We start from the raw sequence: 72,089 nt of genomic DNA on the forward strand, positions 1-72,089 counted from the left end.
TTTTAGGCTCAAATTACGTAATCTCTCCCCTCTTATTGAACTTAAATCTCACGCTTGACTGCATCATTCCAAGGGAAATCACCGATCCATATATAGAATACAAAATCTGCATCCTGCTACGACTTCAAAATTGGGACACAATCTCTAAGCCTGATGAATAACTACATCTACAGGAAGATTGGGAAGAAATAGAAGAAGAAGAATCGCAGAGTGGCCAGAGAGAACGCGTGAGTGAAATTGTATATTTTTCTCATAATAACTTCAAATGACTATTGCATTATTTTAGTTATATTAAACATTACAGTGCTCGAGAAACTACAGAAATTTTCATGAAAACTCCCGAAATATTTACGTACCATCTACCGATTATTTATTTATAGAGGTAGCAACACTGCCGGTGTTATTTGAAGGTGCTCAAATACGTTAGCCTCGTGTCGGTAGATTTACTGGCACGTTTAAGAACTCCTGCGGGACAAAATTCCGGCACCTTAACGTCTCCGAAACTCGTAACAATAGTTAGTGGTACGTAAAACTAACAACATGACAAAAAGACTTCATAACGCACAGGAAAATAATCTTCTGGAAGAAGATTTTCGAATTTCAAGATTAAATTACAGTTCACAGAAACTTCATACGACCCAGGTGAAGAAGCGACAACAGCTCAGATTGGTGAATGGAGTGAACAAGACAGTGACAGATGCTACTATTTCAATGAAATATCAGAGAGAAATGATTGCCATTGTGCTTTTCATCCTGATTTATCATGTGCCTGTACTACGAACATACCTCCCTTTACCCTATCACATCATATATTTCTGATAAGGTTGTCGTCACGAAGAGCATTCGGTCGTAAAACCAACTACGAAAGTTCATCTCACATCATCCACGCCCCACCAAATATGAAGTTAATAGAACAACCGAATGCGAAACCATGAGGTTCTCGGTTCGGATCCCACTGGTGTCTGGTTGGCCATTTCTGTTCTGTACTTACCATCTCTTAAATACGTACTAAATGTTTATTTCGAGTACAAAGCGGACGTAAACATTTAATATTCAACTAGAACGTGCTCTGCTGTAATAGGGATAAATTACTGTTGTATGTATGTATGTATGTATGTATGTATGTATGTATGTATGTATGTATGTATGTATGTATGTATGTATGTATGTATGTATGTATGTATGTATGTATGTATGTATGTATGTATGTATGTATGTATGTCCAACTCTTGTCCCGTTTCTCTACGGGGTCGGGTATGAGGTGAGATGAATCCTTACAGCGATTTTTTACCACCGGATGCCCTTCCTGACGTCAACCTCATCAGCGAAGTTAATGAGATGTAATTAATGACGTGATATATGATAGTTGAAGGGGAGATGGTGAAACTTGGTACCGGCACACAGCCTACTGCTGTTTAATAGCATGAAAGGGTCTGCTCAAGGCTTTACTTCCCCATCGAACTGCGTCATATGGTCTCACTCCGTGTAAGCACTGCGGACAGGTTTGAATTGAATTCCGGATTTTCGCAAGCAATCTAGTGATTAGAAATGGTATACCACCACCTCCCCTGCCGTGTCGGTTACCATTCTGATGGTGAAAATGTTTTCGACTAACGGGACTCGAACCAGGTAACAATGACGCCTTAACGACGATGGCCAGCAGGCGGGCACAGGAGTTTGTACACCCCTGTTCACCACGACACGTAATTGGCCATGTTCTTGACCAAATCCAGGAGCATGTCCGACGTGTCCTTTCCCTGTGAGAACGTCTTAATTGTTTCTGCTTTGCTTGCGATGCGAACAGAACAGCGAGGTCATCTCCATGTCGCTACAGGATTTCCCGTTTTTAAAGCCCTTCTATATTTATTTCCAAAAACATTCAAAATTAATCCCAAATAAATAGTACATACTACGCCTGTTCTGCCCTAGAATCGTGTTTCCCAAAAATCGGAGGTATTCTATCAAAATATGAAGAACTAGTTGTTACCCACGGCTTCGCTCGCGATGATTTAGTAAGTTCATAACAATTAATTGTTCCTCGATACTGGACTAAGACATTATCTGAACATCCCAAAAGTATAAAAATTCACCGATAAATTGCATTTCATTTACCCCAGAACCTCTTTGTAAAACATGCTTGTGGCATTGCTTTTTGGTACTAAGATGACCAGGCTACAGGCAGAGCTAACACTGGAACATGCGACATGCAACTCTACATGTGAGAAACAGTCCTCTTTTAAGTTGAAAAAAAGGGGTTCTTTATTTCTAAAGGAGATTCCAAATACCAATTTTCGCGTCTGTAACTTCTTAGTTTTTGAGATATAAGTAACCTCATAAAGATAATTCAACTCCTTCTTCACCTATTTTCAGTCTACAGCTTAAATTGATTTTCTGAAAACAAAAGTGTTCCTTTACTTTTAAAGGGGATTACAAATACCAATTTTCACGTCTGTAATATGTTGATTTTTTGAAATGTACTATAGATATACTCATTTTAAAACTGCCTCACTCCTTGGCTGAGTGGTCAGCGTAGAGGCCTACGGTTCACAGGGTTCCGGGTTCGATTCTGGGCTGGGTCGGGGATTTTAATCACATGTGATTAATTCATCTGGCTCGGGGACAGGTTGTTTGTGTTTGTCCCAACACTCTCCTCTTCATATTCACTCAGCACACCACATTACCAACCACAACAGGAGCACGCAATAGTAATTACATCCCTACACACGAGGTTGCCGTAAGGAAAGGCATTCAGCCGTAAAACAGGGTCAAATCCACGCACCCGTGACCCCACAGGTGTGGGAAAAGCGGTAGAAGAAGAAGATACTCATTTTAAAAATTCTCCCGCTTTTTTATTATTTCACCCCGTTCAGAGGATTTTCCAAAAAAAAAGTGTGTTCATTTATTTTTAAAGGAGATTCCAAGTACCAGTTTTAACGTCTGTAACATCTTCAGTTTCTAAGATACGAGGGTATGTGTATCCTCATATATAGAATTTAACTCCTTCCAAGAAACGATTGAAGGAGTAATATCATATCGAGTTATAAAGTGAGGTTGGAGTCATCAAGAAAAGTGTTAATTAGAGAAATTGCAGGGGGTGTCAGGTTATAAAGTAAACAAGAGACACTGGTAGGCAATGAAAAGTTGTGCCGTAGAAGGGGGTGTAAAAAAAAAACGTCGTCGGGCTGAATGATATAAAGGACATTGGAAAAAATATGATTGGCACCTCCATCGGGGTTACCACATTCACAAAAGGGGTGAGTTGTCAGATGAAATCTATATTTATATAGCGGAGTAAGGACATGATTAAATCGTAGGCGGATCATAGTATTAATATGTCGTCTAGAATACTGGCCTGTTATGAACCACGGTTGTAGAGGAATAAGAGGTTGCAGCTGGTAGTACGATCTACCTTTGTATTTGGTTGAATCATGTCATTCTGATTGCCATTCAGAGTTAGCTTTGTTTTTGACATGTATAAAATAATCTGTGGGGGGAATAGCTACAGGAGAAGCTGGAAGCGGAAGACGTGCTGCTTGCTTTGCATAAATATCTGCTCGCTCATTGCCAAAAATTCCCATATGCGCTGGTACCCAGACGAAAGTGAGATGAACATTTGGAATGATCTAGTGTATAAATATATCTAGTATCTCTCTTAGGAGGTCTAGCAGTGTTATCTATGGATTGGAGACAAAACAAGATGGCTAGCGCCTACGGCATAAAAGACGCAGAAGACTTATCTTAAAAACCAATATCAAACGATCACAAATTCGGCAGACCACACCAACACACATTCAATACATGCCACAGTGTCACAAACACTGCCAGGAAGTCGCTAACGAAGCACTAACATCACACATGATCCTGTAGACACCAAAACTAAAAAACATGCAGATGGTCATATTACACCTGAAACGGATAGCTGTACGGAAATTTCGCCAGAATAGTCAATGCACAGGCACACGGTAAAAACCCCAGTCCATTCCTGGAATTTGAAATGGTATTGATCTTAAAGCCTACCCTTGGACAGGTGGATGCTAAATATAAAGTTTTATTCAAATATCTTCAGTAGTTTTCAAGTTGTTGCGATCAGCAGTATTCTGTAAGAAGGAAGTCAGCTCCCAGACGAAACTATCTTTACATCGGCCTGTTTTCAGACCAACTTTGCTTTACGGGAGCGAAAGCTGGGTGGACTCAGGATATCTTATTCATAAGTTAGAAGTAACAGACATGAAAGTAGCGAGAATGATTGCTGGTACAAACAGGTGGGAACAATGGCAGGAGGGCACTCGGAATGAGGAGATAAAGGCTAATTTAGGAATGAACTCGATGGATGAAGCTGTACGCTTAAACCGGCTTCGGTGGTGGGGTCATGTGAGGCGAATGGAGGAGGATAGGTTACCCAGGAGAATAATGGACTCTGCTATGGAGGGTAAGAGAAGTAGAGGGAGACCAAGACGACGATGGTTAGACTCGGTTTCCAACGATTTGAAGATAAGAGGTATAGAACTAAATGAGGCCACAACACTAGTTGCAAATCGAGGATTGGGCGACGTTTAGTAAATTCACAGAGGTTTGCAGACTGAACGCTGAAAGACATAACAGTCTATAATGATAATGTATGTATGTAATGTTTTCAAGTTATAGAAAGATAGACAAACAGACAAACAAACAAACAGACACCAAAGCTAAAAAACATATGCAGATGGTCATGTTACACCTGAAACGTATAACTGTACAGAAATTTCGCCAAAATAGTCAACGTACGGACACGCGGCCTTCACGATTTTATTTATATAAAAGAAGAAGATAGATGGTAGAAAATCTCGCTACTATAAGAATCCTGGAGCTGACGTTGCCATGGTTACGGCAGTTCATTTCTTTATCCGATTCCTAGAGCAGGGGTAGTGTGGTGCCAATATCTCTATAACGGTTAGTTTTAGGGCCTTAAAACTTGGTTTTCAGGCCCGTAGAGTTTACCGAGTTTTATTCTTTGCGTCAAGGGACTTAAATTGAGCTTTGTCTCGTTCTTGCACGACAACTTCGATATTTCTCCTATATTAGCCTAGTATTCTTATATCTCCCCCCTTGCTGCGAGCTTGCATCCGGGATATAGTGGGTTCGAACCCTGCTGTCGGCAGCCCTGAAAATGGTTTTCCGTGGTTTCCCATTTTTAAAACCAGGCAAATGCTGGGGCTGTACATTAATTAAGGCCACGGCCGCTTCCTTCCCGTTCCTAGGCCTTTCCTCTCCCATCGTCCGTCGCCATATGACCTATCTGTGTCGGTGCGGCGTAAAACAAATAGAAAAATTTCCCCTCCCCCCTCGAGTTGTTTTGAAAATAAATTACAGCCCATGTCCCTCAGCGATAACGAATATTTACATTAGTAAAATGATTTTAGAATCGGTCCAGTAGTTCCTGAGATTAACCATAACATACAAACAAACTTTATCTCTTTATATATTAGTATAGATGTATATGCAGTAGCTCTGATTCTTCCCCAAAATGTAACAAAAAAACCATACTAGCGATAGTACAGTAGTAAATAATAGAAACAAAGAGAGAAATACCCATCATTAACCACCTTATGCGTGGGGGCGTTAGAATAACAGCCATGGTATCCCCTGCCTGTTGTAAGAGACGATTAAAAGGGATCCCAGGAGCTCTCAACTTGGAAGCGTGGGTTGGCCACCACGGTTCTCCTAGCTGATTCCTGACATTACTTCCACTCACTTGTGCCAGGATTCTCACTTTCATCTATCCTACCCGATCTCCCTTGGTCAAGTCTTGTTCCTTCCCGACCACAACGCTACTAGAACACTCGAGGCCTAGGGAGTTTTTCATTTTGAAGCCCTTGTCTTCCTTTAGCCGATACCTTAATTATTCGAAACGTCGCATCCCTTCCATTATTTTGCTCTCACTATTAACCACAACCCAAGCACTGGAGGTAAGTCACCCCAGTGGCATTGGTCAGTTTCGTCAAGTTGGGTTCTCGCTGGGGTGTAATCTGTGGGTCCCGTTCGCTGTAAAGATGCCTACTTTCTCCAAGTTACTAACAGATGGCAGAGGGTAGCACGGGTATGGGGTGACAAATTCTGACCAAGTTTCAATTGCAGCGACATCGTTCGGAGGGTTTCAGAACTACGTCTGCCACCGAATGCAATTTTAAGATTGAATGCCTTACATCCTTAACTCCTCCATTCGCTGTCTCTTTCTTCCTAGAGTGGTGTAGACGGCGAGACTACACCAGCACCACACGCAGTCAAGCAACGGAACCAGTACAGTTGCCCGGACCTTTTGAACTTCTGAGAGATGAAATCGTTAATATTCGACTTGATACAACCTAAAATCGTACATCAGACAGTTCTTTGTGTTATCATAACGCATGCAATGAATGCCTTGCATTCAAGGAGAATACGCCCCTGCTTGATACGCATATGACTTACTATCTGTAGAAAATCACTGTGAGGCCCTAGCACATAATGTGGTGGTAGTGGGGGAGGGGTGACATAAAATCATCGAAAATATTGTCTAATCCATAGTTTTTGGGATCGCAGAAATAACTAGTGACACTCCAGATGTTCCTTTTTAAGTCCCATCGGCATGTGGAGTGAGAACGGGTGGAAAAGGAAACGTTGAAAATGACCGAGATTATAGATGTATGTGTGTATGTTCCAGGATAGCTCTCAACCAATCTTGGTACACATATGACTTACTGTCTGGTAAAAAATAGTGTGGATATAAGATACCTTGGGAGAGGGGGCGATACGTAAATATGACGCGAAGCGACTGATATGAGCGTCGAGTCCACAGTTTTCAGGGTCGCTGAACGCCATTTAAGTCCAAGTTAGCCCCAATCAAAATGGGGATTAGAAAAAGAATGTCCAAAACGACTGACATTATGGATGAAGGTTTCAGCATAGCTCGCAACCAAACACATGACCTACTGTCCGTAAAAACATAGTGTTGGGGTAAGACACCCCTCGCATCCCCAGGGGAAGGGTTGAAATGTAATAATAACCGAAAACGACTGATATTAGTGTCGAATCCAAAGTTTTCGGAGTCGCTGAGATAAATTGTGACAAACTGGATGCCATTTAAGTGCAAGTTCAGGCCCCATAAATGGCGGTTGAGAAGGTGTGGAAAAGAAAATGACTGAGATTAGTGTTCGGGGTCACTTGGCTCGTTGGTGGCAGTTGGAATCGTAGCGCGACGCGTAAATGCAAGCAGTTATAACTTTTATCATTTATTTGGAAGGATCACCAACTTCCCAGACAATCTGGGCTGCCACATAGGTAAATGATCTTAAACCAAAACTTAAAATTGAACACATCAATATGTACTGGCCAACAAGCACCCACGTGTGATGTTATCTCGGCAGTACGAGGCCTCCCATCAGTATGACGTTGCACCTTACTGGTCTGGACACATTAACTGGGAAGGGTGTCACAAAACCGCTGGATCCTCTCCTCAGGCAAGAGGAAAGTCATCCACCTTCTCCTATTTGATTACCCTTTTCCTAATTATTTTCGGGTCAGTACTGTGTGTGCATGAAGCCCAGTTTTACGACCGATCCACACGATCTCTCCACTGACAGTTCGGAACATACCGCTTAGCCGAGCAGCTCGTATCCTTTCTCACAACTCTTCCCAACCCAAAGCTTGCAATAGTTTCATAACATTTGTTTTTCTTTGGATTTATTCTAGTTCTCGTATCAAGTAATTCCTGTACACTAGAACCCCCAAATCCCATGGCACTACAGCCCTTGAAGGGCCTTGGCCTCCCAAGTGACTGCTCCTCAGCCTGAAGGCCTCCGGATTACGAGGTGTCGTGTGGTCAGCATGATGAATCCTCTCGGCCGCTATTCTTGGATTTCTAGACAGGGGCCGCTATCTCACCGCCAGATAGCTCCTTAATTCTAATGGTGGTGGTGGTGATTATTGTTTTAAGAAGAAGTACAACTGGGCAACAATCTTCTATATAACACTTACCAGAGAGAGAAAATTGAAGGGGTCCGACACTTCGAAAAATGAAGGTATCGGCCAAAGGAAAACAATGGCCACGAAGGGCATGAAAATGAATGACTCACTAGGCCTCCATACGTAATACCTTCGGGGTCGGAAAAGAACAAGAGTTGACCGAGGGAGATCGGATAGGATAGATGAAAGTGAGGAACCTGGCACAAGTAAGTGGAAGCAATGCCAGGACTCAGCTGAGGGCCCCATGGTCGCCTACCCGCGCTCCAAAGTTCAGAGCCCCTGAGGTCCCTATTAGTGGTCTCTTATGACAGGCAGGGGATACCGTCGGTGTTATTCTACCACCCCCACCCACAGGGGGCCTGAATTCTAATCACGTAGGCTGAGTAGACCTCCAACCAGCCCTCAGGTCCAGGTAAAAATCCCTGATCTGGCCGAGAATCGAACCCGGGGCCTCCGTGTAAGATGCAGGCATGCTACCCCTACACCACAGGGCTGGCCCTCTACGCTAGAGCGGTACTCTAAATTGCGGTCTTACCAGTGACTTACACACCCTCTCATTTACATCCTTACTGCCCCCTAAATACCCGCAAACCCATGTCAAGAAATCTGCAACTCTGCGTTTATACGATTACCCCAATGAAGATCTTTCCTTATATTATCACCTAGGTACTTCCCCATGAAGAACATTCACCCCACAAAGGCCGTAATTAAAACTGAGTAGAAACTCACAACCTGACCTTTAATTCCGTTTACTATCATACATGCTTCCATCTCAAAAAATTGTGTAGATCTTTTTGCAGTGGCTCACAACCTTGTATCTTATTTATTACTCTATATAATTCCAGTTCTTTACTCAGATCACATATACCAGGTGGCCTTTCAGCCCTGTGTTTTCTACTTATAACTGTCCCGCATGCACCAATGATGAATGGGATGCCTAATCACTGGTTTACAAAGGAGAACTACAATGTGCTGTATTTCGGACACGGTCGACTGGATACCTCGCTGCGCGGAGCTAGCTAGAGCGACGCATCAAGGCGGTCGTGATTTCGGATGTGAAACAAAATAATAGCAGTCATTTTACCACACACGTTCTGTAACAGGGTGCATTTGTAAACACGCCAAAGATGATGAAAATTAAGTTTAATAACTCATTCATTTATACACATACAGAAATTCCACTCTACGAAAGAGTTGCTTGTATGTGAGTTGAACGCTCCATTGCAACTCTGTTTGGTGAAATACAGCGAGTTTCTCTCAGCAATTGGCCGGCAGACGCGCCCAGCTTATCTGCCGCCCGTTGACTCATCACTTCCCGTTACACAACCCGCACTTCGCAGTTCATGTCCGTGCTTAGAACGTGTATTAAGTGTTGATCTGTCTCTTCAACTGTTCTCGAGTTGTGAAGTGGTACTTCGGGATACAATTATCATAATGCCTCCACATGTGTACACGGTAGAGGAAAGGGTATTTATGTTCGATAATTATGTGAAAACAGATTCTTGCAGGGAAGTCGTTAGGCGATTTGAACACAATTTTCAGGTGTAGCCCTTCACACAGAGAGACCGTGAGGAAAGTCATAAACAAGTTGAGAGGAACTGGTTCCTTACTCGATAAGAAGTGTAGTGTTAAAAAACGTGTACTTAACAAGGAAAAAGTAAGTGAAATCCCAGAAGGATTAGAACATACACCTACGAAAACTCTAAAACAACTTGGAAAAGAAACCGGGGTTTCAAAGAACTCAGCATAGCGGGTAATGAAAATGTTAAAATGTAAAAAAAAAAGCCTGAATTACAGAATACGAAATTATGCGCGTGAATCGGAGTTTCCTAAGACGATGCCAGAAATGTGTGGATGCAGGAGAACATTTCCAACATTTCCTGCCATAAGGTACGAGATTATTTTCTTAATTCTGAACTACTATTTTTTTAATTCTTAATTTTAATTGTTATCTCGTGTCATGCACGGATAAGGTGAGCAAAGTGCTGCCCTTATTGCTATGCCGCGGAGCGGGCAGTGATGAGTCAAAGGGAGGCAGATAAGCTGGACGCGCCTGCCGGCCAACTGGTAAGAGAAACTCACTGTAGTTATCATTTTAGTACACATGTTCTAGAAAAGGTTGCATTTATGAACACGCCTAAGATGGAGAAAATGAAATTTAATAATTTATACACGTACAGACATTTCACTCTACCAAAAAATTGCATGTATGTGCCTTATGCAATCCCATAGCTCTCGATTACAACTCTGTTCGCCAAGTTACGGCAGGCAGTTATTTGGAAATTCTTGTGCATATCTACTGGAAGCTTCAGCTGCATTCCGATCAGATTCTTCATAGATCAAAATTTTCCTGTGTATTCACCGATGCTGAATACACCAGCCATTGTCGTTATGTTGACAGCAACTGTAGTGCTACTGTGGCAAATACCAGCCTACTCACATGCGTACGAAAAAGAGGTTTACTAACGCAAGGGGGCCCAAAATCGGGTAACGCTGATCAACATGCAGCGAGCGACTGTCCGGTTGTTATCTCTTCATATTCTGAGGTAACGTACATGTAGGCATTAATACCCCTGTGAAAATCAAGCATTGGTATCCCTTTCTACATGAGTGCATGCGGGGCACTTATAAGTAATAAATACGATGCTGAAGGAGCACCTGGTATTCATATAACATAAAGGTCTAATGATGAATTCCTCTATTAATGATGACAGGGTTAGATAATGCTTCGCTGCTGTAATTATCTGAGTTCTATTTTCTAGAATTATAGCCACCCATTCAGTCACTCTTCTGTCTATCAAAATTGCACTCACTTTTGTCAGTACTAATCCATCATCTGCCCTATCAAAAGTCTTAGATAGGTCAATCGCCATACAGTCCATTTGACCTCCTCAATCTAAGCCATTCTAATCAGACACGGTGAAATGGTCTGCACGGTCAACAACAGAACCCAAGGGCCCTCCGAAGCTAAAACCATTCATCCAAAGAACGAAACGAGAAAGTGTTCATATCACTCCTGAACCACCCTGGCGAATGACATAGTGCAGTATCAGGATGACTGGCAGGTTTTACAACACGGGCTAAGTGCACGGAATACGGATGTCGAATGTTCCGCTAGCTCCCAGAGTTACCTAACCTGCGTGATGAGAGCTGTATTCTTTTTTCCTTTATGACAAGGCAATATTGAGTGAGCGCAGCGTGACAAACGCTCTAAATTACTATAATAACTTGTTAAGAACACCAATCTCCTACACGTTGTCCTCACAGCTGCAGGGAAGACATTTTAACACCTGTACAGTACATAAACCAAGAACTAGAACCGCTCTACAGTCTCCAGGACACCCTTACCCAAGATGATAGGGCAACCCCACTGTTTCTTTGGCAGCCACAGAAATCACGTTTTTGATGAACTTCTTCCATTTTTTTCGGCTGCTTCGTACAGTTCTATCGCTGATCTCAGTCACTTGGCCTCTGCTTTTACTTTTGTTTTAACTTATTTACTACTCTTTACGCCATAATATTATCAACAAAGAGCCAATCAATCAATCAATACTGATCTGCATTTAGGGCAGTCGCCCAGGTGGCAGATTCCCTATCTGTTGCTTTCCTAGCCTTTTTCGAAATGATTTCAAAGAAATTGGAAATTTATTGAACATCTCCCTTGGTAAGTTATTCCAATCCCTAACTCCCCTTCCTATAAATGAATATTTGCCCCAGTTTGTCCTCTTGAATTCCAACTTTATCTTCATATTGTGATCTTTCCTACTTTTATAGACGCCATTCAAACCTATTCGTCTACTAATGTCATTCCACGCCATCTCTCCGCTGACAGCTCGGAACATACCACTTAGTCGAGCAGCTCTTCTTCTTTCTCTCAATTCTTCCCAACCCAAACATTGCAACATTTTTGTAACGCTACTCTTTTGTCGGAAATCACCCAGAACAAATCGAGCTGCTTTTCTTTGGATTTTTTCCAGTTCTTGAATCAGGTAATCCTGGTGAGGGTCCCATACACTGGAACCATACTCTAGTTGGGGTCTTACCAGAGACTTATATGCACTCTCCTTTACATCCTTACTACAACCCCTAAACACCCTCATAACCATGTGCAGAGATCGGTACCCTTTATTTACAATCCCATTTATGTGATTACCCCAGTGAAGATCTTTCCTTATATTAACACCTAGATACTTACAATGATCCCCAAAAGGAACTTTCACCCCATCAACGCAGTAATTAAAACTGAGAGGACTTTTCCTATTTGTAAAACTCACAACCTGACTTTTAGCCCCGTTTATCAACATACCATTGCCTGCTGTCCATCTCACAATATTTTCGAGGTCACGTTGCAGTTGCTCACAATCTTGTAACTTATTTATCACTCTATAGAGAATAACATCATCCGCAAAAAGCCTTACCTCCGATTCCACTCCTTTACTCATATCATTTATATATATAAGAAAACATAAAGGTCCGATAACACTGCCCTGAGGAGTGCCTTTTGAGTGATTCCAGTTCTACACTAATATACACAAGGAAACACGAGGGTCCAATAACACCGCCTTGCAAAAATAAAGCTTTTAACATTACAGGATTAGATCATGCTTCTCCTTCTCTAACTCTCTGAGTTCTGGTTTCAAGAAATTTGGATACCCATTCAATCCCTCTTTTGTCTAATCTTATAGTCTAATTTTCGTCGGTAGTACCCGATGATCTAACCCAAGTCAATAGCGATCCAGTCCATTTGACATCCTGAATCTAAAATATCTGCTAGATCTTGCTGGAAAACGAAAACGATTAGAAGAATCCTTCATTCAGCAGAGGAGAAAGTTGTAGTCCTTCAGGCAAGCAACTCGATTTTGAAAACTTTCTACGAGTATGAGCTACGGATTTTAGTTAAATAAAATATAATACATTATGCGAATATATTCTTTACTTATTCCTAAAAATGACAATCCTTTTCTTAATCATCGTTATCCGGTCGATTAAATCAGCAGTTTGGATTTTTCTACCACTACGAGCGCTAATGTGAGTCAATGCATTTTTTCGCTTAAGCACCACTACGAGCGCTAATGTGAGTCAATGCATTTTTTCGCTTAAGCACCACTACGAGCGCTAACATGAGTCAAGGCAGAGTTTGACTTAAACACCACTACGAGCGCTAATGTGAGTCAATGCATTTTCTCGCTTAAGTACCAATACCAGCGCTAATGTGAGTCAATGCATTGTTTCGCTTAAGCACCACTACGAGCGCTAACGTGAGTCAAGGCAGAGTTTGACTTAAACACCACTACGAGCTCTAATGTGAGTCAAGGCAGAGTTTGACTTAAAGACCACTACGAGCGCTAATGTGAGTCAAGGCAGAGTTTGACTTAAACACCACTACGAGCGCTAATGTGAGTCAATGCATTGTTTCACTTAAGCACTACTACGAGCGCTAATGTGAGTCAATGCATTGTTTCACTTAAGCGCCACTACGAGCGCTAATGTGAGTCAATGCATTGTTTCACTTAACCCCTTACAACTACATTCGGTGTTGACATTTTTCAAAAAATAAAATAAAAGCCTGAGGGTATTGAACCAAGGAACACATTACTGAAAGAGTTATGCAAATAAGTTAATTTGGTTAGGATTTGAATCAAAAAGAAAACGAGTAAAGAAACAAGTTATTTTGGACTGTTTTTCCGGAACTGCATTTAGGCCGGAAATGATTTTTGAATTACTTTTCTAGTTTGATAGAGCTGCCTAGTACAATGTGAAACCTTTCCGGACCTTTAGCCCTTCAACTTTCGGCTCAATTGAGGAAATTGCTTAATTTTACGTTTTTTATAGATGGGGACGCCTACTTTATCTGCTAAAAAATGTTTCCACCATTAAGAGGAATTGTTGATATGGAATATCACTGGGCTGTAAAAATTAGCATTCATCCTGCTTCTCGTGGCCAATCTTGTAAGTTGCGATAGACAATGAGATATCAGAGTATCTAAACAACAGAACAAAAATAATTAATTGCAGCAAAGTTTGTGTCTGGGGGTGAATAACGAGAGGAATCCGTGGCGTGATGTGGCACCTCGGGCAAGCAGTAGTCAATGGCGAGAGGAACTGACTCATTTGTGATGGTATTCACTGAATTCGGTCATTATCGCACGTTAACGTAAGCTTTGTACAACCATACAACATACATTCGATACGAGGGGAGCATGCTTCATTAGTTTCATTGTCGTATCCCACGGAACATCCCGGATATATCTGAGTCAGAACTGACCAGTGTTCTAAGTCGTCAGATAGATTTGTTAACCCTGAAAAAAGGGAAAATACCTGAACTTCAGCTTCAAAGTACTCGCGTGCTCCGGCTGGAGGATGAACATTCTTCTACGTCAAATATTTAAGCTCCTTTCTCCCACCAGCCGCTGAAAAAATCCTGTAATAAAACACAAATCGTAATTTCATATTTTAGTCCGATTACTTAATGATTTGTTGATACTGGCTTCTTTTTACTTAATATTCAAGTTTCACAACATTAGGTCTACGATACAAGATTTACTTGTAAATCATAAATAAAAATGTATACAGCTAGTGGCCTGAAGGAGCAATAGCTGCTTGCCTATTGTACGACTGTTTAAAATTTTATATGAATTATATGAATCAATCAATCAGTCCCCAGTTATCAGCACTTAGGGCTGTAGTCCAGGTAGCAAAATCTCTATCAATCGTTGACCTAGATTTCTCTTCCAAATTTTGAAAGAATTTGGATATTTATCGAACACTTCCTTTGATTGTTTATTTCGATTCCTTACTTTTCGTCCTATAAATGAATATTTGCCCTCTTAAATTCCAACGTTATCTTCATATTGGGAACTTTCCTACTTTTATAAACTCCAACTCAGGCTTCGTCTCTCCGCTGACAGCTCGAAACATACCACATAGCCGAGCATCTCGTCTCCTTACTCCCAAGTCTTCCCAGCCCAAAGTTTGGAAAATTTGAGTAACAATACTCTTTTGTTAGAAATAAACCAGAACAAATAATATAGAACAGAATACCTTTGAGCTACTTGAGTAAGGAGAGTAGTTGATTCAAGCATAACATGTCTTGAAAAACGTAACACTTGTAGAATTAGACCTGAACGTAAATAGCCATACTCTCACTCGTACTGTCAAAGTCTTAGCCGGCAAAGTAAAATAATGTTACAATAATATTTCCTAATATCGTATTAACTACGAAGAAAACAACTTGAAAACTCATAAATGTCCTGGGTTCTTGACACTATTGAATGCAACACACAATTTTCCGCGAGAATTGACAGGCTTGAGGGAAGGTAGATCATACGATTCTGGACAGTTGACCCCTTCGTGCGTACTGGATAACGGTTTAAACTTTTTAATATTAATATTAATATATTAGACCAAAGAAAATGAAGAAATAACATTGAACAGAATACCTTTCTGCTATGTCACTGAAGGCAGCAATTTATTCAAAGAAGAAACTGGTTAAAAGACATAAAACAATTAGAACAGCACCTTCCTCGTTTCCATGACAGAAAGCGTGGCAATGCACACACTGAGTATTCATTCCTTCTATACTGCTATCAATTACGATATTTTCGATCAAAAAACTGTATGAACCTCACATTGCCTGCTCAACCGTTATGGTTAATCTGAACTTTAAGTCGCTTGCTCAACCGTTATGGTTAGTCTGAACCTAAGCTGCTTGCTGAAACGTTATGGTTAGTCTGAACTTTAAGCTGCTTGCTCAATCGTTATGGTTAGTCTTTACGTGCTCGTGTGATCCTTAAGACGAGATGCCCCTGCAAACAACATATTTACGTTGTTTAGGGGGTTGCTGATGCCCAGAGGTTCTACCTTTACATGACACTGGTAGGTGCTAAGCAAGCAACAGTGATCAGTCAGTCAGACTTATCTTGTTAGTAAGTTCTCCTGTCTACAATATACACTGAATCAAATTTGTGTCTAAATAGATATTTTCTTTTTATTACGCGTAATTCCATTAACATGTGTTTTATTATTCGTACATGTAGTTGTTCTGTAATTATAACAAATTATTATTCCTTGTGAGCCTCAATGGCTCAGGTGGCAGCGCGCCGGTCTCTCTCCGCTGGGTCCCGTCGTTCAAATCCCGGTCACTCCATGTGAGATTTGTGCTGGTCAAAGCGGAGGTGGGGTAGGTTTTTCACCGGGTACTCCAGTTTTCCCTGTCATCTTTCCTTCCAGTAACACTCTCCAATATCATTTCATTTCATCTTTCAGTCATTAATCACTGCCCCAGAGAAGTGTGACAGGTTTTGGCAGCAGGTACAATTCCTATACTCGCCGCTAGATGGGGCTTCATGCATTATATTCCTGACCCGGTCGAGTGACTGGAAATAGGCTGTGGATTTTCTTTCATTCTTCCTTATATAATGTCATACGCTAAATAAATGACATTGTTTGACAAATTCACATTGTGTACTTGGTTATTAGATTTATATCTTTCTTAAAACACTCAGTTTTGAACAACAAGCCACAGCCACCACGAATCAATATTTAAATAACAAGTAACTATACTTTCCTCAAAAATTTAAATTATCAGACTCCACTGTCTTCTACCGTTGTCAAAGCAGAATTAAGTAAGATAATGTAGTGACGGAAACATCGAATGTTTTAAACTATCGGGAGACTACCAATTGTGAAACGGTTTGAAACCGGTTATAAAATAGTAATATATCTTCTGTACTGCGGTAGTACTTGTATTGTATTGTAGTATTTGCTAGTAACTACCAAAATGTGGATTGTTGCATTATACTGCCGATTTTTATAGCGTGTTTCTTTTGTTGGTAGTGATAGTAACAAACGTTACACAATGTTCGAGTGAAGTGATTGGAAACTGAAATATCTACGTTGGTCTATAAAATAAGATAAAATGTCCCGATTAAAGTAATTATGGTCATTATGTTTCGTTTTAAATAAAATGTCTTTTTGTGTCCCTAATCACAAGTTCGTCTGTTCATAAAATAACAAATGTTAGTTAATTTCAGACGAATGTTAGGTTTACACCTTATTGTAATGACACCACACATTAAAGTAGTGCAAACTAAAGAAAAAGACAACATATTTTCCTAGAAGCAAGTAATAGTGCATACATTAATTTTAAAATAATTCCAAATCATTTAAGGTTAGTGTTCGATCATTAGAGGTTCGTGGTTACATGGAAAGTATTTATAAAAACTATAATATGGTTATCTATTGATAAAGTGCACAATAATAAAATTCCATTTATTATTTTAATTTTGAGTCAGATATCTATTCATTTAAAATAAATGACTCTGACTTCACTCGTTAATGAAAGAGGAGGCTGATTTCAGCGCCGACTAGTGGAAACAATTGGAATTTGCGATCCCAATGAAAAACCGAATGCAAACGGATATAGTCGGCTGTAACAGTAGTTGACGACTATCGAATAATTCGGTAGTTTTCATTCGATAGTCCCGTCACTAAGATATTGTAACAAGGAATAGGATTTTCAGAGCATAATGCCTATAATTTTCAATTCCTTGTAAATATGCATTCAGGACTCCGACAAAGACATTACCTCAAATTTAATTTTAATGAAGAATCGTTGGTAAGGTACAAGAATTGTTCGTGCTCATTTAAATGCCCAGACAATCGCTCAGGAGGGTTTTCAAATGGCTTTTTTGTATCCAAGTCCACCTCTGTGGTGTTGTGGTTAGTGTGAACAGTTGCCACCCACGGAGGCCACGGAATATGAAACGGGGTTACTCAGCCTCGAGGAGCCAACTGGGTAGAGCCATTCTCGAAACGGTTTTCCGTGGTTTCCCACTTCTTCCCCAGGCAAATGGCGGGATGGTACGTAACTTAAGGCCACCGCCGCTTCCGTCCCGTCCTTGTCTATTCCTTCAGATCCTCCCCCCACAATATTCCTGTTCAGCGCAGTAGTGAGGCCACCTGGGTGAGGTATTGGTCCTCCTCCTCAGTTTAATCCCTCTGACCCACTGCTCTTAAGGTGGTAGAGGTGGAATCCCTCACTGAGTCCGAGGGAAAAACCAATCCTGGACAGTAAATGGATTAAATATATAAATACACATTTGTATGCAATTACTGAATATACAGAGTGTCCCAATAAAAAGTATACACTCTTTGACAGTTCATAACTACCACGCTTTTTTTTTTTTCAGCTGTGGCTGCTTGAAATAATGGCTGGAGTCAGACTGAACTTTGAGGAAATAAAATGCATTATAAGATGTTACTGGAAGACGGCGAACATAAGTGAAGTGCAAAGACGGTTTAGAATGGAGTTTCAACGCGATGCACCAACGAAACTCCAAATACTCATTTTGCAAAGCAAGTTTGAGGAAGAAGGAACTGTCAAGGATGTCCATAAGAGCCGTTCCGGAAGACCACGAGCATCCACCAGCCCCACAAGAGAAAGAGAAGTCATGGCACGATTTCAGCAATCGCCTAGAGAATCTGTTCGGCAAGCGGCTCGTGAGACAGGAGTTCCAAAATGGAGCGTCCATCGCATTTTGAAGCGTGCCCAATGGAGAATTTAGTCCACGCTCTTAATGAAGATGATTATGGCAGGAGAATTGAAATTTGTGAGTGGTACCATGCAAAATTTGCAGAAGGCAATCAATTCCCATACAAGATTGTTTGGAGTGATGACGCTACGTTCAAGTTAAATGGCTCCATTAATCCTCACAGCTAACAATCCTCATGTGACAGTGGAACACCATGTGAACTTACCTGGAGTTACAGTGTGATGTGGGTTGTCAGCATTTGGTTTAATTGGACCTTTCTTTTTGATGATACCGTTAAAGGTGCAAATGACCTCAATTTACTACAAGAATACGCTGTGCCACGCGTCCAAGAGATGTTGAGGAATGAAGAATGGTACTTCCAGCAGGACGGAGCACCTCTCCACTACCAAGCAGATGAGTAGGACGAAGAGGAAATATCGAGTACCCTCCACGTTCACCGGATTTGAACCCCATGGATTTTTCTGTCGGGGTATGATAAACACCACAAAACCAGCTACAGTCATTGAGTTGAGAGCAGCCATTAAAAGGGAACGTGCCAAAATACCAATTGAAATAACTAGGAACGTTTTGGATTCAATCAATCAGCGTTATTGGCTGTGGTTGGACAACAATTTGAACATTTTCGATAATTGGCTGGTTTCTACATTTGTCCACATTATTTTGATTTTTGAAACATTTCTTTATTATAATAATTGCTAGTGTTATAGTAATTTATTGGGACACCCTGTATTTAGACGAGCTATGCTGATGACTTGACCCTGGCCACACAACACAAGATCTTTGAGAAAACTGAAGACATTTTGACTCAGGACTTATCCACATTGGCAGAATATTTCAGGAAATGGAGACTCAGACCCAGTACAGCCAAAACGGAGGTTTCTTGCTTCCATTTGAGCAAACGGCTTGCTAACTTAAAACTAAATATTACCTTCTCCAATCGAGTACTTAATCACAATAGGTATCCAAAATACCTAGGTGTTACCTTGGACCGGACTTTATCATTCAAACAACATCTTTTTGAACTTGTCGAAGAAATTGAAAACCCGAAACAATATTATTCAGAAGCTAACTGGTACTACTTGGGGATCTACTGCAAACATCCTACGCTCTTCAGCCTTATCACTGGTTTTCTCTGCTGCTGACTATTGTGCTCCAGTGTGGATTAATAGCCCGTATACAAAGTATATTGACCCACAATTGAATACCAGCATGCGTCTTATATCTGGCACCATCAGATCAACTCCAGTTCACTGTTGTCAGGAATAATGCCACCTGACTTACGAAGATCCAGAGCTCTTGTTCGAGAGTACAACAAGATCTGCAAGAATCCTCTGCTACCTGTTCTAAATGACATACCAGCTCTTAGTCTCAAAAGACTGAAATCACGACATCCACCCCTTTGTGATGCTGCTCTGAAGACGTCCACCAACTTCAATGCTTTGGAGGAGTGGAAAGGCCGCTGGAATAACTCTCCCGACGTGCCCCTGCATAACATCTTCAGAGGGGAAAATATTGTAAATGGATCCCAACTGCCACGTGCAACTTGGTCCAGACCGAACAGGATCAGGACAGGTCATGGAAGGTGCAGAGATTCTCTCTACAAGTGTAACTTTTTACCATCTCCAGAATGTGACTGTGGAGCCCCTCGCCAGACTATTCCCCACATTGTAAGCGAGTGTCAACTACGGGCTTATCCAGGTAGTTTGGAAGACTTCCTATCTTCAACAGTGGAAGCACTACAGTGGATTGATAAGTTGGACATTCAGATATAAGAGATAACACTAATGCCTGAAGTGAATCAATGTTTTTTTGTTATTGTGTATATATTGTATACTATGTATATAATTTCCTTGCCATACGCTAATAATAATTATTATTTCTATGAATATGTAATATTCAAGCCCGCATTGTACTTAAAATAAACTTTCAAGTTTTCAGGTCGTGTCCAGTACATATTGAAGAGATGTTAATTACACAATAAAAATGGCCAGACGAAACGCGGTTGAATTGGAACTCACAACCTTCCTACTTCGCGTCGGAAGCTCTTGTCTATTGATCTATGGTGGCCTAGGTCATATTTGTTCTATTGGAAAGGATCTAAGCTACAGGTCTGGAACTATTGCCATCAAACAGTAGAGTGCACGCAAGTCACGCGATTTGGAAATTTCGAGTACATTTCCTCTTATGTCTTTTTTCCTACATCTTTAGGGTCACAGATGCGACCGCATCGTGCATATGGACTTGGCCCTGTTGTACGGCCGCATGCTCTTCCTGACGCCAGCTCTATATGGAGATATGTAATCACTCTTGCATGTTTCTGTGGTGGTTTGTAGTGTAGTGTGTTGTCTGAATACAAAGAGGGAAGTGTTGGAACAAACACAAACATCCAGTCCCCGAGCCAGAAGAATTAAGTCACCGACCCGGCCGGGAATCGAACCTGGCACCCTCTAAACCGAAGGCACAACTCTGGCCATTAAGGCAAAGAGTAGGAAGGTTTCGAGTACATTGAAAAATAAAAATCCACCGCCTGTTTCCAGTCATTCGTCTGGGTCAGAAATGAAATAAATGAAGCCCTATCTAGCGGCGAGGTTAGGAACTGTGCCGGCTGCCGAGTACAATGCTGTCGTGAAATGTAAATATTCATTGAACTAGTCGAAAGTCGTCAAGAGTATTCTTGAAAAACTGCAGGATAACTGTCTCCCTCCCAACGTTGCAACAAAATGTTGACTAGATCTAGATTTATTTCCACCCCATTAACAAAACCTGTTCGTAATTCCGGATACGCTCATATAGGTAACAACCGTTCCTCCTGGGGCGATTTCTCTGGTCAATGTTCGGATGTATACCTTTTTTCGCCAAACGTTTTTGTGAGTGAGTTTTTACTGTCGATCACTCCATGTTAAGAAAACAGTATTGCTCTTATGGACCTACAAGGAGCGAATTACACTGAGTGGCCAAAAGTCATGGGAAGACATTGAGTGTGATGGTTGCTCCTCCGCGACCCCACGAAACGGCAGCAATACAGCGGGGCATTGGCTCTACAAGGTGTTGGAATCGTTCTGCAGGGATCTTAACCCACGCACCTTGCACTGCTACCCACAATCGGTCTTTATTAACTGGTGCGGTGTTCATGGAGCGTACACCAGCATCGACAGCATCCCGTAAATGCTCTATTGGATTAAGATCTGGGGATCTAGAGGGCCAATCCAATGTCGTAACTTCATTGGAGTGCTCCTCCAACCACCTGCGGTGACATGGCACATTGTCCTGTTGAAACATGACATCTCCATCAGGGTACTCTAGGGACAGAAAAGGATTCAGATGGTCTGAAAAAATGTCCACATAAAGTGCACCTGTCAGCGTTCTCCGAAGCCGGTCAATGGGGCTTGATTCCGATGGTGAGAACGCCGCCCAGACCAGAACTGAGCCACCTACCACCTGGACACAACCTCGTGCTTCATAGGACATATGCCACACTCTCACGCGCCCTTCAGGTCGATACAACTGGACCATACCGCACGCCGCCACTGTTCCATGGTCCACTGCCGATGTTCGCGAGCCCATGCACGTCGTTGAGCTCTGTGTCGAGGTGTCATCCAAGGGGCAGAGTTGATCGTCGGCTGGTGGAACCTATGCGGGCACTTGCCTCCTTACATTCCTGGTACTGAGCTCGATAGCTGCAGTCGCTTAAGTGCTGCCAGTATCCAGTATTCGGGAGATAGTAGGTTCGAACCCCACTGTCGGCAGCCCTGAAAATGGTTTTCCGAGGTTTCCCATTTTCACACCAGGCAAATGCTGGGGCTGTACCTTAATTAAGGCCACGGCCGCTTCCTTCCCACTCCTAGCCCTTTCCTGTCCCATCGTCGCCGTAAGACCTATCTGTGTCGGTGCGACGTAAAACAACTAGCAAAAAAACCATTCCTGGTAAAAATGGGTTCCTGACTCAACATTCAACTGGGCGGTGATCTGACTCACAGTAGCCCGTCGAGCACCCAGTATGGTTCTGCGCAGGCGACGTGATGTCCGTTCGACCGGGCGAGTTGGCCGTGTGGTTAGGGGCCCGCAACTGTGAGTTTGCATCCGGGAGTTAGTGGATTCGAACCCCACTCTCGGCAGCCCCGAATAAGGTTTTCCGTGGTTTACCATTTTCACACCAGGCAAATGCTGGGGCCGTACCTTATTTCAGGCCACGGCCACTTCCTTTCCACTCCCACGCCTTTCCTATCCCATCGTCGCCATAAGACCTATCTGTGTTGCTGCGACGTAAAGCAAATAAAAAAATGTCTTTATTGATAGCATCGCTAATGCATTCAACCGTTCTTGACACATGGTATTTCGAAGGAATGTTTTAATCCTTTTAAGACTCGAAAAGCATCTTTCCAGTTCTGAAGTGGTCATTGGAACAGTAATCAAAGTCGTGAGCAATTATGTTATTTGGGCGAAGGTATCTTGCAGTTTCTTTTTCAGGATCAGTTGAAGCAAAGGAACTGCACCATCAGTTTCTCTGAAGTCAGTTCTTTCGTACAGAACGCTAAGCTCAGTCATTAGTCTATTCTTGTCTGGGAGTCTGTACATGTCACGCACGGTGTTAACTCCTTTTACAAGGAACTGTTTTGAATATTCGCTAAAATTGATCTAATCTAATAAATTTTCAGCCTCTAAATATGAAACAGGCTCAAATCTATGAACTAACTTTCAGTGATTCGATCAAAAACATCCTTAGCATCAGCTGTCCTGTAGGATTCCGTTCTGCGTGTTTTGCTTTGTGGCATTTCTGAAGAAACTTCATTTGCTATTTTATCGACAGAATCCCTGACTGAAGTAACAGTCTTCGTAAAAATGCCAACAGCATTTGCTATTTTGATTGCATCTTTCGATCTTGCTTGTAGCTGGGAGTACAAAATATTCACATGAGGCATTATTCTGTGAAAAAAAGACAGGCAAAATAAAAACTCTTCATCCTCCAAATTATGTCTTGGTCCACGTGCTTCTTGAACTGTCCTTGCAGATTTCGACTTTCCCAGGTTCTCCCGTGCGGCGGTTTACGAGGGTGGTAACATTCTCTCTGCGATATTGAAGATCCATCCTCGACACTGCTGACCTCAGAAACCGTGATCTCCGCAATGCTATGACACATGCGCCGTGCGCCGATGTATCATCCCACGTTCAAAGTCAGTTAACCCTTTCAGTGGCCGGTTTTGGCAGACCTCTTGTGCCAGAAAAGTGAGGTTTTTTGGAAGAAATTATTTACTTTCAGGAAGCAAGGAATGAGTAACAATTTTTAAGGGAACACATTCATATATTATTCAAGGTTAATACAATCTTACTTTACACTCTATTTACACCTTTTTACAGTAGGCCTGTGATACAGTTTCATTAAATTTTGGTGTTTTGAGAATACTGTCCTGTGAGCAATACATTTTTATTTCAGGCTGTTTTATTATTCCCATAAACAACACTAACGCAATAAATTTCCAAATTGTAATCTTTTTTTTTAAACTGTACCCTTGCATGCGGAGATTTATTTATAAGTTTTTCAATGCACTTTTAGCATAGGGCCAACAATTTTTTTTTTTTCGGTCACTGTCAAATTTACAACTTTATCCGTTATAATCAGTTCAAAACAGTCAATCGCACTCACCTCTCGTAATAATCCAACCCTCACACCAGGATTTCCCGTAAATGGAATTATATTAGGTCCCACACTATCCCTAGGCTTACACTTTTTCCATACTAATGTATATTCAACATCTACCATCACCTTAGCTTCTGACGTAATATATTCTTCGCCTCTCCTAGAATTACTAAGAAGGTCATCATCTGAAGAATCAATAGAATCATTATCACTACTATCAGAAATACTAATGTAATTTAGAGATACATCTTTGATGTAGTTCCTTATTTTGTCTTCAGACAAACTTCTCTTCCCTTTCACGCTCGCCATTTCTGTTTACCTCGTCAGCTGGCCAGAGATTGTATATGTAAAGTAGAGAAGATATGGCATATCTTAGGCCAGAGGCTTGATGAATACAGCTGGAAATCCTCCCGCCATCTGTTGAGAATGCTGAAAAACATTTTCCAAACAGATTACAGTACCCGAGATATTATTGGGCGATCGCGAAATGAACACTGCAGCTAAACGAGAATTTCTCGGGCGTGCCACTGAAGAGATTAATTCGCATTAATCTTAAAGAAAACATCACACACTTAGGCTCATTAATCACATAACACTCACTCAGCTCAAGACAAGTACGCACTGATGTAAAGGAAAAACAAACATACGCAACACACAAATAGACGACTTCTCGACAACAGTAATAAGCTGCTGGGATTCGCAGACTAACAGATTACGCGTGACATGGTTCAGAGTGACACAAGAGGAAAGTGAAGGAAGACAACAAAGTGATGGCTGTTTCTCCAATAGTGCTGTGAATGTATTTATGAAATATAAAAGTTTCAGTAGTTATTTTAATAACGCAAGGGGCAAAAAATGTCTCATCTTTTTTTCTGTCTTTCATAATGCAATATACAGTGAGTGTCAAAAGTCACGGGAAGGGGTGTCCCATTAGAAAATGTGCCGTGTATGACCCCTGAGCGTTGTGGCGTAGCTGAGCAGTCTGTCACAGACACCAGTATCGTGAAGATGGCAACACGTCGCGAATTTGTGCTTAATTTGCAGTTTACATCTTTCCCCTTTTATCTTAAAAAGTAAGTTTCACAAATTTACCTTTCAATGTTCAGCCGTGACGGAGTCGGAAAAGAACAAGTGTTGACCAAGGGAGGTCGGATAGGATAGATGAAAGTGAGGAGCCTGGCACAAGTAAGGGGAAGCAATGCCAGGACTCAGCTAAGTAGTCCTTTGGTCCACAACCCACAGTCCAAAGTTCAGAGCTCATGGGGCCCCTTTTAGTCGCCTCTCTACCGCCCCCACTCACAGTGGGACAATTCGAAGTAGGACCAGTGCCTTGCCCAGACGGCCTCACCTGCTATGCTGAACAGAGGCCTTGTACGGGATGGGAAGATTGAAAGGGATAGGCAAGGAAGAAGGAAGGAAGCGACCATGGCCAATCCCGCATTCGCCTGGAGAAGTGGGAAACCACGGCAAATCACTTCGAGGATGGCTGAGGAAGGAGTCGAACCCCCTCTACTGAGTTATCCTCCCAAGGCTGAGTGTACCCCGTTTCAGCCCTCATACCGCTTTTTCAAATTTCGTGGCAGAGCCGGAAATCGAACCCGGGCCTCCGGGGGTGGCAGCTAATCACACTGACTATTACACCATGGTTTATGCCCATAAACATGCATAATTCCCGCTATGGGCAGCTAAAGGTGGCACTTCCCACGTTTTATATCAATATCAGTCAGGCTCTTCGGGAATTGTTAGAGACATGTGAAGATGAATGGTTCCTCTGTACCCCTGGTGATTACTGATTACGCCTGCTGTCACCTGGTGACACGGCAGATTCAAGGGCGGTCGCAAGGAAGTACGGCAATTGAAGCCGCAAGGTCAATAGCGTACAAGACATGTCTCGTTGCATCACTAGTACCAGAGAGCTATATAAATAGGGAGCGTCCCTCCCAGATTCGCCAGTAAGTTTCCAGCATGAAGACCATAATAGTGATGTTGTTCTGCGCAGTCGCAGTGGCACTGGTAAGTATCCATCGGCCTCCAAGATTGTACAGGGAAGAAAGTAATTATTAGCTTTCGGAGGTTCTGTTATATTCTTCATGAGGTGAACGTAGCAGAAAATAACACTGTTCTAAATAAAATGTCGTATTTCTGGAGGAAAAAATATGTGATTCTTATAGTCATTTTAACACTGAATCCATAAATCAGGAATAGTTTATGAGTAATGTGACTTTAATTGCTTTTAATATTTTCATATCAGTATGTAGCTTTAATTTAGAGTCATAGACGTACAGAGAGAAATTCAATTAAAGGGGCCTATAAACCTTAGGAGAGTAAGATAAAGTGATCTTTGAAGTGCTCACATAATGTTCTCACTTTTTAACAGTCATTCACAGGAATGTTCATAAATGTTTATAAAAAATGGAAAATATGGTCAGAAATTTGCCACCACAAAGTTTCAAGTCTTATTTCTTCTTTTTGTACTGAGCATCCTTCTTGTCCTGAATTATACTCCATAATAATCGGCTACTACAATGGGCATCCATTTCCCTTAATACCGTTTCTCCATGGTAGTTATGTCTTTATGAAAACTTTCTCCATGCTCATCTGATGCATCACTATAACTCTCTGGAAAGAAGTCTAGATGCGAGTCCATGAAACGTACTTCCAAGGACATATTGCATCCTAAATCTTCATAAGTTATGCTCACTTCTTTCACGACAAAGACAAAAGACAAAGTCAGCTCCTTACAAGCGATGAAGGCCCTTGGAGGAGTGGAAGGTAAAGGCTTCCACCATTGTTAACCGCGACAAGTGATGGGAACGCCCGGCCGCCTTTGCCCCCAGGAATTAACCTGGTACTCATTTCTGGTGTAGGCTGAGTGAACCGCAGGGCCAGATGCACCTCCGGAAGTGGAAATCTCGTTTCTTAAATTTTACGACTTCCTGACGGGGATTCGAACCCACGTCCTTCCGGACGAACCGATCACGCCTTTACCGCCTCGGCCAGGCAGGCCCTACTTCTTTCACGAACTCTTTTTTTTTTTTTTTTTTTTTTTAGGGTCTCTTCTACTTCCAATGTTTTGGCCTTAAATTACAGTTACTGGTACTAGGAGAACAAACTTAGTTTACAGGTTACACAGTAAATGAACGCCATATAAGTTAAGTTTTACAAAGCATTAGGGCCTGGTTTGTCCATGCTCGTGTCTTGTAGTCTGAGCACTGAAATATCAAATTTCCACTGTTATGGAAGGATCAAAATTCTCTAACGATTGGCAATTTTGTTAATAAACATGAAATTATTAAGGCTCACTGACCCCACTGATGAGCTCAAACTGTTATTTATTAGATTCATTAAACTAAACACTCTGTCACAAGAACTTGACGCAGATCGATACGAAGCAACTTGTCTAAAATCGGAAATCTGTTTTCTTTTACATGGACACTAGAGGAGCCGTGCTTCTCCGCGGCATTCGTTATAACTAGCTCAGATAACTCGTCTTGATATGTCTGTCGTAGTCATATTGTTTGCCCGCCCTTTCCCATGGTTTTATGAACATTTAATAACAAGCGCGTTAAGGCATGCCGCAGTTCGCAGTGAGAATTTATCCATCTGAGATCATCATGCAGGCTTTTTGGGAAAAATCTAACCATATAGTCGCTCTTTTATCGTGCAGTTCTGGATGTAAAGCTTGGTATTGTGTGGTAGAAGGCAGTTCTTCTATACAGAACGGTTGTCTTGTGAGCTCATAGGCTAGTCTCGAAGGACCGTTTTTTGCCAGGCAGAGAACATTCTAGTGTAGCCACGTTATCCTTCGATAGGTGTTCCCATTTAGTGTCTAAATGATCGGGTCTGTTTGTACGCAGGCTTTTTTCCTCTTAGCACCATGTCATCTTTGGAATATATTTGGAAACTGGGAAATGTTAGAGAATCAAAGAGCATCTAGCAGGGAATAATATTCTTCCGTGAGGAAAGAAGTGTAAACTCTCTGGCTCGACAGGTAGTAATCGAACATGGCTGCATGCAATGACATTAGTAAGGATGAAAATCACAATATATCAGAACATCGCTTAGCAACCTGCTAAGTACAGAATGTATTGCGGGTTAGGGTAAGCCTTCGCCTGCAATCATTGGGGTGATCATTTAATGATTTGATTTTGATTACTGATATTTGACTGAACTTAGAGATCTATCAAGTTCTCATGATTCGGCGGCAGGTAATTCGGGAGAGAATAAACAGAAATGAAGCAAATCGATGAAGCTGAAAGGACGGACGGATTTTGTGCTGGGGGTCTATCAGAAATTAACAGCGTCGACAAGAAAAGACGCCGTAACAAGGCAACAAGTCTACGTCATATGGATGGAATAACGACGCCATTTTTCTGGACGGAAAATACTTCCCAGTCAATTCGAGCTTCCACAAGGACAAAGATTTACTAAAAATTTAAATAATCTAAAATTTGAAATCAAAACATCTAAATAAATCTAAAACTACATCATAGTTCGCAAAATATCAAACAGCAACTAAGAAAGGAATTCTATAAAAATTAACTTCATATATAAGTAACTGGTGGTACAGGTAAACATTCAAAAACTCTCCGGTCAACGCCGGGTACTACAGCTACTTCAAAATATACTCCCAGTCCAAAAACATATCCATGTTGAAAGTCATTTCTTAAAAGGTTAATATTATTACCACTATCTTCCTAATATTTATCATGAGGCAAAATATATTTGAAATCTTTTTCTACATCTCCCGTTCTAAAGTAACCGAAATCCCATCCGTGTTAGTACAAGTATCAAAAGAAGTATCTTCAAAAATACTACTCCAGCAGTAAAAGTAACTTGGCAGTTATTGAATAAAATTAAATGAAAACAACGCACAATTGTGTTAACTCCTCTGTAGAGGATTTTGTCAAGTTTTCAGATTAGAGTTAATTTATCAGAAAGTCATTTCTCCTGCACAATGCTGTATCAAAAGCGATAACCTGCTCTGACAAATGATCTGTATAGCTGGTAACGATGTGCCATAACAATTATATTTGAATTAGTCATGGTGGATCATGCCAGCCCCGCCGTGTACGGGTATCATACCTGCCTCTCAGAAGGAGGCCCCGGTTCGATTTCCGGCCAGGTCAGGGATTTTTGCCTAGATCTGAGGGCTGGCTTGAGGTCCACTCAGCCTACGTGATTACAATTACAATTGAGCCATCTGACAGTGAGATAGCTGCCCTGGTCTAGAAAGCCAAGAATAACGGACGAGAGAATTCGTCGTGCTGACCACGCGACACCTCGAAATCTGCAGGCCTTCGGGCTGAGCAGCGGTTGCTTGCGAAGCAATGGTCTTTGGGAATTGTTGCGGCACGGGGTATGGTTTGGTTTAGGAAAAGTAAAATCCCTGCAGTTTTTTACTAGGTTGTTAATAGGTTGTTTTCTCACAAGTTGCTTTACGTCGCACCGACACAGGTAGGTCTTATGGCGTCGATGGGGCAGGAAAGGCATAGGAGTGGGAAGGAAGTGGCCGTGGCCTTAATTAAGGTACAGCCTGGTGTGAAAATGGGAAACCACGGAAATCCATCTTCAGGGCTGCCGACAATAGGGGTTCGAACCTACTATCTCCAGAATACTGGATACTGGCCGCAATTAAGCGACTGCAGCCGGTGCACAATATGTTAAGATGGAGATAACTCTTCAGGAAAATACTTTGTCAAGGTTTCAGATCCCAGGTAATTTGTCAGGAAGTCAATTCTGCTGCAAAATGGTGTATCTAACGCGAGAAGCTGTTCTGGTAAATGATCCATTATGCATAGCTGGTGGCGATGTGTCGTAAGAATTATATCTGAATCAGTCATGGTCGATCATTATGCATGTGCCGTGGAAATCTTTATAACTACTGCACACTGGGAGGTCATTCAGAAAGGAGCCTTCCAGCTCCATCACTTGAGCTGTAGTTATCGAACTTTACACACTACAAAGTTGTGCGATCAATATCTAACCAGATGTTGTAGATTGGCGACCATCCTGTGTTTCTCGTATGAGAGCTGGGACGTGGAACGTTCACTGTTGCACACAAGGTTTCAATTTCCGACATTTTTTTTCCATGTTGAGGCCCATTAGAGACTAGGCCTATCGGGCATTTCTGGAAGTGTGTTTTTTTAAAGCCCAAAAGCGTCGCGTTCTTTCTCTGGCCGCTGTTCTGGCTTTTGCTCATCGTGGAAGCCCCTAAAGTTCTTGATCACTGATCTGTATTTTGATCGGTTAGGGATGTCATCAGTCCCATGCTCTTACTTGCTTGAACCATTTATCCGAAACGTTAGGTCTGCTGTCCAACACATTAAAAATCTGTTTCGCTAGTCGTGTTGCGTCCATCCGTAGAACTTCAGTCGTCGTTTCCGTACTGACTCCATCATCCTTGTATAGCTCTCCTCTTCCTCGGAGTCTATACTGTCCATCTGTTATCTTAGGACCCATTATTTTGCGAAGCATCTTGTTATCATACTTCTCTGTTTCTCTCAGCCCAGCCTTTCCTGTCATTCTGAGGCATTTACTTGCGTACAGACACTCGGGTTTGATCACTGTCTTATAGTACTTGAGTTTAGCTTTCCTTGAGATTGCTTTCTTCTCTTGTACAGGACCTGCGTCATACAAAACCTGCGGCCATCTTCTCTCGCCTGCTCTTGTTAGCTTCTTTCTCACTAGTTTTCATCTGTACTATCTCACCTATTTATTTATTTATTTATTTATTTATTTATTTATTTATTTATTTATTTATTTATTTATTTATTTATTTATTTATTTATTTATTTATTTATTTATTTATTTATTTATTTATTTATTTATTTATACTTCCGATTATCGTGGATTGCCCATTGTGACATGAGAAAACAGGACGACTCAGTTGCCAAAACAGCGCTCCACATCAACCCAGAGGGAACAAGACCACGAGGAAGACTGGCAAAGAGATGGACTGACAACATCAGGGCAGACATGCACAGTGTTGGCTTAACACCAGAAGATGTCAACGACAGACAGAAATGGAGGAGATGTAGCAAAGCAGCAGACCCTGCAAGTCGGGATTAATGCTAAGAAAGAGAGATTAGTAGTTGAAAAGATTAGGAGAAGCTATATTATTAATAAAAATGAGATGTTTTTGTTTATTTGTTCGTTTGTTTGATTGCTTGCTTGCTTGCTTGTTTGTTTGTTTCTATGTTTGTTTGTTTGTTTGTTCCTGATAGGCTAGACAATTACTGGACTCATTGAGCTAGAATTTGGCGAGGATAGAGGTTGAAATCCAGAGTTACGCACAGGATACGTTTGATTTGTATATATTTCACCGTTTCTAGCCAGTGGGGGATTTTACAGAGGTACGTCGCAAATTTGGGCAGTCTACCTACATCAAATAACATAACGGGTAAACGGATGACCCTATCAAAAAATGAAATGCACCGTATGGCCTTGGAAGTTAAATATTCTACAAGATACGCCGTAAGCATTTTCTTCGTAACTAAACATTTCTAAGAAAATTCAGTTTTCTTGGGTTTTTCGTCGCCTTCACTAATGAATAGGCTACTCACCTCGCGCGAAGTAGCGGTCACGTGAAGCGATGTTCGTCATCGTTCGTGTAGAGTCGCTGTTGTTCGTTAACAGCCAGGGGAAGAACGAGCGCGCCATTCTGTGGAAAGCGTTTGGAGGCTACATTACTATTTAGCGTCCGTATCGATGTTTGAGAACTGCTGTGTGCTGTAGTTTATTCGCATCATCATCATAATATATTCATATTCCATGTTTCTATCTGTTTCGTGTACGTTTAGGATTCATATTTGGTGGGTTGGTAATTCACAGTCCATTATCAAGAGCGTGTGGTAAGACACACCTAATTACTTTAATCCTTGCTAGTTCTAAGAGCCTCCGTGGCTCAGGCAGCAGCGCTCCGGCCTCTCACCGCTGGATTCCGTAGTTCAAATCCCGGTCACTCCATGTGAGATTTGTGCTGAACAAAGCGTAGGTGGTTTATCTCTGGGTACTCCGATTTTCTCTGTCATCTTTCATTCCAGCAACACTCTCCATTAACATTTCATCTGCCAGTCATTAATCATTGTCCCAGAAGAGTGCGACAGGCTTCGGCAGCTGGTACAATTCCTATCCTCGCCGTTAGATGGGGGCTTCATTCATTCCATTCCTGACGCGGTCGGATGACTGGAAACAGGCTGTGTATTTTCATTTCAATCCTTGCTACTTCTAAATAACTCAGTACATACGTAAGACTTATATTACACAAACAAATTACAAGTGAAAATTAATTGAAAGTTGGATTAAGAAAGTGGCATTGGTTTAGGAGGTGGGGGAAGGGAGGGTTATTTAAAATCTACTGTAAAATGGTTCCTGAGTTTTTGAACTAATCCCTTGATAGCCAAAATAATTTAGTCTAGACAAACAGATTTTGGTACTCCTACTGAATTTAATAAGTTAGCAATGATTCTTGGGATTATGGAGCGTCTGTTAACAGTCCTATTACTCTGATTACCGGGAGAGTTGGCCTTGCGGTTAGGGGCGCGCAGCTGTGAGCTTGCATCCGGGAGATAGTGGGTTCGAGCCCCACTGTCGGTAGCCCTGGTTTCCCATTTTCACACCAGGCTATACCTTAATTAAGGCCACGGCCGCTTCAATCCCACTCCTAGGCCTTTCTTACCCTGTCGTCGTCATAAGACCTATCAATGTCGGTGCGACGTAAAACAAATGGTAAAAAGAATTACTCTGATTATTTGATGTAGGCTCAAAAATTGCCCTCTTTTCTAAATCGACATTCTCTAGTTGACTGGTAGACACCTCAAATATTACGGTAACATTCTTATTTCGACGGTCAATGGCTAGGTCAATCCACTGGTTACCACCACATGCAGCAGCACCTGTGATTTCCTCATGAACCTCAGAACTTCTTTGCAAAAACGTGGCTGCGATTTTTGATCTAATTTTGGGATGTCTGGTGTTCCTGAGTAAGTGGACATGAACCTAGAATATGAGGAAAGATTTCAGGCTCGCTGCAGTGTCTGCAGTGGACTCCGTCCCGACTACATCCAGGAAGAAAAATACAGCATTACACCGTAAGTTTCCAGCGCATCTTTCTACTCGGAACTCGACAGTCTACTTGAGTTATCATCCATCTGTCAGCTGGCGTGCTTCTCTTTACCGTGGACGGCTAACCTACATCAATTGTCATTTTCCTGGTTCCTTAGTGAAATCCGTAATTGCCAGTGGCATATATTGACGGCTGCCAGGGCTATCGGTGAAGCACAAGCCTCAAAAATGAGAACGATGGCAATCTAGAGCACATTATAACGTAAGCATCTGACACATTGTTCCATTTACAAAACTTGAAAGCAATGAAAAAAGACGTCGCACTTATTTCTGAGAGCAAGGCACTGGAGACTGATCTTGCAGCCCAAGCCCTGAGTCTCCACTCGATTCACTCGCGCGGCGCGCTGCTGAATGTCTGATAGGTGCGGGGACCGTGGGGATAGGTGTGCTAAGCTTCGCTCCGTCAGATCGCCACTGCTAACTAACAAACATGCGTTACTCATCGTATGTACTTCCTCACCTCATACTTCTGACTTCATGAGTATGAAATGAATGGCGAAGACGTCATAAACACCCAGTCCCCAAGCCAGGGGAATTAAGAGTAGGAGGGGATTGATTCTGAAAATTGAACCGGGGCTATCGGACCAAAGGCAACCATTCTATCCATTTAGCCACAAAGCCGGACTTGAATTTGCTAAACCTTAGGCTACCATCTCCACTGGTCAGATGTTGAGTATTGACAGTAGCAGAGACCAGGGCAGTAGCTTGTGAAGCAGGCTTGACAACACAGCAGGCTTCTCCGTTGGTTATTGGCTGCAGCTTAAAAGACTTAAGGCTTGACGTTCACTAAACCAACTGTCGAAAAGGGGTAACCTACGTGTAGTAGTAGCCCACGTCTCAATCCCAGCATACGCCACTGGTAATTGCTTTTCGTCAAAATTATGATGAGGAGTGGAGTCAGTTTGGTTTATATTCAGTCCTTTCATCTGCTGCATCACGGACAGATGCTACGTAAGCTACTCATTATCGTATTTCTGGAAACTGTGACATACGTTCAAGTGTTGTAAAGGACATTCCCATTCCACTTTCCACATTCCTTGACCTCTCATTTTTCTCGGTGAATACAGCACGGAATCTGGTGTGCCAGCTTATAAGTGCAGAATTTCTTTGAAGGCATTTCTTACAACCTTATCAACATTTATCATAAACGACTGTGATATTGTGATTGAATTTGGATTCTGCAGTGGCTATATGAGAAATAGCCAAATAAACGGATTAACAACTGTAATTTTTGTTCAACTTCACCAGTAAATTCAGACTACTTTTTAGATAGTTTATAATTTTTCTTATTGGTGAAAAATGAATATGTGATGGAAGTATACCCCCAGGTCACGATTTCTTTTCCTCGATTTTCAAATGCCGTGTAGTTAAAATTCTCTTCAATGCGCAGAGGCGAACAATGAATTTTTCCTTATTAATGCTCAGTGCCACAGATTTCGAAAACTTTTCACCAGCATAATGTTGGCCGGCAGGGTAGGGGAGGGGGTAGTATACAATTTCTAATCACAAGATTGCGTGCAAAAAGCCTGGATTAAATTCCAAACTTCTCCTCAGTGCTCATGAGGAGCGCAGTTATATGATGCTATTGATGGTGATTCGTACGTCGGATGGAGATGTTAAGCGTTTAGCAGACCCCGTGGTGCTATTCGACAGGAGTAGGCTACCGTGCAGTCATCGGGTTTCACCCTCTTCCTTCGTATTATCATATATAACGTCATTCACTTCTTCTCATTACCTCCTCTGATGAGGTTGACGTCAGGAAGGGCATCCGGTTATAAAAACCCGCCATGACCGATTCACCACACCTCATATCCAACCACGTAAGAGAAACGGGACAAAGGTTGGACAAACAAACAAACTGACGAACTGTGTCTTTCTTTTCGTTTTTCCGGCACGATCGCAGTATCCATGTAAAAAGTTAGTGAAGAACCGATGTCTGAATATAAATATCATTAAAGTGCAAAATACTCCGTACCCATCTTCCACCGATTTGTTTCGAAAGAAGGAATATTGCATCTTCATTTACGATTTAGTAAATAGAGTGTACAGTCCTGAAACTCCACAATAATGAACACACTGCTTTAAAGCATTCATTTGAACACGGCACTGAGAATTGAATCACTTCATTTCCCATAGAAAAACGCATGCTTTTAATCAACCATTAACCATTTAGCTACAGTAGCTGCGGGTGGAAAAGAGAACATATCAACTAGCACCAGTAGTAATATTATTTTTATTTCTATTCTTCCTTCTAATACGCTCGAACGAATACACAAATTCTTATATAAATCTTCTCGTAGCTGGGCAAGTAAACAAACTCAGCGCCAATATATCAAACCAAAAATTACTAAAATTACATAGAGCACAGTCACGTATCAGCACTACAACACTCACAAACACCCATAATACACCATAAATAAATCATTTCAGAACTTGAAAACAATTGTGATCAGTTTGAAGCCTTCTGTATACCTGTATGTCGTCCTGCTATGCCGCTTCTAATTTATCCTGCTACATCCTGATCCCAAGCTAAAAGAAATGTGACTCCTTTTTTAATTGAAAACAATAAACCTCACGATAGCTCCAAATTGACTTCTTCTTCTGCTTTGAATAATTCAGTCTTGGCGATGAGTCTCCTCCACGTTGGTCGTTCCTGTGCGGTACGTTTTGCGTCTGCATAGCTCCTGCATCCTGAGTTCACAAGAAATGTCATCACGAATGTCCTGCTTGGTCTTCCACGAGGACGTTTTCCTAGTATTTTACCTTCGAAGATTTTCATTAACACATTCCTAGTGGAAGCCTTTGTCCCGTCCAAGAAAGTTCTCTCTTCCTAATCTGACTCAAAAGCTTGGACAATGTTGAATACCGCAGTGTTGGTCTTTTTCTCCACCCAACTTATCCGTTGCAGCCGACGTCAACACCACATCTCAAAGACTTCTAGCCTCTTAATATCACTCTTGGTTAACGTCCATGTCCCAGCACAAAACAGCGCAACAGACCAAACATAAGATTTCATTATGTTTTTACTGATGGGGAACTTTTTTTAGGGTAGTCGCTTTAACTCCAAGGTCTTATCGAGACCAAGGAACATTGTTTTCTGACATAGAAGGCTTTCCTTGCCATTGGTGTTCGTGTTTTTATTTCAGGGTGACACTGAACGATTTCTGTTATGATCTGGCCAAGGTACTTGAACTGTGCCACCTGTTGTACAGGCTCACCACTGATCATCACGTGAAATGAACGTGGGCTCGTACTAACATCATGACTTTTGTTTTATTCATTATCATTTTCATACCAAATCCCTTATCTTTTTCACTCAGCTTTAGCAATATTTTGGATAAAGTTGTTGGACTACCCGCAGCTATGGCTTGATCATCGGTTTTTGCTAGAGATTCATTGATGAGACATTAACCAGGAATGATGAATGCAGACAGCGTTGCCTCACTCCCTCAGTATCTGTACAGGGGCTGTTAGTTTGTTGCCAAACCTGATAACTGCAAATCAGAAATACTAATTATTTAAATACACTGACTGACAGTGACAATGCAACACCAAGGAGGAGTGGTTCGAAAGGGATGAAAGTTGGGGAAAAAACAGAGACGGCACGGACGAATAATTGATGTTTATTTCAAACCGATATGCAGGTTACACAATGCGCACGGCATCGACTCAGTAGGATGTAGGACCACCGCGAGCGGCGATGCACGCAGAAACACGTCGAGGTACAGAGTCAATAAGAGTGCGGATGGTGTCCTGAGGGATGGTTCTCCATTCTCTGTCAACCATTTGCCACATTTGGTCGTCCGTACGAGGCTGGGGCAGAGTTTGCAAACGGCGTCCAATGAGATCCCACACGTGTTCGATTGGTGAGAGATCCGGAGAGTACGCTGGCCACGGAAGCATCTGTACACCTCGTAGAGCCTGTTGGGAGATGCGAGCAGTGTGTGGGCGGGCATTATCCTGCTGAAACAGAGCATTGGGCAGCCCCTGAAGGTACGGGAGTGCCACCGGCCGCAGCACATGCTGCACGTAGCGGTGGGCATTTAACGTGCCTTGAATACGCACTAGAGGTGACGTGGAATCATACGCAATAGCGCCCCAAACCATGATGCCGCGTTGTCTAGCGGTAGGGCGCTCCACAGTTACTGCCGGATTTGACCTTTCTCCACGCCGACGCCACACTCGTCTGCGGTGACTATCACTGACAGAACAGAAGCGTGACTCATCGGAGAACACGACGTTCCGCCATTCCCTCATCCAAGTCGCTCTAGCCCGGCACCATGCCAGGCGTGCACGTCTATGCTGTGGAGTCAATGGTAGTCTTCTGAGCGGACGCCGGGAGTGCAGGCCTCCTTCAACCAATCGACGGGAAATTGTTCTGGTCGATATTGGAACAGCCAGGGTGTCTTGCACATGCTGAAGAATGGCGGTTGACGTGGCGTGCGGGGCTGCCACCGCTTGGCGTCGGATGCGCCGATCCTCGCGTGCTGACGTCACTCGGGCTGCGCCTGGACCCCTCGCACGTGCCGGCACGTGCCACATGTCCCTGCGCCAACCATCTTCGCCACAGGCGCTGCACCGTGGACACATCCCTATGGGTATCGGCTGCGATTTGACGAAGCGACCAAGCTGCCCTTCTCAGCCCGATCACCATACCCCTCGTAAAGTCGTCTGTCTGCTGGAAATGCCTCCGTTGACGGCGGCTTGGCATTCTTAGCTATACACGTGTCCTGTGGCACACGACAACACGTTCTACAATGACTGTCGGCTGAGAAATCACGGTACGAAGTGGGCCATTCGCCAACGCCGTGTCCCATTTATCGTTCGCTACGTGCGCAGCACAGCGGCGCATTTCACATCATGAGCATACCTCAGTGACGTCAGTCTACCCTGCAATTGGCATAAAGTTCTGACCACTCCTTCTTGGTGTTGCATTTGCTCTGTCAGTCAGTGTATTTGTATTGAAAGGTGGACACGTAATACAAATTCTTTTAAGAGTATCCTTTTTGAATGTTTCTTTTAACTATTCATTGAAGATAATTTCACAGAAAATTATCGCTCCTTAACAATAATCAGGTAAGAAATAATTAGTGGTATCAGCAAAATAAAGGGATGGGTCATCAAAAAGTGTGAAAATGGAAGAGTTTCTAGACGTCGCGAAACTAACACCGTCGGTATCAGGAGACCCAAAGGTCAGACGAAATTGATGAGGTTATCAAAAGAAGAGAACAGTGATGCGAAGCTTAGTTGAGAAGAATGTTTCTAAGTTATGTTATGAAGAAGGCAAATCACTGCCAGTTGTGCGGTATAACAATGGGATAAGGATGTTCCCAGAGATTATCATATACGTAATGCCAGGTGATTACGACAGGCGGAAGTCCTTTATTAAACCATCACATGGTCGGAGTCAGTAACACAGCTCCTTCACACGACACGACACATGACTCAGTTCATAAGAAAGACACAACAGGTACTATAATAATAATATAAAACACATTTTTAAAGTCCTACTACTAAAAATGACGAGTTCAGAAAATGCAACAGCAGTCCAAAAACCATTGAGCACATCATCAGCAACTAGCGCCAACATCATGCAGTGACAGTGATGCAGGCAAAGTTACACATCAAGAAATTGCCTGACCCGATCTCTGATCCAGAACAGGGTGTCTTACTGCAAAATATACTCCCCGCTAAGTGTACTGGAAAATGAACAGTTTAAAATGTACAGGGGTCGAACGATGTAAACAGATGAAACAACTCCGCACAATAGACCAGACATAGCATTAAAAGACAAAAATAATCAACACACATATCTTATCGACATCGCTATCCCGAATGACCACAATATGAGACAGAAATACAGAGAGAAAGTCGACAAATATATTCCTCTGTGTATGGAAGTAGCAACGATCTCGAAACAAGAAAAAGTTACAATTCTTCCTTTTCCCCTTTCCCCCACTAGACTCACACCAAAATCATTTCCAGAAAACTTAATGAAACTACATCTCCACATCTTCACTCACAATTTGTCACAAAAGTCTGTAATTTTGAAGACATGCAACATTGTCAGAACATCCCTGAATGCTCAGTACGAACCATAAATTGAAAAGGCTGCAACCTCTATAATGAAGACAATAATAAAGGCGTATGTAGTAAAGTTATGTAAGTTATGATTAAGCTCTATTTCTTATATACAAAATATTACCAACTATAAGTTGTGAAATAAATTAATAATAATAACAATAATAATAATCAGAGCCGTATTTGGCATGGACCTTATAGGCCCGCGACCAGGGTGGCAAATTTATGGGGCGGAAAATGTGAGAAGCTCTAATAGTTTGAAAAAAACGAGTTTATTAGAATGCGCGCACTTTCGCAGTTTTCAAAAGCGAAAGCTTCCGATATGAATAACGGAATTTTCATTCGGTTTATGTGAAAACTGTCGTCGGTAATGATAATATTATAAATACCACCGCAATGTTGAAACACGGCCCCCTCGGTTCTGAGTACGGGTGTCGAGATGACTTGGGGCTAGCGGGCGGCGAATGAACGCCAGCTAGAGACAACCGGGTGGCGGCCATTTGTATTCACTTGTGAGAGTTTTATTAAGTGTTTTTCATGTTGCGTACACAACATGGATGGTCGAATGCGATTGCGGTAAGTGGCGCAAATTGTCGCAGATTAACAGAAGAGAAGGGAAAGTGAGTTGTGTCTCAGACATCAAAATTAGACTTGTTTTTCCACAGGATCCAAACTATAACTCAAACAATTTCCTTTCATGGAAAGACGAACGTAAAAATAATGGTCCCGTCACAGAAGAATGTTGATGAGTTTACGCCCAGTTCTAGTTGCATTTCCATTGGTCTGCTGTTGGAACTGTAAGTGAAAATCGTGAAGATGATCTAGTACCAAGAGAAGATATTTTAAAACTAAACGATTACCATTACTTTCGGCTTACGAACAATGGTACTAGAGACTACTATACTAACAGTGGAGTGAAACGGTATCAGGACATTTTCTATAAGTCTATTTGGATGTTTCCAGACAATTAGCGATTTCTGACCAAAGTGCTGTTTGAAAGAAAACGTTTGAATGGAGACATTCTGAAACGTGACTATCTGGTTTATTCCTGCAGCCAACGATCTGTTTTTGCGTTCTTTATAAACATTTTAGAGCGACATCCAATTTGCAACAAATGACTTCAATGATTGGAAGCACGGAGCATGAAAATTTCCACTCTCATCGTGATTACGTGGTAATGTTTAAAAGACTGTGCCGTCCGCTCTCTCAGTTGGATTATTATTATTATTATTATTATTATTATTATTATTATTATTATTATTATTATTATTATTATTACTATTATTATTATTATTATTAATATTATTATTACTATTATTATTTTATATATATATTTCGTATGGCATGAGGATACATTGTTACAATTTGGTTATTTACAAATATGTACAATTACACGAAAAACAGTTTCATCTATACACACAGAACAAGTACGTATTATTATTATTATTATTATTATTATTATTATTATTATTATTATTATTATTATTATTACTATTATTATTATTATTATTATTTAATGGCATTAATGTTTGACATTTTACCTTGGAGGCATTCTACTGCATTACTTTATTAACTATATAAAAATAACAGTAATTGTAATTTTGTCGTATCAAGTTTAAAGGGGCTGCCTGGCCGAGGCGGTAAAGGCGTACTCGCTTCACCCAGAAGGACGTGGGTTCGATCCCCCATCAGGAAGTCATAAAATTTAAGAAACGAGATTTCCACTTCCGGGGGTGCACATGGCCCTGAGGTTCACTCAGCCTACATCAAAAATGAGTACCAGATTAATTCCTGGCGGCAAAGGCGGCCGGACCTAGAGCTAACCACTCTACCCATCAAGTTTACGGATAGTGGAAGCCTTTACCCCTCCAAGGGCCTTCATGGCCTGTACGGAGATGACTTTGCTTTGCTTTGCTTTCAAAGTAAGCCAGCCAATATTGGGCCAAAAAATCAAAATCGAGTTATTGTCGTTCTTGCATGTTTGATATATCATTAACATTATGCCGAAAGAAGGAAAGCACAAACTCAGTCTGAATGTTTAAATTTCAATCAACTCTCAAATGTGACATTTTGTAGCCACGCCCCCTTCTATACTGTCAAGCGACTTATGGGAAATATATTTGACCTATCTTGACTATCTTTCTGAAAGCACCCAATACTTGAAGGAAAATGTTTTGTCCGTACTGTTAGTAGCATTTGGAGACAATTGAAAGACATGCGGTGTCTCTAGCCTAGAGCAGGAAAAGTTTGTTTACTTCCACCGTGTTTTGTTGTACTGAAGTGTTGTGCTTTGGCCAGTTGTACTGGCATTCTGAGAAGAGACTGTAGCAGTGTCTCTAATCATCACTTGTGAATGCTATCTAGAAAGAATGGTTCGAATAAAGAAAGTCAAACAAAACCCATGGCTCAACAGCTCCGAAGGGCCATGGCCTACCAAGCGACCACTGCTCGGCCCGAAGGCCTAGAGATTACTAGGTGTCGTGTGGTCAGCACGACGGATCCTCTCGGCCGTTATTCTTGGCTTTCTAGACCGCGGTCGCCATCTTACCGTCAGATAGTTCCTCAGTTGTAATCACGCTTACGTCGCACCATCGCAGTTAGGTCTTATGGCGACAATGGGATAGGAAAGGCCTAGGAGTGGGAAGGAAGCGCCCGCGGCCTTAATTAAGGTACAGCCCCAGCATTTGCCTGGTGTGAAAATGGGAAACCACGGAAAACCATCTTCAGGGCTGCCGACAGTGGGGCTCGAACCCACTATCTCCCGGATGCAAGCTCACAGCTGCGCGCCCCTAGCCGCACGGCCAACTCGCCCGGAGGAAAAGAAACAATAAGAGGTCCAAAGAGGATGGGGAGAATGAAGAGTATGGAGCAGGACAGTTTTAAGAGTAAGATTTCTGTTGCAATACTTTGATGTCATTTTTCTCAGTTCGACATTATTCTAATTCTTGGTAGAGAATTCTCCTACACTATTAATGCTACAGGAATTAAATTTCTACAGCTTATTCTTACATTAGAGAGATATAAAAGTCAATTTTCTGTAAAATGTATACTTTTCAAAATATGGTAATTTAAGCCATTGTTTTGAAAAATGACTTCGGGAAAAAAATCATATCCTGGCAACTAATAACTATTTTCAGAAACTGCTTATTATTCTTGCCAAGGAATGTTCAACCTAAAATTGGTAGGAGTTTCAAGTTAAAATCTTTACTCAATTTTAAGAAAATGGTACCTGAAAATTGGAAAATTAACATGGGTAAGATAGGGCAGGCTTTCTCCGCTTAAGTTTAAGGAAGGGAGGGGTCGCAAATGATTTAAGCCCAGAGGAGATTCAGTAGTTAAATTCGGCCCTGATAATAATAACAATAATGATAATAATTGCGTGCGGCATGCCTGTCACAGCCCTTAAGGCACACCCTCCGATGCAATGATAGCGGAAGTCGATCTGAACTGGTCACAGACCAAGCAGCAAATAGTGAATTGTGGAGACGCCGAGATGATTCACGGGGTCTTAAACTCTGAACGCTGAAAGGCATAACAGTCAATAATGAATATATCTACGTATGTATGTATGTATGTATGTATGTATGTATGTATGTATTGTGCCCTTTTAAAGGCACCAAATGCGGTGGTCTTCTTTCTTGATATGTGCGCCGGCTGCTCCTGAAAATAATGACATTTAAAAATACCTACCGCCTCATGCAGACTCTTCTTCCTCAAGGGTGGTGCGTCCTTCGATCCCTCGGGTTGATGGGCCACACGTCGATCGGGGGTGAGGAAATGAAAGATGGGGTAAACTAAACTATTAAATGACGGTACCCAAAGACTGAATCAAAATTGAAATAAATAAAATGGTTTATTTAACAAAAATTTGCAAGGTGAAAAATGAAAGTAAACTGGTTTAAAGTAAAATGATGTGAAATGAAATTAAAATTAAAACAATTAAAGGATCTGCATTACAATAAATTAATTATCTGCCTTAATAAATTTCGACTGAAGGTCACTTAAATTTTAGTGTTCTGGATTATATCGAACCACTGTCTCCATGACGATGACGTGACCACATTTAAACACTGGTCAGAAATACAGTCTCATTCGAATAAACGATTTACAATACCTTGGAAAAATGTCCTCTCAAAATAAATTCAGTAATTAATTAATTTATTTATTAATTCATCCAATTGACATTGACTTTAAGGTGTCTATCAAATATTTAATTCATGTTTAAATTCATTTGGGAAGCAGCCAACTCTAAAATAATAATAGAATACACTAACCATGTGTAATAATAAACGAAAAGGAGAGAAAAACAAAACAAAACAACCATGAACATGGTACTTTTTCCGTTATATAACCTTTGCCACATATTTAAACTACTCGTGGCTGAAAACAAGAGAATTTATTGAACTGAACACCTGAGTGCTACCACCACTCATTTGTTTTGTTAAACCTTATTTACTTAACTGTGATGGTCTGGACGCTTAAAATTACTTAAATTAATTAGGCCAAGTGCCTCAGGTTTACATCTCAAATGAAAGCGATCCCTTTACATCGTTAACTTTACCTAGTTTGCCGCTGTCTGCGTTTTCATTGTGCATGCCTATTTGTGTGGTACCAACTCTAGATGGAGGCAGATTTCATCTTATTTATATACGTCAGCTGCGGCACTTGTGATACAACTACTTACTACAGATCGCTTCATTTGCCTAACTGAAATGTAGTAGATTTCTAAGACTTGGTGATTACTGACTGTCTTGGTATGAGCATACCACTACAATGGTTTTGACTATGAACTAATCGATGAAACACATGAAATCTTATTTACATAAATGAACATGTCAATGGAGAAACACTGCTCCTAAGAAATACTGAAATTAAAATAACCTGACTACACCTATTTTATTTTATTTTATTTACAGACATTAAATCAAACACAATTCACGTATCAGATTTTAAAATAGTACGGTGACAAAATATATACAAAGAAATGATATCATAATAAAAATCTAGATCCACAAATCGCTGCCTAATAAAATTTAAAATAAAAAATGCGCAATGAAGGGGTATAAAATATTACCCTGATCCAAGTAGCAAAATTACGTGAATTTGATGGCAATCTTCTAACCTCAGACTAAAATGTCTGGACATGACCTTATTCAATCTTTACGGACAATAATTATTGGTATTACATGTCATCAATGATTATACTTGACTGTCGAAACACGCATTGATCAGTCGCTCTGTTTACAATTTATCTTGGGCTCTCAATTGCATATTTTCCGAGCATTTATTTTCCCTGGAAACTATTTGAAGCAATACAGGCTTTCCGCCTACAACCATAACACATGTCGTCGCATATTTAACACTCTCGGTTAAATTATTCATCTCTCAATTCTATTTATTCATCAATATTCTCGACGTAGTAACTCATAATACGGCCTCGCTCGTATCCGGCGGGCGAAATAACTGTGTCGTTCACGCATCCATTTATACGACATTATTAATGACATGGTCCAAATATCACATTTTCCATTTCTCAACACAGAACATCAGGGATATTACTATTACTTTGCTCGTTATTTTGATCATCCACCGTTTCACATACTATGAAATATCAGAGCTAACTTATCAATGGCTTCCTGTCACTAATTAATTGAAATAACGAGATTGCCTCTCAAAAACACGGCGATCGAAATGTGTAACCACGTTACATAAAGAAATTAAATCTTGCGTATCAACCATATCGTCGCGAAATACAAAGTATGAAAGCTACCGGAAACGGTCGTTTGAATAATGATTACAGAACATGAAATAATAAACCTAATGCGCTAATAGCAAAAATAAACATTTAAACTAACATGGCGGCATCCACAAAATCAAAGTGTCAACAAAATTACACTCATTACCACAATTATTATTATCATCATCACTTTAAAATCTGCACTACACCGTATATAAATGTCTTAGTAAAATAGGATTCTCATATGTCAAAATGACTTACTTCAAAAGGAAACTACGCAAGTAACACTCGCTAACACTTATTTATTATTATTATTATTACTATTATTATTATGATTATTATTATTATTACGATCCTAATTTTTATAATTACCATCCGAACCGTGAATTATTTACAATCCTATCTAAAATTCTAAACTACATTTTGATCATCGATTGTTCATAGCCCTACATCTTTACATATTTAAATTTTGCTCATTTACCTTATTTGTGCTGGAGGCAGGTCAGATCATCCTCCGGACCCCGTCATGATGAATTTAGTACTTCATCTTCAAGCTGGTGTTATCCAAGAGGTCACACACGCAAACATGATGCATTTTTACAATATCGTTGCACACGTTCATATTTATATTACCACTCGCATTTTAACACTCCTACGAAGAATATTCAATGACACTGCATTGAGCACCTGATGTGAAGTCGAAAGTCTGGACTCCGCTACCTGCCTGCTGTCGCCTCTCTCTCACCCCTCTCAGTTTGTTTGTGTAAAGGATTATTGGTTATTCACCTTCTCTGACCATAACACTGGACTCAAGGTCTTAGTTCGGCAGCATTCCAATTGTGAAAACAAAGTTTTTCTCCCTGTAACTGGCTTGACTAATTCTGCTCCCAAATATCTCACTTGCAATAATAGTTCTATGAGAGTGTGGAAAAATTTAAATGTAATGTTCCCGATGATGTGGAGAATTTTATAATAATCGTCCTCCAAAATATGACTTTTCCACGAAATATACAAGCAACACGTGAACTAGGGAAAATGTTATGCTGCTACGTGTTACGAAGAAATTCATTGTTCATCTCGGTCCTAGCACTTTAAGTTCATTCAAGGCAAGTGTTAATAATATAACTACCATTGTCATTTGTTAATTTAATTGCCTGATTATATCTGCATAATCTAAAGTTGAATAGAAGTCTGTCAAAGTGTTCATTTCGGCTAAGATATTACTCACACAAATAAATACATTACTCACTCGGGTGTCAACTACGGTATAAGACACTGAAGATTCTTACAAGACTGCGAATTCTCACAGGACTGCGATTCACCACAAGACTGAGAATTCCGACGAGACTGAAGATTTCCTACCAGACTGAGATTTCGTACAAGACTGAGGTTCACCACACTGGTGTCTTCGTTTTTGTAAACAGTCCTCCCCCCACTTCGAAAATAGTTCTGTGGAAGGGATGTGGCGTAATAATCCTGCACTTGGGACCGATTTATCATGTGTCCGTAGGTTAGAATTTTAGGAAATGTGCTCAAAACATTCCTAGTTTTGGTCCGATTTATGTGTTACATTGCGTGATGAGAAACGATCACAGGTTAATTCATACGACGGCGCGCGTCACTGGCTCTATTTTCTGTCAGAGTATGGCGCCTTCCCGCCATGACTGTTCATTTCCTGGGCAATACCACTCTTCCATGTAAAGTTGAAAATTTCTTATTTAACCACTGATTAACCACACATTTGCACTGATAAATCCTTAAATATTGCTTGGAAGTCAGGACACAATACTTCACAGCTACTTCGGGCACCAAATCGCGAAATACTAGTTGTAGATTCCCGCTATGACAAGCCATCAAAATTTGCAATTTTGTGATTGGCTGAGACGTTCGCGCTCTTAGTAGTTTGGGTTCTTCCATTTTCTGCTAAGGGATGACGGGTATTATTCGTGTCTCTCTCGCACTTCTTAGGCAGGGCAAATTCGGACATGCTGATTTACGTGGGAACTGGATAGAAAGTTTCCACTTCTCGTCGGCATCATAAAACATAATTGGACGTACCACTCAGGCTAGCTACTTCCCGTTCGTGCCTTAAGACGTATTCTATTGATATATTTTCAGTCCGAACGGCGCCTGGCTGTTGCTTTGTGAGACTGCAATCTTTTCCCAGCCTACTGCTGTATTCCCATATGCGAATTATTAAACGTTTAATTTATGCATTAACTATGCACATTCGCTTATGGGTGCAGTATGTATGTATGTATGTGCCGACCCCGTGGTGTAGGGCTAGCGTGCCTGCGTCTTACCCGGAGGCCCCGGGTTCGATTCCCGGTCAGGTCAGGGATTTTTACCTGGACCTGAGGGCTGGTTCGAGATCCACTCAGCCTACATGATGAGAATTGAGGAGCTATCTGACGGTGAGATAGCGGCCCCGGCCTAGAGAGCCAACAATAACGACCGAGAGGATTCGTCGTGCTGACCACATGACACCTCGTAATCTGCAGGCCTTCGGGCTGAGCAGCGGTCGCTTGGTAGGCCAAGGCCCTTCAAGGGCTGTAGTGCCATGCGGTTTGGTTTGGTTATGTATGTATGTATGTATGCATGATGATTACTTAGAGTTTCTTTTCACACATAAAGTACTTAGGTATAGTAAAAGGAGTTGTTTTCACTTACTTTTTCAGGCGCACCCTCCCACGTCTGAGGAGTTCGAGAAGATTGTGGAGGAGTGTAAGAAGGAGCACGCCATTCCGGAAGGTAGGTTAATCGAATGTAAGCAGTATGCTTTACCCTTTATAGATTATGGGCAAGCAGACGAACATCGAGCACCGTTAGAAGAAGTAGAATAAATAAAATTATTCCCATTGATTCGTTTGCTGATAGTTGTGCCGCCATATTGGTTTCATACATTTTCCTCAATTATATATGTTCATTAATCAGTATCTTGGTATAATTCACTGATTTTTCATAGATCACCCTAGTTTAACACCTTCTTTCGTATTACAGTAATATCTTTTGCAGAAGTAAGTTAATAGAGAAGTATTATCAGTGTATCTTCCCTAATCCTATCCTGCATGTGCTAACCTCTGCCACCTTATGGACTGACAGTGAACTGTCTAGGTATTAATATAAGGAAAGATCTTCATTGGGGTAACCACATTAATGAGCTTGTAAAGAAATGATATAGATCTCTTCATATCGTTATGAGGGTGTTTAGGGTTCGTAGTAAGGATGGATAGGACGGGGCGTAAGGATCAGGCCCCAATTGGAGTACGTTTCCAGTGTATTGGGCCCACGTCAGGATTAGGAAATTCAAAAGAACAGGGACTGGCTGCATGAGGAATGGCATTACTAGCATCGCTCATACCGCAGTTACTTTCATTGTCAAAGCCAAGGATGAGACTGAGACAGGTCATTGTTCTAGCCCTTACCAGAAGATAAAATGCAAACTGCACACTGTATCTCACAGAGATGGCTCTGAGTATATTATTATAATAAGAGTTTCTTCTTCTTTCAGCTGAACTAGAAGGATTGAAGATGGTAAATGCACCCGAAAGCGAAGAAGGAAAGGTAAATTATTATTATTATTATTATTATTATTATTATTATTATTATTATTATTATTATTATTATTGTATAGTGGTCGTTTTCAGGGAAAATATCGCTTGTCTATTGCATCACAGTATCTAAGAATGTTTCCGTATTATTCAGCATGTTCTGTTAATAATTGACCATAATAATTATGGTAACACCTCTGTTCCTCTTTTCCAGTGTTTTGTCGGCTGTGTGCTTGAGAAAATGGGAGTGGTAAGTGATAAAATAGTCTTACCTCTCTGTTTCGAGAAGTTTAAATAATGCTAATGAAAGAATATTGGCAATATTCTTTGCTATCAATTTACTAGGTCTATATGGACATTCAGTAAATTACTCCTGTTCACCCAACAGCCACAACGATTATACATTCAGGCCCGTATTCACCAAAGCGGGTTAAACCTTGGTTTAAAAGTAAGAAAACGAAGATAACAGTTACGTTAATATTCTTTCTTTCTTTCTTTCTTTCTTTCTTTCTTTCTTTCTTAATCCTTTTACCCTCCATGGTTGGTTTTTTCATCGATCTCAGCGAGTGATCCCACCTCTACCACCTCAAGGGCAGTGTCCTAGAGCGTGAGACTTTGGATCGGGGGATACACCTCCTCACCTGCTATGGTGAACAGGGGCCTTATGGGGGATGGGAAGATCGGAAGGGATAGACAAGGAAGACGCAAGGAAGCAGCCGTGGCCTTAAGTTAAGTACCATCCTCGCATATGCATGGAGGAGAAGTGGGACACCATGGAAAACGACTTTGAGGATGGCTGTGGTGAGAATCGAACACCCCCCCCCCCTCTACTCAGTTGACCTCTCGAGGCTGAGTGGCCGCTGTTCCATCCCTCGTACCACTTGTCAAATTTCATGGCAGAGTCGGGAGTCGAACCCGGTCCTCCGGGGGGGGGGGGTGGAAGCTAATTACACTACATCACAGAGGCTGATAATGGGTATTATATCGGTTTAAAATCTTACCGGAGAAAGTCTGGCCAGTAAAATACGAGATAGTAATAGCCTTCCAAGACGGCAGCTCGCAGAAGACTAGAATATTTAACTGAAGTAGAAAATCACAGTGACGATGTTTATGACCAAGATTATGCAATAAAACGTCAGTTGATGGTTAGAGGAACGCGCGACATACACTGACTGATAGTGACAATGCAACACCAAGGAGGAGTGGTTCGAAAGGGATGAAAGTTGGGGAAAAAACAGAGACGGCAAGGACGAATAATTGATGTTTATTTAAAACCGATATGCAGGTTACACAATGCGCACGGCATCGACTCAGTAGGATGTAGGACCACCGCGAGCGGCGATGCACGCAGAAACACGTCGAGGTACAGAGTCAATAAGAGTGCGGATGGTGTCCTGAGGGATGGTTCTCCATTCTCTGTCAACCATTTGCCACAGTTGGTCGTCCGTACGAGGCTGGGGCAGAGTTTGCAAACGGCGTCCAATGAGATCCCACACGTGTTCGATTGGTGAGAGATCCGGAGAGTACGCTGGCCACGGAAGCATCTGTACACCTCGTAGAGCCTGTTGGGAGATGCGAGCAGTGTGTGGGCGGGCATTATCCTGCTGAAACAGAGCATTGGGCAGCCCCTGAAGGTACGGGAGTGCCACCGGCCGCAGCACATGCTGCACGTAGCGGTGGGCATTTAACGTGCCTTGAATACGCACTAGAGGTGACGTGGAATCATACGCAATAGCGCCCCAAACCATGATGCCGCGTTGTCTAGCGGTAGGGCGCTCCACAGTTACTGCCGGATTTGACCTTTCTCCACGCCGACGCCACACTCGTCTGCGGTGACTATCACTGACAGAACAGAAGCGTGACTCATCGGAGAACACGACGTTCCGCCATTCCCTCATCCAAGTCGCTCTAGCCCGGCACCATGCCAGGCGTGCACGTCTATGCTGTGGAGTCAACGGTAGTCTTCTGAGCGGACGCCGGGAGTGCAGGCCTCCTTCAACCAATCGACGGGAAATTGTTCTGGTCGATATTGGAACAGCCAGGGTGTCTTGCACATGCTGAAGAATGGCGGTTGACGTGGCGTGCGGGGCTGCCACCGCTTGGCGGCGGATGCGCCGATCCTCGCGTGCTGACGTCACTCGGGCTGCGCCTGGACCCCTCGCACGTGCCACATGTCCCTGCGCCAACCATCTTCGCCACAGGCGCTGCACAGTGGACACATCCCTATGGGTATCGGCTGCAATTTGACGAAGCGACCAACCTGCCCTTCTCAGCCCGATCACCATACCCCTCGTAAAGTCGTCTGTCTGCTGGAAATGCCTCCGTTGACGGCGGCCTGGCATTCTTAGCTATACACGTGTCCTGTGGCACACGACAACACGTTCTACAATGACTGTCGGCTGAGAAATCACGGTACGAAGTGGGCCATTCGCCAACGCCGTGTGCCATTTATCGTTCGTCACCTGCGCAGCACAGCGGCGCATTTCACATCATGAGCATACCTCAGTGACGTCAGTCTACCCTGCAATTGGCATAAAGTTCTGACCACTCCTTCTTGGTGTTGCATTTGCTCTGTCAGTCAGTGTACATTGAAGGCTTCGAAGACGCTGATTTTAGGTTATCTGTCGGTCTTATCCATGACCGAACATAACCTGGTAAGAGTAATGTTGCAGACTATGGGCTGGTAGAACTTGTGAGTAGGAAAAGGAGATGCGTAATGTTCCGAGCTGTCGGTGGAGAGATCGCTTACAATGGCATCAGAAGGCGAATAAGTTTGAGTGAAGTTTTAAAAAGTAGAGATCACTGTTTGAAGATAAAGTTGGAATTCAAGAGGACGAATTGGGGCAAATATTCATTTATAGGATGAGGAATTATGGATTGGATTAATTTACCAAGGAAGATGTTTGATAAAATGCCGAAATTCTTTGAAATTAAAGAAAAGACTGGGTAAAAAAATGATAGACAGTCTGCCACCTTGACGGCCTCCCTAAACGCCCATCAGTGGTGAATGATGACTGAGACGAATTCTCTATTACAGTTTATATCTTGTACGGTACACCATCGGGTGAAATGAAATGTCGTATGGCTTTTAGTCCCGGGATATCCCAGGACGGGTTCGGCTCGCCAAGGTGCAGGTCTTTCTATCTGACTCCCGTAGGCGACCTGCGTGTCGTGATGAGGATGAAATGATGATGAAGACAACACGTACACCCAGCCCCCGTGTCATTGGAAGGTTAACATCCCCGGGAATCGAACCCGGGACCATCTGAACCGAAGGCCAGTACGCTGACCGTTCAGCCAACGAGTACCATCGGGTATGATTTCTCAATGGAGAACTAAAATACATTGTCTTATTTGCTGAGTGAAGGATACAATGTGCAGGCTATAATCTGTTTTCTTATCCTCTGTGATGTTAATGTTTTCTGCCACCTAATTCAATAGCAATTCCATACAACCCTGATGAGTGTTGGCCTACCAAGCCTGAAGGCGTGCAGATTACGAGGTGACGCATGGTCAATGTGACGAATCCTCTCGCCTTTCTTGGCTTTCTCATCGATAATGGCAGCCGCACGTAGTGAATTGTTTACCGTGTGTCAGTATAGAAACTTTAATGTTCAAATTTAGTTTGAAACGAAAACTTGGCTTTGGTAAACCGAGATAATCAATTCTGTGGTGAATACAAAAGTCAATACGGAGTAGACGTGACATAAACTAGCCAGAATTTTCTGTCAAATAGTATGAACAATTTCGTATTTGATATCATTAAACGCAACATGAGCAGCATTAGATTAACATTAATGTAGAAGTTTCGATTATATAATAAAAATAGAACTATTTTCACTTTAAACAGGTACAGGACGGTAAATTCTCCAAGAAGACGGCAGAGATGCACGCCAAGAAGAAGATGAACGGGAATCCTGAAGAGCTGGAGAAACATCTGCAGCTTATCAACAAATGTAACGACGAAGGTAAGTAGAGGCTTCCTGTCTACTGAATATTTGATTTGTCCTGACTGTAGTACAACCGACCGAACACTTCCTTGCTAGCGATTTTAGTATTATCATCTTTCTCAACTCAATGAATTCCGTCATCAAAAACCATGACCCAAATATTTCCTCTCGTGTTCACAAGGATTTCAAAATATTATTTTCATCTCTCAGGTTTTTCTTTACAATTGTCGGTGAGATCACTCATCTTCCCTTCCTTATCTTTACAATATTCTTCATCACACTTCTGGACGGTGTATCACTGCCAAGATTCCATTCGCCGGTTTTAAAAAAAATCCACAGTTCTAGCCCTTCAGGCAAGCAAAACTCAGTGTTGAAAACATCCTAGGAATATGAGCTACGAATTAGGTAAATAAAATATAATATAGTAGGATATATTTTTATTTATTCCTAGAAATTACAATCCCTTTCTTAATCATCGTTATCCGGTCGATTAGATTAGCATCTTGCCTTTTTCTACCACTACGAGCGCTAATGTGATTCAATGTATAGTTTCACTAAGCACCACTACGAGCGCTAATGTGAGTCAATACATAGTTTCGCTAAGCACCACTACGAGCGCTAATGTGAGTCAATACATAGTTTCGCTAAGCACCACTACGAGCGCTAATGTGAGTCAATGCATAGTTTCACAAAGCGCCACAACGAGCGCGTATGTCAGTGAATGCATAGTTTCACTAACCACCACTACGAGCCCTAATAAGAGTCAATGCATGGTTTCACTTAGCACCACTACGAGTGCTAACGTGAGTCAATACATAGTTTCACTAAGCACCACTACGAGTGCTAATGTGAGTCATTGCAGAGTTTCACTTAAGCAGCACTACGAGTGCTAATGTGAGTCAACACATAGTTTCGCTAAGCACCACTACGAGCGCTAATGTGAGTCAATGCATAGTTTCACAAACCGCCACAACGAGCGCTTATGTCAGTCAATGCATAGTTTCACTAACCACCACTACGAGCGCTAATAAGAGTCAATGCATAGTTTCACTAAGCACCACTACGAGCGCTAATGTGAGTCAATACATAGTTTCGCTAAGCACCACTACGAGCGCTAATGTGAGTCAATGCATAGTTTCACAAAGCGCCACAACGAGCGCTTATGTCAGTCAATGCATAGTTTCACTAACCACCACTACGAGCGCTAATAAGAGTCAATGCATAGTTTCACTAACCACCACTACGAGCGCTAATAAGAGTCAAAGCATAGTTTCACTTAAGCACCACTACGAGTGCTAATGTGAGTCATTGCAGAGTTTCACTTAAGCAGCACTACGAGTGCTAATGTGAGTCATTTCACTTAAGCCCTTATAACTATATTCGTTATGGACATTTTTCAAAAAATAAAAAATCTTGGGTGTACTAAACTAAGGAACACATTACAGAAATAATTATGTAAATAAGTTAATTTGGCTGGGATCTGAATAAAAAAGAAAACGAGTAAAGAAACAAGCGATTTTTGGCTGTTTTTCGGAACGTTTTTCGAAATTTGTTTTTTAGTTTGATAGAGCTAACCAAGACTCGCAATTTGGAAACTTGCCGGGCTCTTTAGCCCTTAAACTTTCGGCACAATAGAGAAAGTTGCTTAATTTCATGTTATTGTCTGCTAAGAAACATCCAGGCAGTGACAAGGGAAGGGCGCTGCTATGGGGCCAGCACTTTCTTTCAGACTTTGGTAGGTTGATCTATGTCAAAAACAAACAGACAGGTGTACGTGTTCGATTGTTTGTACCATTGGCCCTTACTTAACGAGAAAATGGCCCTATGAATTTTACAGCCTGCATACTTCTTGGAAATGAACTTGTGATGATGGTGTGTTCGGCTCACCTGACTCCCATGGGTGACCTGCACTCCCAGGACTGAGATATATTTTTTCCTAAAGGTTTAACGTTGTACTAGGCGATGGAAGGATTCAAAGGGCTAGAATCGTGAAGGAAGCGGCCGTCGCCTTAATTAAGGTACACTCTGGTGTGAAATTGTGAAACCACGGAAAAACATTGTCAGTGTTGCCCACGATAGCTCACAGATAAGTGATCCTAACCCCACATCCAACTCGTTCGGTAGGTGTGAGATGATAATCAAGATGATGATGAGAGAAAAGGTAAAGTAAACTCGTGTGCTCTTATCATGCAGACCCCCAATGGAGATGAACTGCATGTACGATTTCAACCACATACCAGCCCTCCTGCCATTCTTAAATTTCTGGCAGTACCGGGAATCGATCCCGGGCCTCCGAGGATGGTAGATAATAACACTAACCGTTACGCTACGGAGGCGGACAGAAAAAGGGTGAAACTCGGCGTCGGTACAACACCAAGGAGTCTCCTCAATGCTTAACGTCTCCATCCGACGGATGAATCACCGTCACTATCAACGCGTCATATGCCCTCACTCCATATGAGCACTGCGGAGAGGTCTGGAATTGTATTCAGGCTTTTGGCACGCAATCTAGTGATTATAAATTGTATACCACCCCCTCTCCTATCCAGCCGGCCAACATTCTGATGGTGAATTTTTTCCACCAACGGGATTTGAACCGGCTAACGACAATGTCAGACCATAAAGACTTCATGACTTAACGATCATTGCCACCAGGCGGACTGGTGGTGGTGATTATTGTTTTGTTACAAATTGTTTTACGTCGCAGCGACACAGATAGGTCTTATGGCAACGACGGGATAGGAAAGGCCTAGGAATGGGAAGGAAACGGCCGGGGCCTTAATTAAAGTATAGCCCCAGCATTTACCTGGTATGAATATGGGAAACCACGGAAAATCATCTTCAGAGCTGCCGACAGTGGGATTCGAACCCACTATCTGCCGGATGGAAGTTCACAGCTGAGCGCCCCTAACCGCACGGCCAACTCGCCTGGTGATTATTGTTTTAAGAGGAAGCACAACTGGGCAACCATCAGAGAGAAAAATTGAAAAAGTCCGACACTTCGAAGAATGAAAATATCGGACAAAGGAAGACAAGGGCCACGAAGAGCGTCCTAGGCCTCGAAAACATAATACGGAGGGTCGGAAAAGAACAAGAGTTGGCCAAGGGATGTACGATAGAAAAAATGTAAGTGAGGAGCCTGGCACAATCAAGTGGAGGCAATGCCGGACTCAGTTAGGGGATCCGTGGTCGCCAACTCACGCCCCCAACTTGATGGTACCTTTTCCCCATTTTAATCGCCTGTTACGACGGACGGGGGATAGCGTGGATATATTGAGCTTTCTCCACCCGCAATGGAACCAACCAGATACTCACATGCAGATTATCAACACGTATGCTAGCTGTTTAATTTTTTTCTTTAAAGCGCCATATTCTCCATCAGTAAGGGCCAATCGGTGACCCCAATGCTGAGGCCACCTCTTACAAGAAATAGTCATCAGAACCATCAGTAAAGATGTTGCAATTCTACCGAAGGAAAATAGACCAGAATACTATGAGAAAGTAACAAAGAAATGTGGAAGGGGGGATGTATGTTAACAGGAGTGGAAACCTATCATATTCTTTGTCTTGTAAGTAAGAAATGCTTTTCTCTTGTCCGCAGTCGGTTCCCATGACGACAAGTGTGAGACGGGTCCAAAGTTGATGGAGTGTATCAAGACCTACGCTCCTGGTGTAAGTTTACCAATGTATCTCTGGATATAGTGATGGGATAATCGAATACAAAATAATCACGTATTCGATTATTTCATTTTAATAGATTATTCTATTATATTTACCAATCGACTATTTTTCGATTGTTCATTCGAATGAATGAGGCAATTGAATAGTGAATGGTTTCGAAATAATTGAATCAAAAGTGATCTTATTCAGACAGTTAATTCACTCATTTATTCTTAACATTTGGGGATACGTTTGGAAAAAGACGGAATCCGATTTTTCATAAGAGTTCATCTATTCGGTTGTTTCAATCGCTTATCCATCGGACACACTTAAACCGAAAAATTGATTCATAACGCATCCGAATATTCTATTCGATACAACTGAATGGTATTTGAAACTTTTGAAACTCATTCGATTATTTTATGATACTATTTATTCGATTAGTTAAATAATCGGATGAAGGTTATTCGAATGTTTAAAATATTCGGTTATCCCATCACTAGCTGAATACTCGTGTTTACTGACTGTAAATGTATGTACGATATTCTCCCCCAACCCTAGGACTCCAAAGAGGATGGGGGTTCGTTGAACCCAAAACTTTATACACCCCTGATATTCAGGGGCGGCAACAAGTGGGGGGGGGGGGGCAGAGAGGGCAAATGACTTAAAAATAAACATTTAAAGTTTAATAAATTTAAGTGCCAATAAGAATACAGACAGTTTTGTAACACATTTCCTGGGGTAAATACGAAAGAATATGATGCACCAATTTTGGAGCAAAGTGGCACCACGGTCACTCCACAGATATACCACACTGTTTGCTTCGAATGACACCAAACGGACTCCACAAATGCACCCAAATACTTGGGGTAACTTTGGAGCATTTTTGAAGCAAATTTGGCTCAACAGTTGTGTTGACAATAAAGAAGGTTGAAATAAATTTTCCGTATATTTTGGCGCCATGTTGGTACATAAACTGTCTGATTAATGTACTTAATTTCTGGTGCAAATATGGTGTATAATGTCACTTCTTTTCCACCAACTTTGTAGGTGTAAAATGGTGTAAATTAATGTGAAAAAATATGCGATGTATTCTTCAATAGTATTAAATCGGTGCATTCATTGTCGCTTTTGCACCAAATTAGCACCACTAATATACCAGGTTACAACAAACAAATGTTTCACCGATTTTACACCATTTTTAAGGTTTTTTTTTTTTTTTTTTTTTTTTTTTTTTTTTTTTTTTTTTTTTTTTTTCCTACAAACTCCACTTCCAGGCCCTGATAATCAGGTAAGTCCTGGTTATAAAATAACCTGCAAGTTCGTAGTTCAGGTCTAACCAACGTGAGGGAGTGTGGTTTAGGGGTCCGGACCCCGGCCCTGCTGATATTTTCCTTTAAAATGTTCGCAGGTCCTTCTCATTTCCTGTATAGTCCCTTGACTAGTGAATTAGACCACAGTGTTACACGTTTGTTTGTCAAATTGTACACTTGTTGAAAAAATCATCTTAGTATGGGTTCAGTGGGGCGTTCTCTTCGGAGTCCACGACACATTTTGTTTTCTAGCGTTGTACATTGCTGGTACAAAGAGCTAGGAACAATGGCAGGAGGATACTCGGATCGAGAAGATAAAGGCTAAGTTAGGAATGAACTCGAGGGATGAAGCTGTACGCATAAACCGGCTTCGGTGGTGGGGTCATGTGAGGTGAGTGGAGGAGGTTAGGTTACCTATGAGAATAATGGGCTCGGTCAGGGAGGGCAATACAAGTAGAGGGACATCGAGACGGCAATGGTTAGACTCAGTTTCTAATTATTTAAAGATAAGACTTACAACACTAAACGAGGCAACAGTGCTAGTTACATTTAGAGGATTGTGGAGGCATTTTCTAAATTTAATTGAGGCTTGCAGATTGAACACTGGAAGACATATATTAATTTTGTGATTACTCTATATGTTGATAAAATCTGTAGAGATTAATAAGTATGATATGTTTGCAGCTTGGGATCATCCTGCCGGGTTCTGAGGAGTAGAAAACAGCAGGCAAAGAACACTGGATGAATCTCCATGCTACAAAACTCGTCTAAACAGACGCTGTAACTTCTTCACTCATTCTCTGTGTAATGTAAGATGTTATGTAAGCTAATTAAAATATATTCTCTGAATGTCTTGCTAATTTATTTAACCGAATGAACTGTATTGCTGCAACCCCCTGGTCAGCTGAGTAGAGGGGCGTTCGATTCCCGCCTCAGCCATCCTCGAAGTGGTTTTTCGTGATTTTTCATTTCTTCTCCAGGTACATGAATTAAAACCACGGCCTCCTCCTTCCCTCTTCCTTGCTCAGCCTTTCTACCCTTTCCAATCTTCCCGTCCGCCACAAGGGCCCAGTTCAGCATAGCAGGTGAGGGTGTCTGGACTAGATACTAGTCCTTCTCCCCATTTGTATCCCCGACCCAAAGTCTCACGTTCTAGGACACTGTCTTGGAGGCAGCAGAGGTGGACACCTGGGGAGTAAACGGATTAAATAAATAATTAAAAAATAAATAAATAAATAAATAAATAAATAAATAAATAAATAAATAAATATGCATAAGTAGTATAAGAAACTACACTAAACACTTGCCTTGGCGTATCAAATGTGATCCTTCAGCAGATAAACAGGCATTGTACCGGGTAGCTCGGGCACTGTAATGTTTCTTATTGCAGTTCGTACGTTTTCCCTAAGTTCCTACAATGTGTCTGGTACACGTTAGATCTGGAGAGCGGAAGGGCCACAAACCAGCACTAATCACTCTCTCTGTACCCATGCTGTATGAGCAGTTGGAGAATCTTGTAGAAACCAAGAATATAATTGTTCTTCTTCAGCCGGGCGGAGTGGCTCAGACGGTTGAGGCGCAGGCCTTCAGACCACAACTTGGCAGGTTCAACCCTGGCTCAGTCCGGTGGTATCCGAAGGTGCTCAAATACGTCAGCCGCGTCCCGGTAGATTTACTGCCACGTAAAAGAACTCCTGCGGGACTTAATTCCGGTACCTCGGCGTCTCCGAAAACCATAAAAATAGTGAATGGGGCGTAACGCCAAAAGCATTGTTACCAATATATAGAACTATATTACTTACGTGCCAGTATTTGACCATTATTATTTTTCAGAAACTGAACAGATATAAGAATATTAACCAAAATATTAATAATGATACAAAATAGTGAATAATTATCTGATGATTGGCAATCAAACAAAAAAAGACTGAGGTTACACTCAATTTAATGTTTTTTTTGTTTTTGTTTTGAAACAAGTTGCTTTACGTCGCACCGTCGCGACGATAGGAGAGGAGTGGGAAGGAATCGAACGTGGCCCTAATTGCCTGGTGTGAAAATGGGAAACCACGGTAAAAACATCTTCAGGACTGCGACAGTGGGGTACGAACCAACTATCTCTCGAACTCGTGGCCCAAACCACGCGGCCACTTGCTTGCTAAATGAAATTTCAAACTTATATTTATTTAGGAGATGTATCCCTACAGACGCGTGATTGAATTATTTATCAATATTTCTGACTTCCTGCTTTGTTTTTGTCATTAGTACTTGGATTGGTCTGATGTAATTCTCCACTCCATCTCATCTTACCTTACCCCACGCTACAGACCTCCCGACGAACTGCAGCATACCATAAAGCGCTTCTTTTTAAATGTTCATAAAACCACTGAAAACAGCAGGCAAAACAATATAATTACGACAGGCATATCAAGACGAGTTATCTGAACTATTTATAACGAATGCTACGGAGCAACAACGGTCCACTAGTTTTATTTTATTCTTTTCGCCTTTTCTCCCCGGTTCTTTTAATTTCTCCCGTAATTCCCTTTTCTTTACACACTGAAACCTCCAAAAGAAAGTAATTACTAAGGCCCGAATGTTAATGACGTTAAGAATATTAAAAAACGCACTTTATTTCTTAATCTGTTTACCCACCGGGATTGGTTTTTCTCTTGGACTTAGCGAGGGATCCCACCTCTACCGCTTTAAGGGCAGTGTTCTGGAGCGTGAGACATTGGGTAGGGGATACAACTGGGGACGATGACCAGTACCTCGCTCAGGCTATGCTGAACAGGGGCCTGGAGGGGGATGGGAAGATTGGAAGGGATAGACAAGGAGGAGAAGTGGGAAAACACGGAAAACCACTTCCAGGATGGCTGAGGTGGGAATCGAACACACCTCTACTCAGTTGACCTCCCGAGGCTGAGTGGACCCCATTCCAGCCCTCGTACCACTTTTCAAATTTCGTGGCAGAGCCGGGAATCGAACCCGGGCCTCCGGGAGTGACAGCTAACCACACTAACCACTAAACCACAGAGGCGGACAAAAACGCACTTAAAATTTTAAAAGGTAAGGTAAGGTTGTATTCTGCCCGAAGGCAGGTCCGAACCTCCGTAGAAGTGTGCCTGAGCCGGAGTTTACGTACAGTAGGGTGGCCAGTTCCTTTCCGCCAACAGTGCGTGGCAACCCATCCAAATCTTGACCACACCCAATGTTGCTTAACTTCGGAGATCTCACGGGGTCCGGTGTTTCAACACGGTACGGTCGTTGGTCTTAAAATGTTAAAATGACCTAAAAATTAAGAAAATGCATTATAAAATGTAAAAAAGGATGTTAAAAAATTAATGTTTAAAAACTCTTCAGAAAATAATGGGTTAAATACAAACTTACAAATACACAATATAATGAATATTGGTTGAAAAAGAAGCAGTATGGAAAAACCCGAAATAATACATGACAATTTGTGAAATTACAGGTCTACAAAAATATTTTTAAAATGATAAGAGACAATTTGAGAAATTAATTTCTATAAAATTTGAAATATGAATATGATTCACAAATAAATACTCCAAAGAACAAGAATAAAACTGCTTAGTGTTATATTGAAATGTTTTATTTCAATATTTTTATAACCACTGTTTAAGACTTTCAGATGTAATTTCGTAAAATAATACAGTAACATGACAAAAGGGACAAAAGTACCTAAAGAGACAGAAATCTGCAAAATATGACCGGAAAATTCTCCAAAATTATTGAAAACCTTTTTAAGTATAAAAAATGCAAAAAATGCAAATAATGCAAAATAAAAAGAATATATTTCTAATCGAGGACCCTGAACATAGTTTATATATATATTGGACCATTGCACCTGACCACTCATTAAAAAGATGACGTCTCCTCAACACCCGGGCCCTACCGTAGCAGGATTTTGTTTCAAAAATCTTAAATATCTATTGAAAACTACACCGCATGTAATAATACATATAACTGAATTCGCTGTTTTAATACATGAGTTAAAATATTGCACAGGAAGAAGCGAGTGGATTCACCCAGCAGACGTCAGACAATGCTCACAACTTAGGACTTTTGTCTTCCAGACGGAAACGTATTTATTTCTTATTTCATCTTACTTCTTTCCTTAGTATATGGCAAAAATCGCTACATTTTGAAGTGGATTAAGAAATCCGCCCCTACGTCTCTAGTTTATAACGAAATGAGCCAAACATCTCTACGTGGCCGATGATGGGGTTCGAATCAACCGTCTCCGGAAGGCGAGCTTACCACTCAGCCAATTCACTCAGTGGGAGTAAGGTACAATTTCTTCATTACCTCTTCCCTGTTCAGATGTTATGGCATGCTCTCCAGACAAGGTGTTCCAAACAGATTGGCTTGCAGGAACTCAAGATACAGGTCGGAAATTAAGGAGCCTCGGCACGCCAGAAAAGTTTTCCTTAAAGGAAGCTGCGTGGTTATTTTATTCAGGCAGAATGTTCTCCTTTGTTGTGGTGGTGGACGTTTGAAGTTTCATTATCTCTTGAAAGGTCCGCTCGTGTTTCTGACAGCCTCTCGACAAAGACATTGATCTTCAATGTTCCTCTTAAACTACACGAGAACAATTCTCGACCGCAGAGCAAAATAATATCAGTCTTTGTCAGTCGTGATGAAAATATCACCGCTCGCTCAGCAGGAAGATGGATTGAGGGCGAAAACAACGTAATTATAAACTGCAATATCCATCTTGTATGAACAGTAGGGTCCGCCTCTGTGGTGTAGTGGTTAGCGCGATTAGCTGCCACCCCCGGAGGTCCGGGTTCGATTCCCGGCTCTGCCACGAAAATTTGAAATGTGGTATGAGGGCTGGAACGGGGTCCACTCAGCCTCGGGAGGTCAACTGAGTAGAGGTGGGTTCGATTCCCACCTCAGCCATCCTCGAAGTGGTTTTCCGTGGTTTCCCACTTCTCCTCCAGGCGAATGCCGGGATGGTACCTAACTTAAGGCCACGGCAGCTTCCTTCACTCTTCCTTGTCTATCCCTTCCAATCTTCTCATCCCTCCACAAGGCCCCTGTTCAGCATAGCAGGTGAGGCCGCCTGGGCGAGGTACTGGTCATTCTCCCCAGTTGTATCCCCCGACCAAGAGTCTGAAGCTCCAGGACACTGCCCTTGAGGCGGTAGAGGTGGGATCCCTCGCTGAAACCGAGGGAAAAGCCTAACCTGGAGGGTAAACAGATGATGATGATGATGATGATGATGATGAACAGTAGGTTCGAAAAGTGAGTATGAATCGCCTTTCAAATCAAGAAATGCTGCAAGTAGGAGTTTTTTCTTCTTCCTGACTTTTTCTAAATGTTACTGCTTTCGAGCTTCCTCCATATCTCCGGATATGCCACCACGTGACTTCCTTCTCTGTGCGCGGCTGAAAACACATCTGAAAGGACTTAGATTCGCAAAAGCTGGTGAAGTTGGTGCAAATGCGACTGGCTTCGCAAAATGGCTTCCAGTCACTTTACATGGGAGGCAGAAGTGTGTCACTGCGGAAGGGAATACATTATTTTGAAGGAGATTTTGTGTATTTTGTCTTATAGTAACCAATTTCGGAAACTGTTTGAAGCTAGTTTAACCAATAAACATTTTCATTACAGGTTATAAGCAAAAAACGCAAAACTCTCAAGTTCAGTGAAAAGGAAGCCTATGGAGAGAGCTCACCGAGCTCGATAGCTGCAGTCGCTTAAGTGCGCCCAGTATCCAGTATTCGGGAGATAGTAGGTTCGAACCCCACTGTCGGTAGCCCTGAAAATGGTTTTCCGTGGTTTCCCAATTTCACACCAGGCAAATGCTGGGGCTGTACCTTATTTAAGGCCACGGACGCTTCCTTCCCAATCCTAGCCCTTTCCTGTCCCATCGTCGCCGTAAGACCTATCTGTGTCGGTGCGACGTAAAACAACTAGCAAACAAAAAAAAATGGAGAGAGCTCGACGAGATTGAGGTGAATTTCGCCCTGTATGTTGCCATTCCCAGTTACTGGTAAAAAAAAAAAAATGTTATTGAAGTGACTGTCTAACGAGTCAGACTTGGGCTGCGCGACGCTGGCTGTCACGAAACGCCTGCGTGACAGTCTCTCCTCAGTCCACACCCGTAGTTTGTTTGGCCAGCCTCTCTGGTTGCAAAGGTGGTGGAATCACTCTATTTACAATCTCCACCTACTCGAGTGTTTTGCGGGCGTATAGGGTAGACAGGAGCAGGAACATTTGACTCACGCTTTCTATAGTTTGACCAGTGCCGACTACAGACCGTGATATCAAAACCAAAATGGTACAAGTCATGGCGAAGTTTTTCTTCGATTGGTACTCACAATCCGATCTCAGGCCACGTGCAAATTTAGAAACACCGGCTCGCAAAACCCATTTTGAATCAGTTACGGATGACTGAGAGAACTTATTTATTGTAATCATGATATAATGTAATACATGCAGTTAGTTTTGTACAAGATGCAATATTTTAAAAAAAAGTTACAGCATACATTATATAAAGTTAACATTTAATAATAATAATGTTATGTGTTTTACGTCCCACTAACTACTTTTACGGTCTTCGGAGACGCCGAGGTGCCGGAATTTAGTCCCGCAGGAGTTCTTTTACGTGCCAGTAAATCTACCGACACGAGGCTGTCGTATTTGAGCACCTTCAAATACCACCGGACTGAGCCAGGATCGAACCTGCCAAGTTGGGGTTAGAAGGCCAGTGCCTTAACCGTCTGAGCCACTCAGCCCGGCAAGTTAACATTTGAGGTACTGCCTTGATTTTAACGTCATAGAGTCTAGAATACTTTCATATACATGTTCTTACTACTAACTGTCCGACTCGTTGGCTGAACGGTCAGCGTACTGGCCTTCGGTTCAGAGGGTCCCGGGTTCGATTCCCGGCCGGGTCGGGGATTTTAACCTTAATTGGTTGATTCCAATGGCACGGGGGCGGGGTGTATGTGTTGTCTTCATCATCATTTCATCCTCATCACGACGCGCAGGTCGCCTACGGGAGTCAAATAGAAAGACCTGCACCTGGCGAGCCGAACCCGTCCTGGGATATCCCGGGACTAAAAGCCATACGACATTTCAATACTACTAACTACATGAATTTTCTCAGTTTTCATCCTCTTTAAATTTCTTTTCCCACATTCCTCTTAAAATATTACAAAGTTTACCTGGTGCCTTCCATTCACTGTTTAGTAACTTAGTAATGGTGTACAATTCAGGTTCATTTTCGATTTTACTTATATCCTTTCAGTCTATATATTTCTCTCTTACCTTTCTTGTTTCCTCCCATCAGCCACCAAATTATCCCTCTTATTTCCCCTTTTGTTAACATTTCACTCCTTATTGTCATATTTTCACTTATTTTACACAATTCAACCAGTGTTCTCTTGATATTACATTCTGTCCTTATTGTTTGAACCACCGTTTTGCACAATCCCATACCATTCCTTAATAAACTTATTTCCCAATAGTACCCCATTCCTACTTCATCCAACAGTTTCTTCACTCCACCCAACCAATAACCCACATTTTGCTTTTTCACTTTGTGCTGGTATGCTATCCTTACAATTTCACCCCCTGCTCCCGTCTTTAGCTTCTCCAATATTTAATTATTGGCCGTGCGCGTAGAGGCGTGCGGCTGTGAGCTTGCATCCGGGAGATAGTAGGTTCGAATCCCACTATCGGCAGACCTGAAGATGGTTATCCGTGGTTTCCCATTTTCACACCAGGCAAATGCTGGGGCTGTACCTTAATTAAGGCCACGGCCGCTTCCTTCCAACTCCTAGGCCTTTCCTATCCCATTGTCGCCGTAAGACCTATCTGTGTGTGTGCGACGTAAAGCCCCTAGCAAAAAAAAGTATTTAATTATTCGTTTAACAATATCCGCCCGTATACTCATTCCTTTACACATGTTTCTCACTCCACTATTTGCAGTACAGCTTGGCAGTCCCATTATTATTGTGGCAAATTTACTTACAACTGTATCTGCTGTTAAAAGTCCATCATCTGCTCCCCATATTTCTGCTCTGTACAATAACTTCGTTTCCCACTTCTCCTCCAGGCGAATGCCGGGATGGTACCTAACCTAAGGCCACGGCCGCTTCCTTCCCTCTTCCTTGTCTATCCCTTCCAATCTTCCCATCCCTCCACAAGGCCCCTGTTCAGCATAGCAGGTGCGGCCGCCTGGGCGAGGTACTGGTCATTCTCCCCAGTTGTATCCCCCGACCAAGAGTCTGAAGCTCCAGGACACTGCCCTTGCGGCGGTAGAGGTGGGATCCCTCGCTGAGTCCGAGGGAAAAGCTGAACCTGGAGGGTAAACAGATGATGATGATGATGACAATAACTTCGTTTTAACTACTGTATTAAATACATTTTTCTGAACTTCATGTTCGATGTTCGGCATCGTTTTGTCCAATATTTTCATACTAGCCAGAGCACTTTTCAGCGGCTGATAAAATGACAGTACCCCCCTATGCCCAGTTCACGCTGAAGTCTGGTGAACTTTTTAATTTATTTTTTATTTAGGACACACGTATTTTTACCCAGGCACCCAATACTGGAGCGAAAAGATGTCGAAAAGTAAACCGTGCTGCACGGTGGAGTCTTGTGCCGGAAGACCATAACTGTCAAGGGGAACTACATTATCAAACTCTGCATGGAAATCCCCTTTCTTAGAGACTTCCCCGTGGAGAAATATTTTAATAGCAGAGAGAGGGTCATGATATGTGTCATTCAGTGGCGATAACAAATTCAATAACGCCGCCTACCCTGGGAGTTGGCGATAACGGCCCTTCGCCCGTCTCGCCGAGAAATGGATCACCTTGTTATCCGATAAGGTGAGGGGGGAGATAGAACATGATACAGTCACAAAGAAGGTGATAGATCAGACACAGGATGAAGGATCGCTGGTCCGCACTCTATCTGACTCTCCGTGTAATGTTGGTACACACTCATTGTTGGTTATCGTTCTTCTACGAGGGTTGCTTAATAAGTCGATGCAACTATTTTTATTGGCACGAATGCGGGATCTACCTGACAGATAGAAATATACAGGCGGGAGTGGGGAGAATAAGGTGCAGGGGAATGAAATGTAGCGAGGAAACTCTCAGCCAGGAAATCCTTGTGCTACACAATGTACAGTAACCTGCACAGTACCCAAAGTAGTCCCGTAGACTGTCCACAACTCGTTGCTAACGATGCGGGAGAAGTCGTCTACCAGTCGGCTCGCCATGTGTGAATTTTGCAATCTCATGTTTCACAGCGTTGTAAATGTCCTCTCGTGTCCCAAACCATCTCCCATGCAATGGTTCTTTTACTTTGAGGATGAGATCAAAATCGGACGGAGACAAGTCCGGTAAGCATGACGGGTGTTCCAGTTCTTGCCACGTCATATCCATTCTGCATGGAGACTGACTCGCTGCTACTGTCCCATCTCCCTGTGCGAGGTACCTGTCCAATACACCGCCATCTCGTGCTGTGTTCATGATTTCATGATTTCCATGATATACGACCAGTGTATGGTAACACTGTGAAAATGTGAGAAAAAAGTTTCTATGCCTTATACCATAACCCTCGCATACAGTAAGTACTTACGTGTTAATATAAAGAAAGATCTTTGTTGGGGCGATCCGGTCGGTAGATGCAGAGTGAGTTTCGGCCCTTGGGTTTCGTCCCTTAAGAGGCCACGAGAGTTCTGTACTCTGACCGGTCAACCGAGCAGAGGAAAGGTGGCCGCGGCTCTACCGTGGCTCTACGCCTCTCCATTCGGGAGACAGGACAGGGGCACAGGGCTGGACTTCACGCCTGGCCCCACCCATCGGCTGTCCTGAGAATGGTCTTCCGTGGTTTTCCGTTCTCCTGCACTAAGGCGAATGCCGGGACAGTTCGTAGTGTAGGCCACGGCCGCCAACCCCCTCACCTTCTCTGCACGTCTCCTTCACCGTAACAAATCTCCCTGCCTGAGAGACGGCGTAACTGTCTAAGAGGCCCGCCTACCCCTTCAGGGGAGAAATGAAAACGTTTAGTAGTAGTAGTTGGGTGATCATGTTAACGAGGATGGTTTCAGATAACTTCTTATAGCTATGAGGATATTTAGGGGATTTAGTAAAGAAAGTGAAATAGATAGAATGTTAAGGGTTTTTCACAACCCTTAGGGAAATTTGATCTAAGAATAAATACTGGAAGAAAGACTCATGGTGGTCGACAGGAATAATCGACCAACTCAAGCTAACATGAATTAAAATATACAGCCAATGAGCAAGTCACGGAATTTTGTTACTTGGGAAGTGTAACTAATTATGACAATAAATGCCCACCAAAGTCAAGAATAGGACAGTGATAGCGAAATAAGTCTTTCAAAACAACAAGAATTTGTTACTAAATGAGCACATCAGTTTGGAGACAAGACGTTTGTTTGGAGTGTGCTGACGTACGGATGTGAAACCTGGACTCTAGGAAAACTGGATGAAGTGGAGATGTGGTTCCGGAGAATTACGTCCAGAACAAGCTGGAGGGGCAAAAATCAAACGACCCCGTTTTGATAAACATAAAATAAGAAAAAGTCTCGTGTACATGATCAAGAAGATGAAAACGAAGTTCATTGGTCACGTACTCAGGCACGACTCTGTTTATTGAGGGTAAAGTTTAGTGGAGGAGCATACTGCGACGAACATGGAAGTCCTATACTAATAACACCCTGGATGAACTTGGTTGTGATTCGTACGAAGACATGAAGAAGATTACAGTGGACCTTTGCAGCCACAACGAAACGCTTTTTCTTGTTTTATACTGGGCGAACATAAAACTGATCGTCAGTTTCAGAGGCAGATTTCTTCGTCATAATTGGAACACAAAATATCTTGGTGTCATCTTGGACCGAACACTGTCCTTCAAGCAACACCTTAGCTCAGAAATTGAAGACTGTAACAAAATTCTCCAGAAATTATGTCGAACTACCTGAGGATCTTCAACAACCACCGTGCGATTTTCAGCCTTGGTTTTAGTATTGTGCACCTGTTTGGATGAACAGTCGTTATAGGGCTTATTGACACCCAACTGAACACTACCATGCGCATAATATCTGGCGTAATCAAATCAACTCCATTTCTCTGGCTTTCACTGCTGGCGGGTATAACACCACCTGATTTGCGAAGATCTACTGACCTTGTTAGAGAATTACACAAGGTCTCAAGGAATCCTAATCTACTCATGCATAGCGACCTGCCACTTTTAAATCTTAGGAGGCTATAATCACATCGTCCAATTCTGCGTGATGCTGGTGGTGTGGTTACCAGGGGTTTTAAACCTCTTAAAGAATGGAAAGTCAATGGGAAGCAGACACAGAAGTGCACCTGCATAACATCTTCTCAGGTGCTAAATTTGCAAGTGGATGTCAGCTACCGCGCAAAACCTGGACTGCCCTGAACAGAATCAGAACTGGTTAAGGCAGCTGCACAAGTGGAACAAGCTGCCTACTCCAGACCGTGACTGTGGAGCACCGCAACAAACCATTCACCACATCGTTAGTGATAGCAAGATTCGGGCCTTTCGTTGTAGTGAAAAAGATTTTCTGCTGGCAACTACAAAGGCTGCGCTATGGATTGAAGGACTGAACATGCAGTTGTGAAGCACTTGTAACCCTGCCGAGTTCATTGTTTCTCAATTGCTATACATGTATACGGAATGTTTATGTATTTGTTGTTGTTGTTGTTGTTGTTGTTGTTAAAAGTGTGTATTAGCCAGACGATAAATAAATAAAATAAGTCGCAAGTTCAGTACAAGTGTTGCCAGCAAATAAACTCATAAAAAAGCCCAAATACATCAATATACTGTAAAACAACTTCAAAATAACGCAGAGATGATAGGCAGTCGAGAGGCTAGGTAATTCGACAAGAATAATTATGTATAGATTCATGGGCTCAATTAACTACAGGTATCCGAGGATAGTACCAATGAGGGGGGTAAATAATCGTATATTAAGTAGGGCGCGACCATTCACATTCAATAATCCCTATACCTAAATAATTATTTTAACAAGGCATGCAAGATATAGAGCCTATATGTATATATAGAGAGAAAGAGAATCATTATCCCAAACACTAAGGACCACACACCTGAAACCTGCAGAAATGTAAAGTGCATACGTACATCCAGAGATGCACTAACATATTTCTAGTCTTTACGTAAAGACGTTGCCAAATAACGAATTAATACATTTTAACAGTGGCGGCTGGTGGTATATGAAGCTGGATTTTGCACCAAAAGTTACAGTGTCACATTTTTAAAGCTTACGGAAATAACAAGAAACTCTATTATCGCTAAATAATGAACTACATTCCTACAAAAACTGAAATATGTGTGGCAATTACAATACAGGAAATAAGAATCTAATTATACACTATAACTACAGTTACTCTTAACAATAATGTTATTGGCTTTATGTCCTACTTACCACTTTTTTACGGTTTTCGGAGACGCCGAGGTGCCGGAATTTATCCCGCAGAAGTTTTTTTTTTACATGTCAGTAAATCTACTGACATGAAGCTGACGTATGTGAACACATTGAGCCAGGATCGAACCTGCCACGTTGGGGTCAGAAGGCCAGCGCCACTTGGCCTGGCACAGTTATTCTTGCCTTATTTGAATTGAAATTTTGCCGTCCTGTTTTTCATTGAACCAAATGTTCGTGATATTGTGGGTGGTCTGGTGTGGCGTGGGAAAGAAATTACCCAGCAAGTTGGCCGCGCGGTTAGGGTCAGTTAGCTGTGAGGTTGCATTCGGGGGATAGTGGGTTCGAGCACCACTTTCGGAAGCCCTGAAGATGGTTTTCTGCTGTTTCCCATTTTCACACCAGGCAGATGCTGTGGTTGTACCTTAATTAAGGCCACGGTCGCTTCCTTTGAACTCCTAGGCTGTTCCCATCGCATCGTCACCGTAAGACCTATCCGTCGGTGCGATGTCAAACAGAAATTGTAAATTAAAAAAAAGGAAATGAAATTACCATTGCGAGCGAAGAGAAAGTACGAATGAAGTAATCTCCGCAGAGTGGCGAAATCTAACGGGGACACTTGGAACTGTTTCTCGGTAGGGGACTTGCTATCTGATGCTATACAGGACTCGTCCCTGCTGACGTACATTGGACCGCGCTGTCCGCTAGGGAGTTGGCGTAGGAAAGCAAACCCCCTGAGTTTAATTCGAAGCCGGCACCGTTTATTGGTCCGTTACGAAGCATTAGTACAGAGAACGACCAAAATTATTTTAACATGTTTTCCAATATATGTTATGTGTATAAAACTAAAACATTAGAAAGTGCAAAATTATTGGGAGTTGTGCGACACTGCAACAATACCACGCACCGCTCGTGCATTTTAAGTGAACAGGACTTGATTGGTCTGTAACTCAGTACAGAGAAAACACAGTAAAAAGGTCCAAATATGAATCTATACAAAGTGTCCTTGAAAAATGGTTCAATATTTAGAGAGCAGGCAGCACACAACGTCATATAAACATTGGTGGCAAACCCAATATGGTCCGCTATCACTATGTCAATAATCACGATATTCCGATAAATTACGGAGGGTCGTATGCAACAAAGGGTGGAAATACATTCCTACCTAAACATTGGTCGTAAACCTACCAGCAAGGTGTACCATGGTCTTATTATGATGGGGTTATTATGATGGGGCACGGGCCCATTTTCATCGCAGGGTCAAGTGACACCTAACACGGGTCTACCACGAGCAATGGATTGATCGGGGAGGGCCAATACCGTGCCCGTTCGCCTGACCTTAACCTTTTAAAATTTTGGCTTTGGGAGTATGTAAGGACCATGGTGAATACACTACGAGAACGCGTATTCAATGCTTGTGGTGGAATCCGGTAATAGCGAGGGGTGTTCGAAAGAATGCGCGATTCCATGCGGTGTAGAGTCGAAGGCTGTCTTGGAGAGGCTGGCGGTATGGAGCATATGTTGTGAAGAGTAGGTAAAAGACATGGTTATGGAAGCGAACCTAACTCCGAAGATATGGGGTTTACAACCAGTAACTATAGGATCTTACTTTCTTCGTTTGTTGTGTGCTGCGTCCTCTGTAAGTATTGGAATCTTTTTCAGGGACAACCTGTATACTATAACAAAGTATAAACAGAGCGAAAGCCCTTTTCTTGATACATCAGACTAGATCAGGTTCATACTCAATATTCAAAAACGTATTCGGACAAGATGAAGATGATGATGGCTAAGGATAGAAAGGAGAGAGCTTATAAGTAGCTGGTAAGAGCACAGTTGGAGTACGGTTCCAGTGTATGGGACTTTCATCAATATTACTTGATTCGAGAACTGCAAAATATCCAAAGGTAAGCAGCACAATTTCTTCTGGGTGACATCCGACGAAAGAGTAGTGTCACGAAAATGTTGCAACTGGTAAGACTTGGAAGTAAGGAGAGGTGCTGCTTGACTAAGCGGAATGTTCCGACCTGTCAA

The 72,089-nt window shown here is 42.0% G+C and overlaps 1 protein-coding gene across 1 annotated transcript; it reads left to right on the forward strand.

Annotated features, from left to right (window-relative positions):
- Positions 1-26,086: 26,086 nt before the first annotated feature.
- Positions 26,087-58,432, forward strand: LOC136883560 (general odorant-binding protein 56h). The gene is made up of 7 exons (XM_067155942.2): positions 26,087-26,178; positions 47,788-47,860; positions 48,621-48,673; positions 48,875-48,910; positions 52,511-52,628; positions 56,212-56,282; positions 58,268-58,432. Exons 1-7 carry the CDS (start codon positions 26,131-26,133, stop codon positions 58,298-58,300), a joined length of 432 nt encoding a protein of 143 aa, XP_067012043.2. The 5' UTR covers positions 26,087-26,130; the 3' UTR covers positions 58,301-58,432.
- The last annotated feature ends 13,657 nt before the right edge of the window (positions 58,433-72,089 follow it).

This window comes from Anabrus simplex, chromosome 11, assembly GCF_040414725.1.
Source record: "Anabrus simplex isolate iqAnaSimp1 chromosome 11, ASM4041472v1, whole genome shotgun sequence".
Lineage (NCBI taxonomy): Eukaryota > Metazoa > Arthropoda > Insecta > Orthoptera > Tettigoniidae > Anabrus > Anabrus simplex.

What these genes read in the sequence shown, in the direction of transcription:
- LOC136883560 (XM_067155942.2), top strand. Translation starts at nt 26,131, where the DNA reads ATGAAGACCATAATAGTGATGTTGTTCTGCGCAGTCGCAGTGGCACTG. An exon ending in TGCTTGAGAAAATGGGAGTG is followed by an intron (nt 48,911 to 52,510) that starts GTAAGTGATAAA and finishes CACTTTAAACAG; the next exon opens with GTACAGGACGGTAAATTCTC. An exon ending in CAACAAATGTAACGACGAAG is followed by an intron (nt 52,629 to 56,211) that starts GTAAGTAGAGGC and finishes TCTTGTCCGCAG; the next exon opens with TCGGTTCCCATGACGACAAG.